Below are 72,089 nucleotides of genomic sequence, written 5' to 3' on the forward strand. Positions count from 1 at the left end.
ATCTTCCACATTCGATGAGGGCAGGAGCAATGGCCAATAGCATGTGGTTGAAGCTACATAAATACTCAGTTTTCACACAGCTTATTTATTCAGCAAGTAATAAAGAGCTATCCTGTGCACCTCTGCATGACCAATAAAATCTGACTACTTGACACTGCACTAAGGCTGCCGCTTGGTACTGTGCGGCAGTTCAGCTTTGGTTTTCTGATATACAGAACTGTTTAGGTACCAGTAGTTTACTTTGCGATAAAATGGAACTTGGAGCACTGGTCATTTGCACATAAATAATGCGACAGCAAATATAACAAAAGGATAGGAATATGGGTCTCTTGGAAAAAGTACATACACATTATGATTATAATGTGATGTGATGCCACAATGAAACAGAAAGCAACGCATAGAAGTGGACGGCGCTTCCATGCCACCAAGGTTATTGGACAGACAGTACTTCAGAAGTGCCCGCAACACAATGTGTTGGCGGGCTAGTTGGTGTGAATCCATAAATACTTTGTTAAGCGCAAAACAATGGACACAAGAAAGACGACCGGCACAAGGCGCTACACTCAACTGACATCACTCTATTGCGTCGCTCCTTTATAAATAGTAGAATCTAGAACATGCGCAGTGAGCACCATGTGCAGAGACCACCAACAACCAATCACAAGAGCGTACTCATGCGACGGGATCCAAAAAACCATATTGAGCACTGCACAAGGTTAAATAAGGCACACTAATGCACTGTGACCCCAATGACTGTATAAAGAAAGCTTCCGCTAAATCTCGGGCGGTGGTATCACAGCACTTTTTCAAAATCGTAGTATCACAAAACATGGCCTTTCACTTCCATATTTTACAATGTTGAGCCAAATGGGAACCTGTGCCTGTTGGTATGGATTGCTTAGGTTCGCAATGTTTCATGATACTACGATTTTGAAAAAGAGCCGTGATACTACCGCCAGAGAGTTATCGGAAGTTTTCTTCATACAGTCATTGGGGTCACAGTGCATTAGTGTGCTTTCTTTAACCTTGTAGAGTGCTCAATATGTTTTTTTTTATTCTGTCGCATGAGTGTGCTTTTTTGATCAGATGTTGGTGGTTCCTGCACATGGTGTTCACAGCGCATGTAATTCTAGATTCTGCTGTCTACAAAGGAGGGACGCAATAAAGTGATGTCAGTTGAGAGTAGCGCCTTGTTCTGTCGTCTTTCTTGTGTCCGTTGTTTTGTGCTAAAAAAGCAATGATGTATTCCTTGTGTGTGTTTGAAGACAGCTCCACACGCAGTAGCGATTCCAGTATTGCTGCCCAGTGGTTTAGCTCGCCGCAGTTTGAAGTGCCACAAAACATAAGGAGAGAAACCTGCATTATAGTCTTGTTGTAAACAAGGATATAACGTGAAATGCATTCCGAGGCCAGAAACTATAAAAAAAAGTTTCATGATGCACTGCTGTGCAGGGTTTTATAGCAAAGTCAAATACATTTAGTGTAAATATCACACTATGATGGTGCACAATGGTGATAATCTGTAATAATATAAAAGGTGCCTTAATGTTACAACAAAAGCTGACATTACTTAATAATAGCCCTGTAAAATTTAGCATGCAGGGGCACCGCTTGGTTAAATAGTGATGTATTGTCTATGTACACAAGTATTACCCACGCATTTCTGCCATTGTCTAAATGACATAAATGAATGGGTAATACTTGTATACATAGATATTACATCTCTATTGTTTAACCAAGTGGGTAAACTATGTCTGCCTGACACAAAATTAGAATTAAACCATAAATTATATATAGTCACCCTAACAGTAACACCTCACTTGAACTTCACAGTAAGTAGGCACCTGTTGATGCCAGCCTCCCCCAATGCTAAACTGTGCTGCATGCTCTACAGAGAAATTATAGTGGTATCACTCAACTCTGAAGCAATTCAGGACTGCAGCACTGTAGAAGACATCTACAAATGTCCCATTTCATGCATAACAGCCTGAATTGCTTCACCGTCTTACGAAGTGCAAATTACAATTTCTTCTTGTTTAGCATTTTTGCCTGCTAGACCACAATCCAATGTCATCAATATATTAACATATTACCTCAAAGAACCTAATTTGGCTTATAGGTTAACACCTTTGCATACTGCCACAGCTGCACTCTGTCATATGCGTTGCAATCATAAAGGAGTGCTGGTCCACCAGCACTCCAATGTCACTAACAGTGATCACCTACACAGCTAAGTAAATGGTCATGATTCAGGTGGCAAACAGCTAAGAGAAAAAAAAAATCCACTCCCCTTGTGAGCTACAATACTGCAATAACTTGAGAGAGATGGACCCATTGCAGGCGGCAGACCTCTTCTCAGCTCCAGCACAACAGCAACTTGCCTTTCAGTAAAAGAAAAGGATTGATTAGTAATGATAAGTTACCTTGTTTTTGCTGAGTATCAATACAATCTGGCTTTCATGCATATCCACTCTCCGCTTTAGTATTACAACTGAATTATTCGTCAAATAAAAGAGTCTATGATAATACCCTTCGCTTCTCTTGTATGTCCAAATTTTTTCGCACTGATACCCCGTTTACTGCTTGCTTACTGACACGAATGCCTTGACTGCCCAGACATCATTCGAAGCAACACGTCTTGCTGCACCGCAAAAAGTTGCACCGAGGAAACACAGCAGGGCAGCCAGAGCAAAGAACGTTTTTTTCTGGTCACAATTAAAACGTGCACCCAAGCAAGAAAGTAACGATCACAGGTAGTGAGCGACTGCTATTGCCTCGAACGTTTATTTCCGTATTTTAACAGAAGTTCGTGTATCGGATACAGTATGCTCTGAAGCCAATACAAGCGTCAATACAAGAGCTCAACTGAACGCAGTTTTATTCTACGCTTTTAACGCGAGTGAACAAAAGCTTAGAAGTACCTCACGGAAATTGCGATCGAGCCAATCGCGCTACGACTGGAATCGATCTGAAAAGATAGGGTGATCCCTTTCCCCATTCATGCGTCATTTTTGCCCTAAGACGTTGCATAGTGGTCTTTTGAAACAATATTTCTGTACGCGACACCGGCTTACCACACAACATTTTAACACCTACGTTATGGAAACCAAATAAGATTAAAATGGGCTTACCTCATGAGCAAGTTACGAGCGCGCGTAAACTGTTGAACACCCGTTGAGAGCAAGCAGGCTATCCGTGTCCAAGCGCATACGTGCACCCAAACACAGGACAACTTCTTCGATGCCGCAGCGTGCAGAGTTTTGTACACGAAGTGAAAGACATCCAGCGCAAATATCTCCGCGCGATGACGGCAAATGACGAGCGCACAAGCGTACACAACACAGCGACAAATTCGGAACTTTGCCAATTCGAACGTGCCGAGACCCAAGCAGCGTAACCATCCATCGTTTCTGTTCTTCGCTCCCGATGCGTCAATCTCTCTTCCTTGGGGTCTTGCTCCACTCTTGTGCACAAATCAAGAGATATTTACGGCGAATTAACAACATTTACAACACAACTCGAAAAATGCCGGCTGACTACACATATGCACCTCCGTCAGCAACTCCTAACGGCCGCGCAGCGCGCGCTGCCCCTGGTGCCGCACTCTGTGAGCGTGGAGAACAGAACAGATTCGGTTTCGTTTTCGCATTTCTGCTTTAGTTACTGGAACTGCAAAACAATTGCTTGACAATTAATTGAATTCTAAAGTAGGAAAACGCTTTCTCTCCCACAAGTTAGTGCGTTTTATACAAAGGGAGAGAGAATTCAAAAAGCAGAAAGGCAGAGAGGTCAACCAAAGCATTCGCTACTGGCGATAGCAAACCCCTGTGCTACAATGAAATGCAAAGCAGTGCACTGCGATGCGTCCATAAGCTCTAGTACAGGGATAATTTGGGCTGGTTGGTGCATGTAATGAACGGGTAAATAATGAGTTGTGTCATAACATTACCCATGCATAAAGCACATGGAACTAATGGTGTTGCATCCTAGGTCAAAAAGAAATAAAGCTTGAATCGTTACATCTCGGCACTGGGCATTCTTTCTTTCCGTATTATTTTTTTATTCTTTTTGACAGTATACACAGTACTAGCATGGTAATAGGTCCTTCATCTTCAGTCACCTTCCAGTAGTTTACACACATGTCGGTGCATGTTCGCGTTCTTTATTCTACCGTACAAGAACGAGTGCGCTTACCGGTCTTGTTTCAAGATGAAGCGCCAAATGTTTGCGATTACATCTTATCGCAAGAATTAGCACATGAACAGTGAAGATTATGCGTAATCGATTTGTCTCAATGAATGGGCAGCTATTGTCAGAGACGAGATATTTTGTAAATATCATGGGAATGAGTTCAACCAACTACATTGCAGTTCAGCAGTGCCCTTTGACACTTGGGTTAATTGCTTGCCGCATTCGAAAATTTCCTCCGACCATTGTACTTGGATCTATTGGCCGCCAGTCCCCTTCGAGACCATTTGTTGCAAAATGTAAACGCAATTAGGGTCATTATACCACTCCCTGCGTTTCGGTACTGATTTAGGGTGCGCACAAGTTTTGGCATATAGAGCACCAATGTCATTCCCAGTGCACCAGCACCTGAGTGCCGCAAGCTTGTTTACGTATGCACGTATGTCCCCGGCTCTTCATTCACTTAAACATATATGGTGTGTTATTAACTACGAAGCGCTTAATTTGAGAACATTGCGAGAACACGCATATATTTGCGAATATGATCAGCGTTACTAAGCCCATATGCGCGGCAAACTGCGACCGGAATAGAAGATGCGTATATATATTTATACGATCTGTTATTGCAGCTTTTGTTAGAAGGCTAGCTCTCACATTTTGTACGCATCTTCATAATGCGTACAGTTTGCGTGTTCAATAAAGTATTGTTAGCTGAAACTTTATGAGTACGAGCGCTCATTCAGACAGCTTAAATTTTCTCACAATATACGGATGTTCACATAACAAAAATACGGAATTCTCTCTGTTTCGTCCAAAACAGTGTATAGCCGTTATATGATTACAGTTCAAATGTACGTAAAGCTGAATACGGAGAGCACTTTCCGTATATTAACGGCAGATTTTGCCGTATTTTTGAAATATGACATACTTTCCGTATTTTTATCTGCAGTTCTCCGTATAATGACAGAAATCCTCCGTAAAATTACGGAAATTTTTTACAGTGTATTAACGATCTTCCTTCTTGCGTAACGTCCCGGGTTCGTCTCTTTGCCGATGATGTCGTGATTTACCGCACAATTTCCTCTGATATCTATCGCCAATGCTTGCAATCTGACCTTGATGCGATTGCCTTATGGTGCTCCAAATGGCTAATGTCGCTTAATATCTCTAAAACCAAGTTCATGACATTTAACGGCCGAAGGTCTCGAATTGAAAACACTTACTTCATTATTAACAGCACGATTGAGTCTTCCACTTCCTACAAATATCTTGGCCTTCATTTCCAGTCGGACCTAACGTGGCATCACCATATAAATTTAACCCTGGCAGCTGCTAACCGTACTCTTGGAATACTTAAACGAACCCTCAAGCAAGCGCCACCACTCGTACGAAAACAGGCATATACCACAATCATTCGCCCGAAAATTGAATATGCTGCGGCAATTTGGGATCCCCATCAGGTATATCTAGCCTCTAACCTTGAAGCCCTGCAGAACCGTGCTGCTCGATTTATTTTTTCAGATTATTCTACATTCACCAGCGTTACATCTTTAAAAAATCGTGCCGGTTTGCAATCCTTGAGCCTTCGTCGAAAACATTCTCGCTTATCACTATTTCATAAAATTTTCCACCATTCCTCACTTCGTGATGATTTCTTTCAGTCACCGCCGATTATCTTTCCTCACCCCGATCACCCTAACAAAGTGAAACGCATTTTGTGTCGGTCATTAACTTTCGCTCAATCCTTCGTACCACGCACTATCATAGATTGGAACGATTTACCCTCATACATAGCCATGGAAACTGACATAGCCAAATTTAAGGAAACAATTTGCACTACTGTGAGAAGCTGTTAAAATGTTGAGTTTCCTTATTAAGTGTGTTTTCCTGATAATTTTTGTGCTTTGTGATTTGTTGCTTGCTCCTAACGTTTTTATGTAGCGTTTCTTTTTTTCTTTCTTTTTTTGTTGTTGTTTCTTGGTTCCTTGTGATGACTACACTGCCTTGTTGAACGACAACAAACAAACACATGTCTTGTAAATGTTTTCCTTTTTTGTATGCTGTACCTGAATGTACACTTGCCTTTCTTGTAACCCCCCCTATGTAATACCCTCCTTCGAGGGCCTTTAGAGGTATTGTGTGTGTGTGTATATATATATATATATATATATATATATATATATATATATATATATGAAAGCTTGCGAAATGGCTCTTAATACCTCTACCCGCGTCTCTGTGTAAACGCGGATGCGCATCTTCTTGTATGTTTGTGTATAATATTTATTCCCGCCATTTTTCTTATGTATGAGGTTTTCTTAGTTTTAGTGCTCGCATTCGTATGCATGTATGTGCATATATGTGCACGCTTCCGTGAGCATTTGTGTTTATAATAATTTCTGTCTTTATTTTGTGTATGTGTTTGCTTTTCTGTTTTATTTCAGCTTCGTCTATTTTCACGATGTCATTAACTCGTATCACTCAATGCACCAAGTCGTGAATGGCAGGGCTGGCCTTTTCGATCTGACTAAAGCATTTCTTGCTTGTTTACTATTTCTCTCTCTCTCTCTCTCTCGTCTACCATGTCTTCTCAATTTCCCGTCTCGCTGTGTTTTCTCTTAGCATTCTGTCCTTGCTGCTTGTGTTGTTGCGCCGTGTAATTAAGCGACTTGAATAAAATAAAGTTCGATCAGCTATGACAACAGAAAGGTTTACAGATGCATTATGCTAAAAGCATCACGTGGGTCGCACAGCAACTTCGCCTCTCACCCCTGCTCATGTGTTTATGCATCAGTGCATGCGGCAGCTAGCAGAAGCGCACATGAAAAGTGCCATATTCTGAAACAGCCCTTTGCTATGTTGCTGCTTCTTTCACGCTCCTAGTCTTAGTAAACAGGCGATTTCGCTGCCCATGATATATGGTTTTAAACATTTTCAACATGGATAACATTGTGCAGTGGGGTGTCATTTCCTGGCGGACGCTTTCATCATTACAAAGGCATTTTTTAGTGAATGGAGCCCAGTAAAGGAGTAAACTGACAGCTTTTGCAACTTTCACAGTTTATTATTTCCCCGATTTTTTTATCTGAATCTGGTCACCACTTTGCCTACGGCTTGTGCAATGAACACAATGCCTCAATAAAACACGTTCTAATTTACTCAGCATATTTCGAAAAAATAAAAACGACGGAAAATGCTAGCAATGTTGTTTAGAGTTAATAATTATGCTTGCATTTCCCGAGTCATATAAGCAAACTGAACAATGGCTACGGCATCACTTCGCTTTGCAGTACAGACTGCAAACGGTGTTTTTCAGGCGTGCCCCGACTGCTGCTACGTCACCATAGGGCTCCTGGAGGATGACAATGGCTGCCTATATTAGCATTGTGGGCCTCATTACAGCTAACAATGCTTTATAATTGTTATCTTATTCGAATTACTTGCCTGAGCCAGATAATCAAAATAAACAATACCACTGCATGAATGTGCTTTGGCATGCAAGCTGTTAACAGTGGCTGTCGACTTCGTGTTCACGGTTATTTCATCATAGATCCTGTCACGCTCGACGGAGGCTGTCCGAATGAGCCTTTTGGGCCCCGCAAAGTTATTAAGAGGGAATAATTGCATTTTCATTCCTATTTGCCAGCATTTAAGCATGTTTCCATGCTAGTGCTTAAATTGAGTACGACACGTGCAGGATGTTGCTTTCTCTTAATTGAGCTTCCGCTCAAAGGAATATGCTATTAAATGAACTGCCTATATATTTGAGAGGTCACGGGGTTCCCACCAGCAAAGTTTTAATGTTCCAGCAATTTTTGGTTTTTCTTTAATGAATACGTAGCCGTTATGCTTCTTGTGATTCAATGCTGGACAGCTCGCACACCGAGTTGCTTTCTTCAGTATCACCTTCACCCAGCTGGATGACGATGGGTCGGATGTGGTCACTCCCAGACGTGTCAAGTCCTAACTTTTCCTCGAGGTCAATCACGTGCTGAATGTTCTTGCTGCAGTCTTCCACCATTACGTGCTTTATTTTCTTCCTGAATATGTCTTCGACAGTGGACAGGTCGAAATCTTTTTTGTCCACAGCAATGCCATATTTTTTTACCCTTGCCCACACGAGCTCAATCGGAATAAATTCACAGTGATGCGGCTAAATCGGCGAAATTAATCACAGTGTCCCGCGCGGTGGCCACCTTATCAATTTTCCGCGGGTGCCTGGTCATTGTGGTGTGATCGGCAATGAACTCAGGCATACAGTGAGGCAAGGTCGGCCTTCGCTTCCGCTGATGAAGTGAGGATCGTGTACTCGTGACCTGACATCAACTCAATGATCGAGGCACTCATGCAGGGCCTCAGAAAGACGTAGAGAGCTCACGCTGACAGCATCCACTGAGGCCTACATGGGATCCACCTAGACGGTCAATTCCGGTTGCCGCTTAAGGTTGCACGTAGCAGACCATAATGGCTACGCAGGATTCGCCTGGTCGTGGCTTCTAGCCGACACTACACACACCTCAACGGCCAGTCGGACAGCCGTGATTACAGCCACTGTAAGGTGCCTGAAACGCTGGAGCACATATTATGTGATTGCCCAGCATATATTCTTGAGTGACACACGTTGGATAATTCCTTAGCCAGTGGAGGACGCTGATCTGGTTCACGGCCTGACACTGCAACTCGAAATGTGTACAACTAAAGTACTGTTAAAGTTCCTGCATGACACGAAACTATAGGAGCGGCTTTGGAATATGGCACTATCTAATGTACATAAGCACTCATCACTTCTCCTCGTCGTCATCGATGCCAACATTTTCACTCTCCTTCCCGCTTCGTCAGCACAAAATAGCCGACTGGAGCGCATCAGCTCAAGTCGGCGTCTCTGTCTTCCCTATCAATAAAATCTTCCTCTCCGTCTGCATAATTCGCGACAGTACTTCTGAATGCAGAGTGTACGCTGTACTGCTACAAAAAATCATGGCCGTACGCACATAAGCCATTATGTGATGTGCTATTTCTCCGTTATTTTAACCCCTTACCTTTGGATTATTTTTTATTTTTCTTAACAGTCATGGAGTCGCCTTAACTATTGAAGTTTATCTTCAGCGATTGGGATAGCTGGCTCTTCGGGAGCCTAGTTTCCCAGGATGTCATAATTTATAAAACAAGAACAAAGACAACAACAAAGACAAGTAGCAATCATGAAAGCCAGGTTCCGCTTACAGAACTAGGGATATTGGACAGACGGAAGTATTGCACTACCTCATAGCCTTAAATGAATGAATCAATGAATGATAGAATGAATGAATTAATTAATTAATGAAATAATGAAAAGTGTATATTCAATCTCGCGATTATACCATCCGAGATATACGTGTTCTTTACGGTCTTGCCAGCAACAGCACAAATAAATAAATAAATAAATAAATAAATAAATAAATAAATAAATAAATGATAAACGACGGATAATATAGACGCAAGCGTGTGTAATGCCACAATTAAAGGGGTGATGCCTCCGCAGAATTGGCTGCTTATATTGCATTAAACTCTGTAACGAATAGTCGTTGTGTCCTGGAGTGATGGGAGAGAAAGAGAGGAAGAGTTTAATGAAACTTAAGGATTCAGCCATGCATATAGGACACAAGCGTGAAAGGGGTAAAGAAAGAAAGAGAGAAAGGAAGGAAGGAAGGAAGGAAGGAAGGAAGGAAGGAAGGAAGGAAGGAAGGAAGGAAGGAAGAAAAAAGAAAAGTTTGTGGTAGAGAGATAAGTCTTAAGGGAAAGGCAGGGAGGTTCACCAAGCTAAGCCCGGTAGGCTACCCTGCACTGCGCGAAAAAGATTTGAAAAACAAAATGTTCACTTTGTCTAAATGCATACGTAATTCGTCGGGGACTAAGCGTACTGTCGTAAATGAAGTTAGATTTGGTACATCTGTTATAAATAATGAAATCAGCCCCGTAATTACCCTCGGCAGATATATTTGTGAAGAGCCTTGAAAGGTCTTTATATAAAAAGATGGTGGGTTGCAATCAAAAGGCAATGAACATTTCACATATACATATACATGTACATATACATATGCAAATATATATACACATAGCGGTTGCAGTGTATCCAACAATGACATCATTACAGCAAGAATCTGCGTGATTAAAATTAAGACAAAGTTACGGAAGAAAACATGTTTGCAGAAAAAGTAGTACACACAATCAAAAAGGATCATAGCGTGCAACGGTATTGAATCTGTTGCCTGCGTCTGCTTGGGCACCTGGTTAAGAAATACCTTAGTTAAGATGGTCATCAACTACTGACATCAAAATCAGTTTGCATAAAGGATATGGTAGCACGCGATTCTTTTGAAACTGCAGTTTTGGTGCTGAAATTTTGTCTCTAACGAATTACTTAAATATAAATTCAGCGGTTCTACGTGCCAAGAGCACGATCGGCCAATGAGGCGCACCGTAGTGTGGGACTCACAAATAGTTTTGACCACCTCGGGTACTCTTAGGTACACAAGTCTTTTGCATGTCGCCCCCGGCGAAATGCGGCCGCCGGGGCCGGTATCGTACCCACGTCCTGGAGTTTGACAGCGCAAAGCCATAGCGATCAGACTACGGCGCCTTCTGCGAAAAGAAGACTAGAAAACCTATTTCTGTGGAGACGGAATGTGCGGCTGCCTCAAAAGCTGGTATGTTTCAGCTGAATATTTATTGTTAATTTCTGAAACGTTCTTTCGATGCGTTGATGCCGCGTTACCTTGCTCACGGCTAGCGCGCAATGAAAGCGAATGGGGCACTAGTGGGTTGTAATGCGGTAACTCAGGGTGGCTCAATAGCCTGAGCTACTTTAAGCCGCCCAACTACTCACGACGTAAAAGCAGATCACGCACGCCCCGTAAAGGTCACATGGAACCAAGCTACAGCAAATAGTCATTGCCGCAATAGTATCGCTATCACATCATTTCTATCCTCGCGCCGCCCGGCACAATTAAAAAAGAAGTAGCTGGCCATATCGATGATATTCGCTCAATCGGCAACTAAGTTGGTAGCACTAAAATATTTGAGGTTAAATATCTCAGATAACCGTTTGCATATGTTTTCACACTTTATTGCATGTCTATTGTGGCGTGATCATTGGGCGTGCTCAGGTTCGACAGAAAACTACCTAGCTCTTAAAGAAGATCACTAATATCAAGGGCATACTGCCGAATATGCAGGATGTCTTCTTTACCTGTCCCAAATTTTTAAACATTGCCTGTGCACGCCAGACAGCACAATTCTAACCCTTCATCTAAATTACTCAATGACATGGCTTATTTCTACGAGAAATCAGATTGTTAGTTGTATAATTACATAACTACCTTAATCAGCTATTTAATTACCTATTTTACGGCCTATATATTAATCTATGAATTGTGGCTATAGTGAATTTGCAAGGCCTATTCCTTTCGAATGAATTCTCTAGACTGCACCAGTTTTCTGATTTTGATTTTCAAGGTGTCCGAATAAATGCATTGGTGTTCCAGTTACCTTGGTGCTTCTATGCATAAAACAGCGTTTTAATAAAAACTGCGACTGGAATGGCAATGAATGTCGTCAAACACTTCGAAAATGAATATGTCGAACTTTGTGCAGTCCTGAGAAATCGTTCCAAGTGAATACGCCTTGCGAAATTATGGGCTATAATTCATAGATTAAAATATGTGTCGTAAAGTAAGTAATTAAAGAGTTCATTAAGGTACATATGTTAGTTATTCATTTAAGCATTTTGATTTCTTGCATAAGTACTGGCCGCCTCATTCAGTAAATTAGATCAAGGGTTATAATTGTGCTGTCTACCACAGTCTATTTAGAAAAAAAATTGATGCAGCCAAATAAAAACACTTTATAGTGTTGTTGATACTCAGCCCAACAAAATGGCGCATAACGGCGGCATGTTCGCAAATGTTAAATAGAGTGGAGGTGGAAGCCTTAGAATTGTATATCGGCGCACCACAATGGCCATACGAAGGAAGCATGGTACTTGTATTCTCTGTCGCTCTCCTGGTTTCAATCTGTTCATTGTCTAAATGAGCCAAATGCAAATTGTAAAATATCGAAAACGTATTACAAACATGAAAACTGCAACAACTTTGTGCAGACATCTGGGTGGGCGGTGAGCAACAACAGTTACGCAGATATTCGGATAAGTGCACAGCGATCACCACAATGCTTGTTAAAAAATAAAATTTTGGGATTTTACGTGCCAAAAACCGCTTTCGGATTATGAGGCATGGCGTAGTGGAGGACTCCGGAAATTTCGACCACCTGGAGTCCTTTAACGTGCACCTAAATCTAAGTACACGGGTGTCTTCGCATTTCACCCCCATCGAAATGCGGCCGCCGTGGCCGGGATTCAGTCCCGCGACCTAGTGCTCAGCAGCCCAACACCATAGCCACTGAGCAACCACGGCGGCTCACACTGCGTGTGCCCAAAAAACTCATGTTTTTGCGTATATGCATGCACAAATAGTGCAACTACTCTTCGAAGTTGTTACAAATCTCACAGCGCGGTCGTATCTTAGAGTGGTCAGTAACAATTCAATCAATAGAAAATAAATAAATAAATACATGAATAAATAAATTATTATTGCTATTCGTGCCGAGATTGAGAGAGAATAGGGAAAAGCAGGGTGATTAACCAAGGATGTGCAATATAGTGTCGAGTGTTGGGCTCTCACTGCCGCGAATTTCGCCTGATTTTCGAAGGAAGAGGCTTTGGCCGTAGAGCAACCATAGAACTATGCACGCCAATTGTGGAACTATGTAGACCCCCATGGAACTATTCCTTTGTTACACACGACCAGTCTAGCTGTTACGCGGTCCGGTTATTCTGTGGTATTGCTCGAAACATAGGAATTTGCTTATCAGCACGAAGCCTGCATGAAGGCGATTTTCGAGGTCCATTGCATTATCTCTCGCTCGATCACTTGTTTATAGTGTGCTTGCCTTGAAGTGGTCCAGACCACACAGAGACGCAGTAATATTTTGTTGGAAGCGGCCGTTATTGCCACCCTACCTAATCTAGCATTTACAAGTAGAGTTGCTGCTTACAACACAAATATGACAATGCACTGCGCATTAAGTGCCCAGTAGCATTTCAGTCTCTCTGGTTCAACACAGCGTGTGCAGGGACCTATGTATTCGGCGTGTTACATACGGTACAAGTCTTCCATAATCTTCAAATAAAAGAAAGAGCTTGCCCATGGCAGATAGCACAGTTTTATTCCATGAGCTGATGTACGTGAAGAGGCGGATATTACTTCAACAAAGAACTGAAATGCTTAATCGACTAAGTAAAATCTCGTTAATTAAGTTTTTAACTACCTCATCGCATGTATTGCAAGCTATAAGTTCTAGCGGGGGAAACTGCAAGGCATGTCGACTCTAAAATAATTGTGCTGATGTCATTTACGAGGCATTCGCTGTCAAACTTGAGGTAAAAATGCACTGTATTCGATAGCGTTGGTTCGGGCTAGGTGGTAATCCATACTTATTAGTGTTTTAGCGTAGAATCTACAAAAAAGCACACAGAGTCATGAAGGGAACATCAAAAAAAATTCAGTGTTCGCTGAAGCATCCGGCACACTTACATAGCCACAACCCTATGAAACCAAGAAAAACACAAGATATCCCGCTAATATATATATATATATATATATATATATATATATATATATATATATATATATATATATATATATATATATATATATACCAAAACGCCAGAGTAAAGTCGCGTGATTTTACAGCGAAGCTCTAAATGGCTACCCCATTCGAGTGAGAGTGCCACGGCCACTTAACACCGGTTGTGCGGTTGTGCGGTTGTGTGAGGGCCACGGCCACTCGCACAACCGCCGGGAGTGAGGACCGTGGTCAAAGACTCCCAGACCGCCTACGCAAGCTACCGCAAGGGGAACATCTCTCCCGCGGCACTAGCGATCCTCAACAAATGCAAATCACCGGGACGGTCCGTTGAGCTCGTGTGGGTCCCGGCTCACTCGCAAGTGGAAGGCAACGCACTCGCCGACCACTATGCCCGAGAACTGTCAATCCAGGCCGAGGACGAGCCAGAGCTACCGCACCCCGTGACAAGCTACAAAGAAATCACGCAAATGTACAGAAGCGGCAGATGTAGGCTTCCCCGTCCGCATCCGCAATGCAGCCGAATGCAGCAAACGATCGTGCGACGCACGCAAGCGGGGTCGCTAGCGCATCCCGTGCTCTTGTACAAGATGTTTCCAACAGAGCATGACACTTCATGTCCTTTTTGCAGACGGTCAAAAGGCACTCTAGCACACATCCCTGCAGAGTGCACTAAGCTCAAGAATCCCCCACCATCCCTACCCCCCACCCTCCCCAGCCCCAACCCCCCGAGCGATGGGAGACCTTGTTGTCCAGCCCCGACCTACCGACCCAGCTCGCGCTGGCGGCTAGGCGCCAGGAACTGCTGGACACATATGGGACCTGAGAAGAAGGTTCCACCCCATCTGGTGCCAGCGCGCACCAACCGTCACTAAGGGCGCAGTACAAAAGTTGATTCTCGCTCTCTAGCCCATTCGTTCGTCCCTCTGTCACCTGTACGCCGAAAACTCCTCCAGCACATCCCCATGCGCATGCGTGAAAAAAAAAGAGAAAGAGAGGCATGCGATTGGCTGCGCCAGTAGTGACGTCATTGCTCCACGTCGCAGCCGATAGCGCATGCATTAGATTCTCTCCGCCTCCGAAACAGGTATGGGCCACGTGTCGTACGTACTCCTGACGAGCAGGCAGCTTTCGATCAACAATACCGCGACCAGAACTGGGAAAGAGCTCGTCTAAGCCTTGTCGATTCTGCAGCCCGGCCACAAGAACAGGCTCGTGCAGCCGAGCGCAACTAGCAGCTGCGTACCGAGGATCCAGCAGCCTACCAAGCCGTGGTTTAACGAATCGTCGGGATTAACCGACGATTCGTTAAACACCGTTGCCGCACGTTTGAGCTTCGCCAGTTAACCATCTGCACGTATTGCTTGAGCGGCGATTTGTCCCCCACTTCCCATTTCCCTTTCCCTAGTGCAGGGTAGCAAACCGGAGGCTTTAACTTTGGTTAACCTTCCTGCCTTTCTCTCATTTGCATCTCTCTCTCTTGGGCAGTGATTTTTTTGTGTTGAAGTTCTGCGGAAGTTTTGAAGATGCGTGGCCTATTGTAGATGAAATCGTTCGAACCCTTGAGCTTTATTATTTATAGGGGCGGACATTGAGTGCTCGAGAAATCGAGACACACATTCAACGAATGAAGAAATTGCTAATTTACTTCCTAATTTATTATCTTATGGCACATAAGCTGGAATATTCGTAGAGCTGCACATTATTCGTACTGTCACATAATATCAAAACAGATATTAGCTAAATAATTAAAATTTTTCTGTTACATTTTAATTCATTACTTCACGGTACAAATTGCAATTTACAAATTTTAGCCAGTGAACATTTAATTGTAATATCTGTAGAATATGTAAAGTTAGAATGAGTAGAATGTTTAAATTTTAAGCCTGTAGAGATTGTGTATGTGAAGGCAGGGAGAAAAGGCAGGGAGGTTAACCAGGCTGAGCCTGGGAGGCTACCACGCACCGGAGAAGGGGAAAGTGGGACACGTATTTCAAGGCCTCATAGTGGATTTATCCCGCGAAAAATCATGTGACAGAATGAATTTGTTGTGGGCATCAAAGGCTTTGCGTAACGCTTTTGCGTAGCTTTTTCGTAACGCTGCAACAAACAGCAAGAACATTGCAATGACCAGATGAGACATTGAATCCCAAACACATTTATGTTTTTGTCTAGCCTTAACCTTACGTGGTCTTTTGTCTAATTTGAGGAATTTGAGCTGCGACACCTGTTTGCAACGTTTAGTTCTGTACTGATTAGCAATATACTCAGTGTACTAATGAGCATAAAAATGTGCTTAGATGCGAAAAAGTACGGTATCTCGCGTTTCCCGGCGCAAGTTCCTGGCAGACCCGTTATCAGAAAATGATTTATGAGCGCTTGTTGAATCGGCACTAAGTATTTTGCTGTGTTTTGCCCGCCACTTAACACGCCCCCATACTATTGGCATCGGGTAGCGGCGTTGTGAAGGGACTGATATGGCGTGCACGTAATCATCTAACGAATAGATGATATAAATGATCAGTGAGCATCCACGCGCCAAACTTTGTTGTCTCGCCAAGGGTGGAGTAAGCACCGGCTACCACACCTGTGCCGCTTCTACGTACGAAATCGTGGACTGGCTTACGCCGCAACTGGGATTACACAGGTGCGTATGTAGCCAATGCCCATAGACTAACAATATTTAATTGTGTTTTATTACCACAATATTTTATTGTGTTAGAGATAATTTTTTGCCCCAGGTATGAGGGCGCACATTTCAATAGCGGCACTTTTCTAAGAGTTGCACCAAGTCAATATGCCTTGCAATTTTACCGGCTACAATTCATGAATTGCAATGCGTGCCATAAATTATTTATGCAGTCCAATGGTGACATCAGACAGCTGCTAGTTGAACCATGAAACCAAGACACATTGGTGCGTATATATATATATATATATATATATATATATATATATATATATATATATATATATATATATATATATATGTCAGTAAAGCATTTAGATATGCAAGTAATGCCCACCTGGAACATTACTTGCAATAATTGGGGCGATCCAGTTCAAGGTTTATAAGTACACTATCTGTAAAAGTCAAGTTAATAAGAAGCTGCGCAACCTGAATAGTCGTTGTGTAGTGCCCAAGCGGAGAACCGTTCACTTACGCTCGACATTTCCTGTTACACAAAGATGTAGATCATAGTCTTTGGCGAATTGGTGAACCTAACTAGTGATGCCTGTACAGTAAAAAAAAAGAAAGAAAGAAAGAAAAGAGAAAAAATTTGGCGTACAGCTGGTGAAAATTTTGAGAAATAGAAAAGGGGAATCACAGTGTTTTATGTGGTCCTCGCTTTGAGCGTAAGCTTTGCCTCGGTGGCTTCGGTGAAAATGTATAGGTGATGAGGCAGTCTTCTCACCGGCATCTAGTGAACCGATTTTTGCGAGGTTCTTCATATTCAAAACGAAATAATATATCCCGTCGAATGTTGAAGGCAAGCATTAAAGAAAACATGGAGTGTTTTTACGAAAGTTGCTGTTATTGACAAAGAGAAAGTGAGAGAGAGAGAGAGAGAAGAATTGATGTCACAACTCTATAAGACAGCAATGAAAACTTATACTGGCTCCATTCGTGTACAGTGCTCGTTACCTTTATTCGAACACTTATAAAAGGCCTACGGTCTATGGTTGAGTAGCCTTTACGGAATCCTGCCTGGTCCTTTGGTTGACAGAAGTCTAAGGTGTTCCTGATTCTATTTGCGATTACCTTAGTAAATGCTTTGTAGGCAACGGACAGTAAGCTGATCGGTCTATAATTTTTCAAGTCTTTGGCATCCCCTTTCTTATGGATTAGGATTATGTTAGCGTTCTTCCAAGGTTCCGGTACGCTCGAGGTCATGAGGCATTGCGTATACAGGGTGGCCAGTTTCTCTAGAACAACCTGCCCACCATCCTTCAACAAATCTGCTGTTACCTGATCCTCCCCAGCTGCCTTCCCCCTTTGCATATCTCCCAAGGCTTTCTTTACTTCTTCCGGCGTTACCTGTGGGATTTCGAATTCCTCTAGACAATATTTACTCTACCGATGTCACTACAGGTTAATTATCGGCCCAGGCGGACGTCATGTGCAAGAGATGCTAGGGCGATGAACAAACTAAATAAACCAATCAGATTAATTACCTTTTTAGTTACACAAATTGCGACACGTGTTTGTATTAGAAAGTTGAAGGTAGTAATCTCAAATGGGGGGTCTATACCCGTGTTTCCTCATTTCCAAATGGCCAGGTAGATGAAGATAGCTGGCATTGAACTTCCTGTTAAAATCACCTAATTACGCCCGCCGAATCGCGAAGCGCGGCTCGCGGTGCAGCCCTGCTGTGACGTAGTTGTGGGGCAGCGTAAAATAATGCTCCGCCATACCACGCGATGGCGATCCGTCTCGCCCCTGCTGTCGCGGTCAGTGTGCGTTCACATTGGAGCCGCGCAAGGCGCCAGTCAGCATCAGCATCAACGCGACTCTCTCAAGTCACGTGGGGGTTGCACCCGAATAGTGCTTCGCGGTGCCACGTGCGTAATCAGATAAATTGAAGGTATAATTTCGCGCCTGTTATTTCTGTCTACGCGGCCACAACAAAGTGTAGAAACCGAAACGAGACTCTTCAAGGGCCACCTTCAACTTTCCAATATATAAATGCACCGTAAAGTTTGTGACTAAGAAATTAATGTGATTAGTTTAATTACTGATTGGATTGATGTGTTTTTTGCATATGATATCCGCCTGGGCAGATAAATAATTTGTAGTTACGCAATTAGAGTAACTTTTGTAGGCGTAAAAAGTGTTTGAAGATAAACACACACACACGCGCGCATGTGTGTGTGTGTGTGCGTGTGTACGTGCGTGTGTGTGTGTGTGCGTGCGTGTGTGTGTGTGTACGTGTGTACGTGTGCGTGCGTGCGTGCGCACACGCACGCACACGTACGCACGCACAAACGCAGGCTGCATCCTTGGGACCTTTCATGGAGGCCGCACGTTTCATACCCAAAGAAGAGGTTAATGACAATAATACAACTCAAAATATCTTGGCGGAAAGTGGTGGGGCACATCGGTGCGGTCCATGCTGCAGCTTTATAACGCCTGGTTCCTCGGTTTCGCAAGATAGAGCCTCCCTGTGCTTGCTAACACCTGCAAAACAAACCTGCGTGTACTCCAGGGACTACAAGCTCAAGCCCTAAGGACGTCTCTCGGTCTTCCGAGGTGTGCATCTACAGCGGCGACGATTGTCATAGCTCGAGATCACCCAATATCAACGTACTTGGCAACCGACGCTCTCAGGGCGCATATTCGGCATGTTGCCCGACTACCTTCTCACCATCTTGTCACTCTACCCGCAGAAAGGTCACACGCAACTTTCAGGCACATAATTGTTGCCAATCGTACCTCATTGCCATCGAACTACATGCCTGCAGCAAGACCATCCTCACCTTTATGGTGCCTGCACAGACCTGAAATACGCCTCACTATCCCAGGAATCATAAAGAAAGCTAACACGCCTTCGTTAGCCCTGAAGCAGGCCACATGAGAACTTTTACATGAGGTGCACTGCGGCCGCGTACACGTTTACATCGATGACTCAGTCACATCTGCAAGTTCAGCTGCTGCTGCTGTGATGATACCAACAAGATCCGTCAAAATACAGCTAAAAACGTCACATGCATAATCAACGACAGCTGCTGAACTGGTAACCCTGCGTGCGGCTCTTCCTATCATTCAGGAGGAACCACCCCATGCATAGTCAGTCTTCTGTGATTCCAAGGCAGCCCTACAGAGTGTACTCTCAGCACTGTGACATGGATCACATGAGCAGCTCGTCTGAGAGATAAGAGAAGTTCATCATCGCACAGGTGACGAAGGACACGATATAATATATCAGATGTTGCCTAGTCACTGTGGCATACACGGCAATGATCGAGCTGCCCAATCTGCCCATGACGGCGTCAACTGGGTTGCCATTCTTCTTTCGAGAGCCGATGCACCAAAAAAGCTTTCCGCACTTGCGCCTGACTTGATATTAGCTCAATGGAATTCATCCGAGTTCACAAGTGCATGCCTTCATACCCTGGATCCTAATTTATAGCTCCGTATTCCGCCCGAGCTTCCACGACGTGACTGCACCCTTATAGTCCGTTTATGGATTGGAGTAGCATGTTCAAATGCATACTCTTTTCTTATCGGAATGGCCAACAGCGCACTTTGTAACTTCTGCGCATGCAATGAAACAATCGCGCACCTTCTTTGTGAGTGCCCTCGTTTCAACCCGCAAAGAGCAGTCCTCTCAGCCGCTCTCTCTCACCTATCGCATCCCCTTGCCCGTCCCCCAGTACAGGGTAGCCAACCGGAGATAATCTCTGGTTAACCTCCCTGTCTTTCCTGTTCCTTTCTCCCTCTCTCTCTCTTGCAAAACCCAGATAATTCGCCATTGTTTAACCCTGAACAAGTTTAACAAAAACGCTGTTTCTACCCGAAGTTAAGCCCGGTCGCAAATGGCCAAAACAAATACAGGTGTCAAAAAAACAACAATAAAGGCTGCCCTTTTTGTGTCAACAGGTGTCAAGGTATATCATGTTATCATTATTATTCATATGTGCGAAGAGATGTGCTTATTTTTCGCTTAGTCTTCAAGAGAACGCCTAGATATGTAGCGTATTCAACGCCTGCCGGCCTTCAGTGAATGAATGCTAGTTTCGCAGCCGCGTTTTGTATGAATGCGACATTGGCCCATCGCATCACATCTACGTCATGTCGTATGTGCTTAAACTGCGGTGATGCGCTCCAACACAGCACTGACAAACGGTGGTTGTGATGATGTCGAGAGGGCGGGCGTTTTCCCAACTAAGGTACGTTCAAATTGGTCTAGTGTGGACAAAGGAATGCTCAATATGCAAATGATAATGCATGTCAGCAAAGGCTTGCAAGATACGGAAAAGCATCGCACCTTTTGCGAAGCACTTGTAATGAAGCCACACACAAAAAAAGAACAAATCTAGTAGACGTGCTTGGTGATCCCTTCTTTGCTTTGTTCTACCAGCAGTGGTGACTTAGCGGCCTGGGTATTGCGCAGCTAAGCATGAGATGGCGGCTTCGATTCCCGACCGCCACAGCCGCATTCTGATGTCGGCGCATTGTTAAAATAAATCCAGTGGTCCAAATTAACCCGGAATCCCCCAATACAGGGTGCCTCATATGGTTTTCGCGCGTAAAACTCCTGAGGTATTAATATATGCTAGAGTGAAGTTCAGTTATGGATAGGTCATAAAACCAATTTACGATTAATTAAATAATTACTGTGCTACCTGGTGGAAACGTATGGTTGGGCTAGTTCATTATAACAGCAAATGACACTGGAGAACACGAGGGACAAGCATGATAGTAGGTCGCGATCGTCTCAATCTCTTTTCTCGTTCCTCGTGTTCTATGGCTCCATTTGCGGCTGCTTTGGCAGTTACTTTTTGACTCAAGGTTTCATCGTTTTATATTGTTACGAATGGGTACACTCCATGGTCAGAAATAAAGGTGAGCCAGTTTGAATTTTCTTTGATGTAGAATTAGGTTCGCCTTTTGTGAAGTTTAAGTAGCAGTAGTAGTAGTGGAAGTACTATTCATTTGGCTCGGGAGAGTTGGGCACCTACCTGGGCTGACGTAGTTTTCAGTGCCTTCAACAACCCCTCCCCTTGCTTGTGTAACTACTATGCTTTTTCGATATTCTTCTTATGTTTCAGTCCCTTCAGTTGCAAAATGAGCACGGTGCTCAGAAGAGCTGCCACCCTCCTGTGCTTTCTGACAACTGCGGCGTCACTGGACATCGACTCGTCGGACGGAGGTTACAAGGACATATGGGTGTCCATCAGCGAAAGAGTTCCTTACAACGAGTCCATCATTGAGAACATCAAGGCAAGCACGAACTGCTCGCTTCCCCAGCATCACTTCGCTTCCTCGTGTGTTTTGGCGATCTCACCATATCGTTGCGACAACAGGGTACCAGAGCACGACGGACCTATGTGTGTTTTTTACACACACACACACACACACACACACACACACACACACACACACACACACACACACACACACACACACACACACACACACACACACACACACACACACACACACACACACACACACACACACACACACACACACACACACACACACACACACACACACACACACACACACACACACACACACACACACACACACACACACACACACACACACACACACACACACACACACACACACACACACACACACACACACACACACACACACACACACACACACACACACACACACACACACACACACACACACACACACACACACACACACACACACACACACACACACACAGGCGCCAAGAGTGTGTAGCGTGCAAGGCGCCATGAGTCAAGTCAGTTACTAAAAACGCTGATTAATACGATGATTAAGATTGCCCTTTGTTACGTTAGCCGATGACAAATTTTCTGTTCACGCCGCACGTTTATGGTTTGGCGGTGTGTTCGCATTTTTCCGCAGGAATTTCGCTGCTGCATTTGGGTACCACAACGTACAATATCTTTGCCTTCCCGGCTCGGACAGATAAACTTCAGTAAATTGGAAGCAAGATTTTTCTAGCACTACTTCTGTGCTGTGGGGATATATTTGTGTTGTCTTGAAATTGGTGCTAGTCACACAATCTCGAGCAAATGGTGATGCTTGGAGTGCAAGTCGACTTTTATTCTGCATGTGAAACGTTGCCTTTATTATCATTATTTGAAACAACTACTAGTACAAATATTAAATCGACACGATTTATTGACCATTATAGAGCAAATCTTTATGTACGCCCCTGTTTTGAAATGCGGCCAGAACACAAATATATTTATATAATTTTCTCTCGTCTCCCATAGTTGTAATATTCAAGAATAGTAATCATTTAAGAAGCTATTTGTGGTAAATGCATTGTATGTATCGGTTATCGTCAAGATTTTTCGCTATCAAAGGTACTTCTTGCTAAATACTATAGTGGCGTAGCCCACGTAATCTTTCAGCTTGTGTTGCAACCACAGACTCAACTTTCAGTAAAGAAAAATAGTTTTAAACTTTACTCAGCTCTTCCTTAGTTCAGTTTCAGAAGAAAACTTGTGGGGGACATTAACTAAATTTTGAACTTATGGGCAAATCGCGCGCTTAACTGTAAGAGCTAGATATTTTTTAACGCATTTTTTTTCTTCTTTAATAACTGTGGATGAGGCGTCGAATTGTAGCCACGTTGCTACAATTCGTCATTTCCTTAGAAAATTCAAATTTATTAGGCAATACGTATATTAAGCAATGCCGTAGGCCTTTGAGTTTCCTTCTGTAGAGTCTAAGCCATCTTGGCTGCTTCGATTCTATAAGACAGTCGCATTTATTGGCGACAAACCCATGCAGACTGTGGCCAATAATCGTCAATAAAAAAGAAGAACAAAGAACAAACAAACAACAGAAAAAAGAGACAGGTTTTAGAAGTTCTGTTAATAATGTACGACACGCTTGAGCCAGTATGTCGTTTTGTTGAATTTAGAATGTCAGCCTTAGGCCAAGAGCATTGCAGCTTCGGCAGTACTTGTTCGAGTACATTTCATTATTGGTTCAATAAAATATTCATTTCTTCTCTTTAGTAAATTCGTGACCGCAAGCCAAATTAAGTAACGCTAATTCGGGAAAAGTACTCAGAAGCAACTTGTACACGAGTCTTAAAGGCATTTCAGGACCTAAATCAAAATACTCTAACGTCACTATTCGAGTGTGACAGTTTCTTTTTTTTTCATTTGGTAAATTTAGTTCAAATGGTTGAGATGTTTGCCGTAATGAGATCATCTTCACATTATTTTATGTGCGAACAGGGGAATGAGAGTTGTCTCCGAGTTCCCGCTTAAAGAGTGGCAGGATCAGTTGAGGAGCAGGACTTGTAGAAACCGCCCGAGAGAAAAAGACAGCACTTTTCATGCCACAACCAATGCTGGTAACTTGCTAACCCGCTGCTATAAATATATATATATATATATATATATATATATATATATATATATATATATATATATATATATATATGCTTCGTAAACGGGGATTCTGGCGAAAAAACCCACAGGCTTTGTTCCGGTCTTCGTCCGAGTTCCTGCACAAGGCCACCAATGGGCGCGTGCACTTCAAGCACGTGACCATCGAGGCTCCCAAGACCTGGCCGAAAAGAGGCAGCGCCCGTGCCCTGTCGTCCGGCTTCTTCGAGAGGAGCGACGTGCGCGTCGACCAGCCCACCGCGCTACACGGGGACAGGCCGTTCACCGTGCAGAAGAGACGCTGCGGAGAACCGGGAGACTACATTCAAGTGACGCCCGCGTTTCTGGCCACCATTGGGAACTCGACGGCGAATAAGTTGGAGAACGCAGGCAAGTGCCATTTCCTCATATTTAATTAATTAACTCTGTGATGCCAAAACACACATCGAGGAAGAGAAAACTTGCTCACCTTTCTTTCTGGCCACCGATGACACATTTATGGAAAACACGAAGAATAAAATCTTGTTTGAGTAATATTTTAGTTGCTGTAGCCATAAATCATATTTGGCTTTGGTTTCATAAGCTGTCCTCAACTGAAACTTCGCTGTAGCGTATCAAAAACATGACTACAGGCTGAAAGGAAAGTTTCCCGAGCGCAAGTAGAAATTTACGAGGCCTCACTCTAAGCGCAGCATATGTGATACGGTAGACGTTGTTGGGCAAGAATTTATTTTTATTTACCTACTCGTTTGTTTCTTAAGAAACGGTAGTAATGGAATTACTGAGGAGACGGTAGCTGCAGCCACGACAGTAAACAGCAGCCGAGCGCTTAGCGTTCGTTAATATCTCGGCTACTGAGCAAGAGCTCGCAAGTGCGGTTTCCTGCAGTAGCAGTAGCATTTCGATTCGACGAGTGCGACATGTGAAAATAGCGGTATGCTGGTATGTACCGTGCATATTTAAACATATACCGTGCATATTAAACATATAAATAAACATATTTACAATATCACTGTTCATAAAACTGGTATTTTGACTTGCTTGGAATTCGGGGCTTCTGTTCAATACATTTGCGCCTAAATCGAAATTGGGTGGTGTTTAGTCACTGGAATAATATTTTTTTTAGCTCAGAGTGACGGATTGATTGATTGAGTCAGTGATTGATTCAAGTAACTGATAATATTGGGAATATATTATCTGACTTTCTAGAGCCTATTGGAAGTATTTTGCATATAAATGGGGTGTGAGAATACAGGCAAGCATTTCACGACGTGATCCTTGCTCGCAGCGTACGTGATGGTGCACCAGTGGGCCCACTACCGTTACGGCGTTTTCGACGAGTACGGCAACGCTGACGACAAGCGGTATCCACTCACTTACTGCGACCGCGGAAAGGTGAGGAATGGCGAACGCATGTGGACGTAGATCGCCGAATCTTCCAGAGCAGTGCCCAGCACTGCAGGTGCAGTAGTAGTAGTAATAGTAGTAGTAGTAGTAGTAGTAGTAGTAGTAGTAGTAGTAGTAGTAGTAGTAGTAGTAGTAGTAGTAGTAGTAGTAGTAGTAGTAGTTGTAGTAGTAGTAGTAGCAGTAGTAGTAGTTTACACTGAAATACATGGCAGCTTCATAATTCAGGTCTGTGCACAGACTACCGTAGAAAAAGAAGGGTTAGCTGGAACAACACATCATTTGACGGTGCAGTTTGGATTTGTGTTGCCTCGAAATTGGTGCTAGTCACAGAAATTCAAGTAAATGGTCATGTTTGAAGTGCAAGAGAGCTTTTATTCCGCATATAAAACGTTGTCTCTACAGTCGTTAATTTAAACAACTACTCGTACAAATATTTAATTGACGATCTATTGACCATTATACCGCAAATTTTGATGTACGCCACTGTTTTGAAATGTGGCCAGAAAACAAATATAACCGTTAAATTTTGTCTCGTCTACCATATATGTAATATTCAAGAATAGTAGTCCCTTAAGAAGCCATCTTGTGGTAAATGCATTGTATGCTTCGCTTCTCGTTGGGAGTTGTACTTGTGTGAGCATTGACTACAAAACTGCCCTCCCCGCTGTTAGCACAAAACAAACTAAAACGAAAGCACACTAAACTCTGATTTGGTGATACGCTTTAGCTGTTCATAAGTTCATGGTCCTCATCGTGCGATCATGATTGCGCGCCACACTTGTCTTCGCAGGTGAAGCTGAACGCTTGCTCGAACAGGATTGCCTTCACCGCAAGGAGAGCCGACGGAGGAAAGTGTGAAATCAATGACAAGTGTCTTTTCGCCAAAGACTGTGTGGTCACTGTGCAGCAACCAAGCGGGAATCCCGTCGAGTCATCCATCATGTTCATGCCATACCTGGCCAACGTGAGAACCGCCCTTGACTCTTATGTACAATGGCTGGGACCTTCTCAGTGGGTACAGTGGAGCATCAGGCCGTGGGTTCGGCACCCATCCGTGACCGTCGCATTCGAATGCACGGGTATTACAACCCCAGTGCGCTTAGGTATAGGCGCCAGGTGAAGAAACATTGGTGGTCAAATTTAATGTGCAGGAATTATTATGCCTTCTTACAAAATTATTGTTACTAATATTTAGTAAATGTACGTTGATAACTGTTTGTCCTAATATTCCCTACGTTGCTAGGAACTGCCGTCCATAAAGGTGGCTTAGTAAAACTTAATACTAATATTACTATATTACTATATTACTATATTACTGATACGTAAGTAAAACTTACGTATCAAGTTGTAAACTTCATAGTTTCGTTTTTTTACAATTTTTAATAAAAAATGACGGCCTAAATCATAAGTTCAACACAACGAGACACTAAATTTTATGTTCTTCTTTTAAATGAAACATACCTCGTCAAATTTGGTGCGGTGGTTGCCGAAAAAAACGAATTCTCCTTTCACATGTATTTAGATAGGACAACCTGAGCTAGAGCTACTTAAGCTAGATTTCTTCTTGGCACAACACAAGCTCTGCGGGGTTTCTCGCACGGTATTTTAACAGTCCACATTGACTAATGTTCGCCTTTAACGTCCTTTAAGCACATTGCGGAGTTAACAGAATTGTTAAAAAGTGCAGTGTCCAAACTGCTTTCGATAAATTCAAGAGGAACCTTTAGCTCGGGGATAACCTTGATGCGGCCTATTGAAATACATCTAAAACACTGAAATGCTTTTCCGGGACAACCGATGGATCAATCATTAGTAAATTTGTTTCATTTCAGTGAGAAATTTGGTTTCTTGGACGCTAAATACCAAACCTCTTGCTATATTTTGCAAAAATTCTCGAAAATGCGCAATTTTAATAAAACAGCAGCACGAAGTTTGCCAGTCCATAGAGCTGGACCAAAAAGAGACATCGCACTACTGTAAACTGTATTCGCAAGAGCATCTAAATAATACATACCTGATATATGCATGTAGAGCTTACGTGCATTTGTTAGAATGTTTACAAGGGAATTGAAAAAAAATTCCCACTCACAAATGACGGATATATTCCAAAGAGGCATATAACACATCTATTTTGTCTGCTTTAGATGTATTATTACGCGCAGTTTACGAAACCACATTGTTTTCAATGCCGAGTTACAGAGTACTAAACTTGACAGTTTCGTTTTCGTAATAATGCAGTTTTCAACAATTCTTAGTAGAAAATCGACGGCCTAACTAAAGGATCTGGCACCGACAGTCAACATAAATTAACTTTCTCTTTGAAGTACAGCAAACTTCATGCACTTCGGTACATTGGTTGTCGAGAAAAATTATTTCTCCGTTTACATGCATTTAGATAGGGGGCCCAGACCTAAACCTTCCTCTTACGTTATAACCTTGAATGACAACAAATAACTTGATTGCTTGCATAGCAGTCGCTGTAAGATGACCTGCTCTTAACAGATTAGTTGCGCGCATGCGAACGTGGCATTCCTTCTGCAAAATGAAATAACGCGAGCGCTGATGAAAACGTATGCCGCGCTATACCCAATACCACATCCATCCTGTGACAGGTGAGCCAGTTCTGCGATGACACAGACGGGCCCAAAGCTCACAACCCGTTCGCCCCAAGCAAGCAGAACGACCTCTGCAAGCAACAGTCCACCTGGAAAGTTATCAGTGGAAACGCGGACTTTCAGAAGTAAGCAATTTCTTTCCCCTGGCGGCTGCGTCAAGCCCATTCTGCTTAATAAACTTTATGTATGTCCATCTTTGTTCACTTTTATTTAATATAGCACGAACCGCACCTACCGCCAATAGTATGTATATGGCGCCGGATATTGTAGATATTCGTTTTCCCCCAATTCTAGGAATGAATGAATGAATGACAAATAAATAAATAAATTAATTAATGAATTAATTAATTATTCGTATGATTCTTCGCCAACCCTCCCACATTTAGTACAAAGCTAATTTCTCGTCCACTTCTCTTTCTATTTCTTTTATTATTTTCTACAATGCAATATCAGTTCACAGTGCGCAGCTCAGCCGCAGCTAATTTCCCCGATGCCATCCGTAGCTTCATTGTGCGCTCGCATTACATGACCATGACTATATATATATATATATATATATATATATATATATATATATATATATATATATATATATATATATATATATATATATATATATATATATATATATATATATATATATATATACATATACAGACAAGGAAATTAAATTATAAGAAAAAATAATGTCGGCTCATTGGCATCTCTAAAGCGCGCCAACAATATAAAGGTATAGCACGTTATATTCAATGGATTCTTCGACTGGCTTTCATACGGGAATGCAAAATTGTTTTTCACTCAATCTGTTCCAGTACGGGCAGCTAAGGTGAATCGGCGTAACCAAGATGAGTGCTAACGCTAGCAAACTGTAAATGTGATGGCAACACTCAAGCTATAGTTTGATAATCATCATTTCCTTTCCGCTTATACAAGGCTTTCCCGATCACATCCGTCCAAGTCCATCCACGTGACCTTCGAAGAGGTTCGGCAAAAGGAAGACCTTGCGCCACGCGTCGTCCTTGTGCTGGACCTTTCGGGTAGCATGACTGAGTACATTTGTGCATTCTTTAGGGAGTGTATGGAATTTTCAATAGCTGACCCTCCTGCATTTCCGTGTATTCTTCCTTCTCCTGCTTCTATAGATTAAGATTACTCGCCAGCACCACAAAACACACATATCTCATTTCTTTCCATAACATTAATTGAAAGGACACGTTAGCTCCTTAAGTGCAACCGGCTACTCCGCCTCACATGCCATAAAAAACATAATCACAATAAAAACCGAGGAACACTAAATATAGTCAAACTGCGGGAACACATGGAAAGTTCTGCACACGAATCCACGAAGCCACTGAAGATACTATATCAGCACGCGATAAACGTGCATAATTATTCACAGTTCCATAAATAAATAAACGCACATGAAGTTGTGTAATAGAATGCACAGTTTGCAGTTTTCAGAACAGAGTGAACTGACGCCAATTGACAGAATTGCACCACATATCCCATTAACAACATGTATCTAACTTAAACTTGCATGACTAGTAGTATATGTCATCTGTTGTAAGAAAGCTTTTGTATTTGAGAAGTGTTACGCAGTCTTCCTCATGGTCTTGAACCTCATTTTAAAGTTCGAAATTTGGAATGATTAATGAGAGGGACCCATCCACTTTTCGGTAAAAGCGTGTAAAATCTGTAAGAGTTTATGTGTTATATAAAAAATGATTTATTAGGGATCTTTGGAAAAGCGCAGTATACATACTTCCATGGTTCAACCGGGGGTGACACCGCCGGTGGTGACATAAAACTGTGCATAATTACAAGTCCGTCAACCACCTTTAGCTGAGTTGTCGCCGCCACAGCTGCAAAGCAAAGCTTATAGCAAAGCACGATAACACTGAGTGACGAGTAGTTGATAACAGGACACAATGCACTATTAAACGCCTATTTGTTCTTGATATCGCGTATTGAACCAGTTTACAGATTTGTCAAGAATGCTTAAATCTGGGTTTTAAACTTAGTGAAGTTACACATTCGAACTTCCCAGTTGTTTCGAGTTGTAATTTCTGTGGCAGCTCGTCCATTCACGCTTCAGGACACTCAATTTTACTGTCAAATGTTAATGACTTGAATATTTTATCTCTTCAAAAATATCAACAAAGCGATGCCAAAAGAAACGAAGGTGTCGTTCACTGTTCATTTGTAAAATAGAACACATTTGTAAAGTATAAGACAAGTATAACACAAGTTTATAATTCGACTCAAGCAAGTGCTACTACCTTTATGATCCTTAGTATAGCAGAATGGAATTTTCTAATTGAATTCAGGCTCTAACCTTGCATTAACAGTTTTCTGCTATCGATTGTTGTACCATTCTTCATTGTTTTGTTTTTTCTCTATGTGTACTGACTTTTGAATAAATAAAAAGCGGGGAGGGAGCAGCGAGGGCTTATATGACTCTTCAATCTAAACCACTCGCCAATTCGCACTGAAATTTCGCTCAGGTGACATTTTCCTTTGAGTTTAGCTTTATTACCACGTTTGCGTGATTTATCCACTTGTTTCGTCTATAATAAATTTGATGTGCGCATAGTCTGCAGCAATTCGTTGAGCAAAGTATCTCAGTTCCGCTGTAACTGAACGGTGGCGCCATCTCTCATGGCTACGGTGAAAATTGTGTGCTTGCCGTAACCGTGACACATGGCGTTCCGTTGCCGTCGAACTCAGAAAGAAAGCGCAGGCTCTTAAAGAAAGCCCACGTATAGCACTTGACGAATATTGTTTGGTGACAAGATAAGCCCCAATGGGTGTAAAAAGATTATGACGTGAATTATGTAAAAAAACTTTTACACATTGCAGGGTAGCCAACCAGATTCAGTCCTGGTTAACCTCCCTGCCTTTCATTTATCCTTATTCCTCTCTCTCTCACCGTAACGTGTGTTGTAGAGATTGCCATGCTCCAACTCGCTACTTAAGTGCGTAATCTTGCGTTGCAGTATTACAGACGACTAGACTTTCTTAAGGAAGCTGCGACACGCTACATTGGCGACATCGAAGACGGCTCGCTTCGACTGGCCATCATCGAGTTCAGTTACAGCGCCAAAGTGGTGCACACACTGATGCCAGTGAACGTAAACACAAGAGCTGGGTTCCTGAACGCCACACGGGGATTGAAAGCACAAGGAGCTACCTGCATCGGATGTGGCCTTGAGAAGGCCCTAGAGGTATTTTGACATTTCGGTAAACGTACAGCTTGATTGACCTATGTGCATGCGAGAGAGTTAGTATGGACAGGTATGGGTGATAACTAGGCTGAGCCTAGCTGTCGACCCTGCTTCAAGGAAGGTTCTCCCGAACTGCGTTCATCGAGTGTTTTCTGGAGCGTGAAAGAAGCCCGCGAATACACGGAGAGTGCCTCGAGCGGCCAGTCGCGCGACAATTTTGCGTGCATTTACGGGCTTCTTTCACGCTCGGAAAAGCACTTTTATGTAGCACGTATTGAGCAACAGAAAGCTGCATCGGGAGTTTTTCTTTCTTTCTTTTCTTTCTTTATTCAATACTGCAAACCTTGTACAGGTCCAAGCAGGGTGGGTCAAATGACAACAAAACAATAAACAATAATAACAAAGTTAAAAAAAAACATCAAAGTATGGCGAAAGGCAATAAGGAATCATTCCAGTCCGTTACCGTGCGAGGGAAAAATGAAAACTTGAATAAATCTGTTCGCGCAAAATACGGTGTCAGGGAATTAGGATGATGGTGGCGTGTATGCCTTGACGTTGAAAGCGACAGATATGGAGAAGGGTTAATAGCTAGATAGTTATTCCAAAGCAAGAAAAGAAATTGCAAACGTAAATTTTTTCTTCGTTGTTCAAGACATTGTATACCGTTCATCTGCATTAATTCAGAGGGTGAGTCATACGGGGAAAATTTAGAGTAAATAAACCTTACAGCTTTTCTCTGTACCTTTTCTAGGCGGGTGATATTGTGTTTATTAAATGGGTCCCAGACAACGCATGCATATTCAAGTTTAGGTCTAATTAGTGAATTGTAAGCAAGTAATTTTACGCTAGGGGGAGAACTTCTTAGCTTATGTCTTAAAAAGTACAGTTTACGGAATGCGGAAGAACAGATGTTATCTATATGTAAATTCCATGATAAAGTATTAGTTAGTGTGACACCCAAATACTTATATTTAGTCTCTTCCAGCAAAGGTGACGAACCAAGCCTGTAGTTAAAAGAAAGAGGAGCTTTTTTGCGAGAGAAGCGAAGAAAGACGGTCTTATCTGTGTTAAGTTTCATGTCCCACGTTTCACACCATTCAAAAATCTTAGCAAGAGAGGAGTTAAGATGGATTTGGTCGTTAATTGAAGTTATTTCTTGAAAAAGCACACAATCATCCGCAAACAATCTGATTTGGACATTCGGATCAAGTTCAGCAGCAATGTCATTAATATATAATAAAAACAATAATGGCCCCAGCACACTTCCTTGGGGCACGCCAGAGCCGACCGGAAGGCAACCTGATTGCTGCTCATTAACTGTTACAAATTGGTAGCGATTGGTTAAATAGTTTGAAATCCATATGATTAAAATTTCCGGGAGTCCAATACGTCTGAGTTTTAAAATTAGTTTGTCATGGGGAACTCTATCGAAAGCTTTACTGAAGTCAAGAAATATTGCATCAATCTGCCCGTTCCTATCGAGACATGAAGCGAGTGAATGTATTACTGTTACTAATTGTGTAATTGTTGAGTATCCTTTTCTAAACCCGTGCTGAAAATTAGAGAGGACTGCGTGTGCATCTAAAAATTCATTAATCTGGTTGGCAATAATATGTTCGATTAGTTTACAACATGATGATGTAAGTGATATTGGACGAAAATTTTGTAATAATGTGCGGTCACCTTTCTTATGTATTGGCACAACCCTGGCTATCTTCCAGTCGCTCGGTAATTTTCCATGAAGTAATGAAATACGAAATAAAATAACTAGAAACTTTGCAACTGATTCCGCATATCTCTTCAAAAACACGTTAGGAAGGTTGTCGGGACCACATGATGATTTAGTTTTTAAATTTAGTAACATAGAAACTATGCCAGGGTATGAAATAAAATTTACATCACAGGGGTGAAACACTGCGTGATTGGATGGACAAGCACCGGATTTAGAAAACACACTGTGAAAGTAGTCATTGAATTGGTGCGCAATATCCTCGTGATCGGTAACCACAGAACCATCAACCAAAATTTGCGGCACCGGTTTCTTTTTTTCACTTATATAATTCCAAAACTTTTTTGGTTCCTCTACAATGAAATTTGGCAGCACTGTATTAAAATAATGTTCTTTCGAAGAGTGTACTGCACGTGCAAGACCTTCTTTTAAATCCTTTAAATGACCTAAATGCAAGCGCTGTTTCTTTAACCGTTTTATTTTTCGCTTTAAGTGTATTATTTCACGCGTCATCCACGGCGTTTGTCTACGAACAAATTTACGTTTGCTCGGCACAAACTTATCGATACAGAAGTGGCACATATCTTTAAAACGGCGCCAAAGTGTGTTCAAATCAGTATCATTGAAATCGATAAGGCATGTTTCCAGATGTTCTATAGTTGATGCATCATCTGCACGTGAGTAATCTTTGAAACAACAACATTTCACAGTGTTATTAGGTACAGTACAAGCGACAATGAGTAAGTGAACACTGACAAGCAGGTGGTCAGAGATGCCTTCCACAATTTCAACAGTGTAATCAGGTAATCCTCTTGGCGAAAATACCAAATCCAGTACAGATTTGCTAGTTCCTTGTACACGTGTCGGTTCCTGAACTATTTGAATGAGGTCATGTGTTAACATTATGTTAAGTAAACTGTTTAAATTATTGCTGTTTTGAGGAAGGGATTCAAAACGCTCCCAATTAACGCCTGCCAGGTTTAGGTCACCAATAAGTACCAATTTGTTTCTCTGGAACCGAGACATGTGCTCTTCAAGTTTTAACAGATAATCAGCTGATGCATCAGGAGGTCTGTAAATGGCAAACAAAATCAAGGTATGGCCCCAGCATGAGATCTTTATGCACAAACATTCAAGGTCGGGAATTTCCTCCAAGAGCATAGCCTGTATGTGGTCTTTAATTAGAACTGCAACGCCACCTCCCCTGAAAGGCCGATCCCTACGAAAAACTTGGTAACAATTAGGGAAGACATCCTCGTCGGCTATTTCAGTCTGCAGCCACGTCTCGGTTATAACGGCAATATGTGGGTCATGTTCTAGTAAAGAAACCTCAAGGGGTTCCGTTTTGTTAACTACACTACGAGCATTTAGGGTGATTATGCGCAAGTGCTTGTCACATTCTTTGAAAAGGCGTCAATGCTCGGGCTGCTGAGAGCGTTGATTGTTTATCTTGACACGCATGTTTTTTGCCTCATCCCAAAAGAACATATCATTATTGACCCTAAGTTTATCATGAAGTAGGCGTACTTTTTTACCCTGCAGTTTTTCATCTTTCGCGCTTTCCCACAGAAGCTTCCGTTTCTTTAGCGTTGCTTGTGAGTAATCATGTTGTACAGACATGCCTGAATTTTTGAGCTTGCTGCAGTTTTCAAATATAAGTTTCTTTTCGTTGAAGTCCTGCAGATAGATTATGATAGGTTATATAGATAACCTATCATATATAGATATATGATATATATATCATATCATATGATATCATATATAGATATATATAGATATATAGATATATAGATATATGATAGAGATAGATAGGTTATGATTATGACTTTCATGTCACTCTACAATTTTCTCTTTGACTTTTCATCTAAATATAGTATGGGAGAAGTTGAAAAATAATTAAGGCTAATTATCTAAGTAGGCTCAATGGAAATAAAATTGTTTGAGTATCTCCAAGCGACGGCAAACAACATTACCTTGGTTCTTCCCAGCTAAGCGGCATTTGCACATTTTAAAACTCTGGCTACTAAAGTTAGCTGGGACACCCTGTATATGACACCGCCATTTGGATGTCTTCCATTTTGTTTGTGTTTCTGTTTTTGCGTGCGAGAGTGTGTGGATGTGAGGGGGATATTTTGGTCATCTTACTCAGTCAAAATTGTGCAAAGGCCAAACTTTGACGTCATACGAAGGTCAGGCAAGACACACTGAAAGTTCTTTCAAGGTGCCCTTCGTACTCTATGTATTGGCGCTGTCGCTCATTGCAATGACTCTGTAACTACACTCTATTCCACTATTCTTCAATTACAAAACTGGTTCTCTTAGTGGGCCGAAGTGATGACAGGCCTCGTTGAACTTGCCTTTTACTCCATGGTCCGGCTGTGTAGATAGAAATTGCGAGCCCACGCTGAGCACGTTGACCCATGAGCGACCGATGGAACACACAACCACACTCCGGAGTGAGAATGTTGAGGCGAAAACTTGTAGTTGTGTGCTATTATTGCGGAGCTAGACCTGTAGGAAAGTACAAAGAGGTACCCCTGAAAGGAAGTGAGATTTAGACGGTTATATCACTAGGCAGGGGCTACTAGTGAGCTACTAGTGAGCAAGCAATTATGTTTTCCTGCTCTGACTAAAATGGGTTAGTTTACCATAGCCATTTCTTTCTCTAGACTATTTTTTTTCTAATCATACCCGGTTAACGGCCAGCCGATCTTGGTATTAACGCAGGTGGAGTATAGCTCGCGCCAATGACGGCGCGCGAAAAGAATTGGAAGACAGCTGTTATCTCAATACTGAGGCTTTTATTTTTGCTCAGTGGAGTTGACATCGTCAGTCGTAAAGCCGGAAACCTACTTCGGAAGTTTGCTAGAGGGAAGCACGCATTGCCTATGAGCCAATATTATGTGAGTGCAAAGTGCACTGAGTATAGTTGCGATAAAACAGCTCGAGGGCTGGTAGAAGCGTTTGATATAAAGAAAAAAGGACAAATGTCTATCCGTGACAGATCGGCGGTTCTGCAAGGGAGTGAAGTGTATTTTCTAGATTCATTTCTTCAAATATTGCGTCGATTTCAGTGGAGCCTTCATATAGGCGGCCACCATAAAATAAATCTTGTTGACCAATACAGCGCTCGTCCCGTCCTCTTCATCGTACGTGCTCCAGGTCCCTGTATATATATAAACTGAAAGTGCACCAAGAAGCGCACCTAAACAAGCATGCTGTCAGTTCAGATGGTTCGGTGGAGTTTGCATTAAAGCACGCTCGTCGATATTTTCAGCTACTGAATACCGCCAATGAGACCCCGGAGGGCGCCACAATCCTTCTCATGAGCGACGGCGAGGAGAACGTAGATCCGCCTATCGTCGAAGTGCTGCCCCGGGTTGTCGCCTCGAAGGCCGTGGTCAGCACGCTGGCCCTGGGAGCCACAGCCGACCACAGTCTCAAAAAACTGGCCACTTCGACGCGCGGCAAAGCGTTCGCCTTCCGCGACCTGCAGGAAAACATCGTGGACGAACTGGAGTCTGCCTTCGTGTCATCCACGATGAGCCAACATGACTCCGTGCCCCGAGCTCACACGGTATGCGTAATTCAATAATTGATTTGTTTGAATACATATACACGAGAAAAGTAGTTATTCGGATCTGCTGTTGATTTATATTTATTTATTTATTTATTCAATTACCCTCCAGGCCCTTGAAGGATTGGAGAGAAAAGAGTGTACCAGGTCAATAAATACGATACGACAGTAGCATCAATAGAAAAAAAAATGCAATAAAATGGAAAACCATAGAAGGGGTGACGATATTTATAGCTGTCCATACATTCACACACATAAAAAGGCGCTTACGCTAAAATTGTTGAAAAGATAAAATTGCACCTCATCCTGAGTCTGGACGTACTATTAGCGAAAGCAGCTGGCCAATGGCAAAAAGAACTTACAAATGAGAAGCTTTCTGAATTTAGTGCAATGTTTTTAACAGCAATTCCAGAGGACTTATTCTCTATAACGAAGGTACCTCTGTGATTCAGCATTGATACGGGAATGGCAACGCTTTGACTCTGTAGTGCTGGTAACTTATCGATAAAGTAGCTAAATTTAGCAGTATTTATTCACCATAACAAAAAAAATTTTAGTCCTTTAGCGATCTCTTATGGGACTTAAAAATGACGTAAATGGGTAGCATATTACCTTTGTAGAATATCCCAAGAATTTATGGTTACTTACAATGCCTAGCGAAACGTTTATCCTAAGAAGTATAGACGCCTTTCTATTCGTTCGGCACCTGTAAAGAGATACATACACGGAACATCCGATTAGCGAGCCAAAAGTGTGTCAAAGCTCCCTCTTCAAGTAATGCGCTATCCTGAGATGTGATGCCCTTCCAAGAACTCGGGGGTTGTTTTTCCTTTTCACTTCCCTAGTTTCTGACTCGCCACAGCAGGAATTATAATTTAAAGCTACAGTTTAAAAACCGATACGGAACAATTCTTGTTTAGGAACAATTAAAACCTTAGATAAGATGAAATTTCCAGCAATCTATATAATCACTTAGTGACCTAGTGACATTGCCCGAAAAATCTTTGGCTAAATGTCACTGCCTCTTCCATGTTTTCCTCCTTTTCTAAGTATACCCGTTCTTCCGAATGGAGACAGTTCAGCCCGCACTAAGAAACTCAACATAGTGCATTGTGCCATACGGGACACAATTGAAAATGCAGTTGGTTATGGGACAAGTAATTGCCGCCGCCTAAACATTCACCAGCACTCGCCTTGTCCTTACAGAGTTCGTTCTGTACTAAGGGGATGGGGAGCTTTCAAGTTGCAGTATTCCAACTACGCACCCCGCCTTTTCCCCCTCGTAGTTCCAACCGCTTATGTACACGTGTATGCGGTGTAATTCAACTCAACATGATCCTATGAAGCGCTAAAAAACCGAGCACATATACAGGAAAGGCAGCACACGGCGCTACTCTTTTCTATTCTGTTCTATCCTATTCTATTCTCCGACTTCCATCTTCAATGTTGGAAGACAGCGCTGTGTGTTGTCCTTCAGCGGCGCTTATGGGAACCCAGTATGAGAGACCAACAAGCCTGAATTACTGGTCAAAAGCGTAGCAGTTTGGGCGAGTTGGTATGTCATGACTGTTTTAGGCTTGTAGCGCAGCTCGGAAGAGCAAAAAAGGAATAAGGTAGGGGTAATAAAAGGAAACGGGAAACAGAGTGAGCGCTAACTTCCAACTGACAGTTTATTTCATGACACGAGACTACTTATACACTCGGCAAACCATATGACATCAGGAGATAACAAAGACATGAAGCAACAAAACCGATAGTGACCAAGTGGTAACATTCAGACGCAGCACTGGTAATTTCTGGCGCAGCACTGCAAAACGTGTGGTTGCGAACCTGTCTTAGAGGAATGCGTCATTCTTGGTCGCAGTCGTAATCAGCTCACAAGAGAAATCATCGAAGCAAAGGCTATCATTGGTCTGGGCCATGCATGTGTAAGCTCACCTTCATTATCATTATCAAACAATGAATTGGCGTATCTCCGACTGCAGCCACAGGCTGTCTGAATGTTACCACTTGGTCACTATCGGTTTTGTTGCTTCATGTCTTTGTTATCTCCTGATGTCATATGGTTTGCCGAGTGTATAAGTAGTCTCGTGTCATGAAATAAACTGTCAGTTGGAAGTTAGCGCTCACTCTGTTTCCCGTTCCCTTTGATTACCCCTACCTTATTCCTTTTTTGCTCTTCCGAGCTGCGCTACAAGCCTAAAAAGGCCTGAATTACTGGCTATGTCTGTTTTGACGGGAAGGTGGTGGAAGTTGCTTGCGCCAGAAAACTTCGCCGCAAAGGCTCAGGAACATCACAACATTATCTTGTTACAGGATGGTAATACTGCGAGTAGTAAATGTCTTGCAGCTGAAATCGCAATCCGCTATTGTTTCGAGAAACGCTTGCTTCAAAGATTTTATTATGGTGCCGCAAAGGTTTAGGCTTGTGCGTCAAATATTTGCCCCGCGTAGGTTTTCATTTTCCCTCGCTTTTGTTCCCACCCACTGCAGCGGTACCATTCATGAGACAGGTGTTCATATAGGCCCTCATGTTGTCGTCTTCTTCTTATGCATCGAAGTTGGTGGAGTCTGAGGAAGAGTTCACCAGCTTGCTGGAAAAGAAGTTCCAAGTGGACTCCAACGTGAGAAATGGGACGGTGGTCCACGTGACCCGCAACCGCCCCGAAACAGGGAAAATCGAAGCTTGGCTCACAGATCCTAGCGGACAGCGACGCAAGGAGTGGCGAGGAACCGTGAACGCAAACGACGTAGTGATCTTCATTGCAAGTCCAGCAAAGGTGAGCCCCGTGGTTCGGCTAAAGGAAAAGAGTAATCTGCCTGTCGCAGGCGCTGTCACGCTTATATTGCTGAAAGTGTGATAGCCTGAATATATGTATAAAAGTAGTATAAATATAAACATCCTTATACATTTCCTGAACGAGGCAGTGTAGGTTGCAAATTTGCACGAAATGGGTAATAATGCCGGCGCTGACTTACAGCTAGGGCGGTAGATGGAAGATAACAAAGAAACTTAAAAAAAGCTTCTTAAATTAAAGTGTGGTGTAACGGAACGTGACAAGTGTAACGTTAAAATATAGAAATATGGTGGCATGAACCAGAGGGGGAACATGGGTGACTAATATTTTTGTTGAGATTAACGCAATATTGACGCATTATCAAAGTTGAAGAATCTCTACCACTTCCTTCTCGCAGATGAAAAATTATATTGCTAAGGAACAGTATTTGCGATGGCGAAGAGGCGAGCAATGAGAAGACGATGACGACGATTGGAGGATAGCGTGGGCTGTTGCCTCTTGGCCAAGTGCGGTGTATTCCCTTGTAAATGTACTTGTATATAGCTTTTCCTCTGCGTCTTCCTACGTAACAATATTAAGCAAATATGAAGGGCAGGAAAAATATTGTCACAATATCTTTCCAATATCCGGCTCTGGTCTGAGGCAATATTTCAATTTAGTAGTAATGTTCGTCTGGAAAGTTTAGGCCTGGCGTCATCAGCGCTATTACGACGTCGTAATGGAGATAAACTTACTGGCTTCGCGTAAAAATAAAGCCAGGCATGATGGCATTACTCATAAAATTATTAACAAATGCACGTTGCCACTAAGTGTGGTCGCACGTGGCAGACGCAGTGACCACCGTAACGGCGCGAGCCGATGTATTAGGACATCGTGACGCATCCACCTCATTGACAGCGAAACTTAAACAGGGCCCGTATTCTCAAAAAACGCCTTACGCTACAATTGTTCATCAAAGAATATATAAGCCAACCCTGGTGCTGGACATACCTTTAGCGAAGCCAGCTAATGGCAAGAAACACCTACGAACGAAAATGTTTCTGAATTTGGCCCCAGTTGGCTCGTAGAAGCAAGTATTAAAGCGGAAATTTTGTAAGACACTTTGACGGCATGCGAATATTTCTCTAGGGTTTAGAAGGTTTCAAGCTTCCTCGAACAACAACAAAAAAGACGAGCCGGAGATGTCGTGTCAGTGCTCCCTTAAAATATATTAGGTTCACAATCCCGTAAAGGGGGTAAGGCAGATGATATCCTTCCTGAAGCTTGGCTTGCGGACTCTGTTTATGAAGGTTGGTACGTGGACACTTCACTTGTGGAGCTGGAGATCCGGCCCAGTGAACGTGAGCGTCAGCGTCAAGTCGCAGGCCAGCAAAGACCTCGACGAGCCTATCCGGGTCAGTTGCGAAATGAGCAGCATGCTTGTGGACGGTCCCGATCGAGCAGTCATTTACGCCAAGGTCACGAAGGGAATCAAGGTAGTACTGGACGCCGCCGTCTTCGCCACGGTCTACCGTCTCAACGCGTCGAACGAGCAGCACATAGTCACGCTATCGTTGCATAACGACGGACGGGGTAAGTAGGAGAGAGAAATACCAAGCAAAGCAGAAAGGCCGGGAGGTTAAGCACAACCGAAAATCGAATTTGCTACCCTTAACTGGGAGTGGGAAGCGGGAATGGGAGGTAGAAAGATAACGGCAGAGAGGTGAGATGCGAAAGGCAGGGAGGTTAACTGGTAGATAGACATTCAAATTGCCACCCAGCACAGGGGATAAGGTAAGGGGGGACAGAAATATAAAGATGAATAGCACACACACACACACACACACACACACACACACACACACACACACACACACACACACACACACACACACACACACACACACACACAAACGCGCGCGCGGCGCACACACCCAATGACACAAAGGAGAGCGGGAGTGTCACTATCATTCAGCTAGGCCTTCTGGTGCGAAGACCTCATCAGCGTCCAATAATCTAAGCGTGCCAACGCCGTTCCGAGTGACTGTATCTGGAAGCTGTAGCAAGGACAACAGAGGACATGTTAGATGGTTTCTTCGCTAGCGCAACTCTCACAGGCAGCACTGTCAGTCATTCCGATGCGGCAAACTAATTCATTCGTAAAGGTTGCTACATGCCACAGTTGGCAGAGATCAGTTATGTAGATTTAGGATAGTCCAGATGAAATGCCGAGTCTAAGCGATAGGTACAGATAGTGCAGTCGAGTGTGCTGGAAACCTGTCGTGTTCCACATTCATCGTGTGACATCACGCCAGAGAATGCGAAGCTTTGTTGCTGCATCGGTTTTTGATGGCGGTATGGCTTCCTTGACGGTCATTTTTGGAAGCGCTCCTAGCAGCTTCATCAGCATGTTCGTAGCGTCTGATGCCGTAGTCATCTGGGGTGGTGTCATGTCATTTCTTTGCTTGTTGGGGAGATAGCTGTCTTATTTCCAACACCTGTTGGTCTTGTGGTCCTCGCTATAGAGCAGCCAACAGATATTGTAGGGCTGCCTTGGAACTGGTAGATATCGGTGGATCTGCCGTTCTTGCAGACCCGCCCACAATTGTCGAGCCATCAGTGTAAATCTGAAGATGGGCCTTGCATGGCTCGCGCAACATGAGTAGAGAGAGTTGGTGACAGCTCCTGCTACGATAATCTTGCTTTCGTTCGAATTCCTGGTAGCGAAAGTCGAACTTGAGGTTGAGCCAGACACCAAAGAGGTGCCGGCAACCTCTAGTGAGACGTTTAATCTCTAGGAAATAGTTACGGTACACCAATATCTTCTCGCAAGAGGATTCACTGTGCCGGTCTTGTGGCAGGTGGCACGAAGGGGCGCGGGCAGTGTGATCTGAGTACTTCCAATGTCATATGAGTTGTGACGGGCTAATCCTGGGCCATCGCAATGGTTACCGCTGTTGATGTGCAGCGCGGTAATTCAGGACAAACACTGAGTACCTGCGCCTGAGCGCGTTGGATTGTGGGGATGTTGCTTTTACAAGTAATGGTCGCTAGAGGTGCGCTGTGTCTCAGATACCCAATATTTCCTCAAGAAATTTGAAAAAAAAGTGTGAAACGGCCGTTAGGCGTTTCTTCAGATAGGCCACATGGGTACTCCAAGTGAAGTCTTGATAAATGACCACCCCTAAGAATGATGACCCGCCAGTGCATCTGCGGTAACGAAGGTTTTGCCCACTGATAGATATGGCGTACGACATCATTGGATTCTGCGCAAACGCGGCCAGCGCACATTTCTCAGGTGCAATCTCGAGGCCTTGTTGACTAAGATACGGAGACGTTGATTCCGCGGCTTTTTGAAGCCACGCGCGCATCTGAGGACGTATTACCCCTGATATCCACGCAGATGTGATCAGAGAACATTGACGTTTGGAGAGCACTTGGTATACTTTCCACGATACTCAAAAAAGCAAGGTTGAATAGTGTGGGGCTCAAGACATCGCAGTGAACATCACGGTGTGTGTAGAGTTGACAGGTCGGATCTTCACCGGTCTTCACAAAGAAATACCTCACGATCATCCGCCGGTCTAGCGGTACACTCCACCATGAAGACCAACCGCTTTAAGAGCATCAAGTATAGCACCATGAACGACATTGCAATAAGTGCCTTTAATGTCCAAAAGCATAGCGAAGTATAACCGTTTACATCTCTTTTGATAATGAACGTAAGTCACCAGATCGATGACATTATCAATGAAGGAGCGGATAGAGTCAACGGACACAACACATGATCACAGTCGTTCATGATCATCGCACACTGCCACAGCACATGGCAACATGCAGAGCAATTCTGGCTAAAGCAATTTTTGTAGACTTGCTTTAAGCGCTGTACCAGTATCTAATCTCTGCAGCAATAACATTCAGAGGTACGAAAGAATCGAGCCCACACATGAGGCACGTAACTATACGCACAAGTAGTTTGGTCCGCAATTCAACCGTGAAATTATGTTTTCTGTGTTCCTGCTTGCCTAATCCTGTTTTTATGCTACAGAATAATGCTAACTTCTCCATAGTCTAACATAGGTAACATAGGTAACATAATCTCCATAACCTTGCGGAGCATTCTCATGTAGTCCTGAGCTGCTGACGACGGCGCGTTAGGTAACGCATCCTGGATACAATACTTGATACAGTGTTATGCTATGCATATCATTTACAGGTATGTAGTAATAGGCGGGGTTTTTACAGAGATTTCCACTGGAATATTTGTGAAGTGCGAAAGGCTGCTAAAACTGTGTCTGCTGAACCAAGATTAATGATATTTTCTTGTAGTTAATAAAAATTCATATTCTGCCGACGGTAGAAATGCAGGTATTTTGTTTAGGCCTTCGCTCTTTCTTTGCTAAAATTACTGAAAGTTTAAAAATAAATAAAATAAAAATAAAGTTCCCATTTTAGGATTTCTTGACGCCGCAAGAAAACAGATGCTAAGAGGCTTGAAAAAGAATAATTGGCGCATTTTAAACCGTACCTGCATATGCCACTAATTTATTATTAAGTCCTCTGCACAACCAACATGTTCATTGTAACGATTCTTTTGAAGCTGCAAACTAACGTGTTTGTCTACTTTAGACGCGGTAACGACGGGTGTGCAGGTTAGAGAACTGCAACATCTACTTAGGCTGAGGAATTGCCAGGCCGTAAAAGTGATGCATTGATTTGCTCTTTGTTGAGTAATGCTCGTGAATGCTCGTGAATTGCTCGTGAAAAAAAGTGTTGGAAAGTTAACTTCTGCCTCAAGCACTGCGTTGTGCGTGCGTTCCTTGTCCTAAATGCAAGCAAGACAGAAATTCACAGGTCGATGGAAGTTTGAAGTGGTTATCAGTTGTCCAACATGACATGTCTCAGGTTGGGACCCAATTTCGAAACGGGGAACAGTCTCCATGCCGAAATCTGGCTCCAGCGACATTCTTTGTTTGTCCTCACCGGTGAATCGCTTCTAAATACAAAAAAAAGCTAGAAAAAAAGTAAACAACTTAGTTCTAACCCCTTCGGTGGTTTTTCAAGTAGAGAAGACACATATTGGACTATGTGAATCGCCCAGTTAATTTCAGGACAATTACATGTATTTGCCCGCATCCAGATCCTGACATCCACGCCGACGACGGAACGTACAGCGGGTACTTCGTCCACTTCACGGGCAAAGGGCGCTACGCGGTGACAGCGCACGTGTCGAGCCAGAAGAGGACGCGGCTGGCCGACCCACGAAGTGGCTCTGGCAGCTTCTTCAGCACCGCATTGTTTTCTGCGGCAACGGGTGAGTCTCTCTTTGTCTTGCCGGAAGGGTGGCCACTTGGTCACCGGCATTACAACTTTTTAATCGCGACGTGCTAAGGAAGATTCTTGACGGTAGTGTTTGCTGTCAAGAAGCATTTACAGGGTGTTGCAACTACCTTTAGCGATTGTTTTTTCTGCGTTCCAAGGAAACCCCAGCAAATATTTAAAAAGAAAAAGTACGTGACATGCCCGTTTGCGGGTCGCGATTGCAGCGCTCTCAAACGTGCCGCGTGTGAGTGAACAGCGCATGTAGCCTGGTGGGCCGCTTTGTTTACTCATCGCTATTACGAACTGCCACGAGGGAAATACGTCACTAACGTAAACTATGCATCCAACGTCTGGATTGCTACCTTGTCACATTTTAGTCAGCAGCATACCCTGTTTATCTTTAGTGTGATTTGCTTTGTATATATTGTACTTATTCTAATCATATCTTTACTGTAACCAGTGAAGTGACCATATCTTCAGCTCCACTTGTTCGTTACCTCTGCAAACGTTCATTGCCTTTTTTCTTGCCTCAAAATAAACAGACGCCGCTAGGGGGCCGAGCCGACAAGACGGGCTACACATGGGCTCCGAAAACTTTCCCCGATTGTGGCGGAAAAAGGCAGTTGTCGAGTCTAGAACTACCACCCCTAACACAGGAAGGTCGACGGACTACGAAGACATCGGGATTATCCCAGGTGGGCGATTTTTTGAGCCACAAAGGCAGTTTTAATACACTGCCACGCCGGCGGCCTGGCTAACCCTAACTAGCTGGGTCTACGACGCCACTGTTCCCACCACTTCGGCGGGAACGCCGCCTGACTCGGGTGCGGGCGGGCCCCCGCTTCGCCACGAGACGCGAGGATGGACGTCGTAGAAGTGGAAGGGGAGACAATTTCCCCGGAAGAATATGACGACCAGGGCTGGATTGCGGCTCACGAACGCCGCAGTAACGCCAAGAGACGCCCAGACCTCGATGAACGATCGAAGAACATCGGAGACTCGCCGGTTTCAACGGCGTGGAAAACCAAGAACGCACGAATTCTACAGCGACCAATGGCCCCGAGGCAACCGCAGCTACCGGAGGAAGACTACAAGGTCGTGATCCACCCGAGAGGTGGGCTCGACGTGGCGCAGCAACGCATTGCGTACATAAAGGATGGCGTTCTGCTGGCAGCCGCATTGACACCAGAAAATGCCGGAGAAGATACGCTACGCATCAATCCAAGACAAAACACCATGATCATGAGCACACCGAAACTGGAGAATGCGAAACGCTACAGCCAGATACGGGAAATCCAACTTGGATCGAACACCTACAGTACGGCCGCTTACATTACTGCGCCGGAGAACACCTCCAAGGGAGTCATACACGGTGTACCAGAATACGACACCTCTGAAGACGTTGAAAACAGCCTGGTGAACTGCAGAAACCCGACTATACTACACGCAAGACGCATGGGACGCACCGATTCGGTTGTGATAGTGTTTGAAGGTACGTACGTACCACACTACGTGTACTACCGCGGAGCTGAATACCGATGCCTACTATATCGCAAGCAGTACGAGACATGTACCACGTGTGGCCGCCTCGGCCACCGAGCGGATGTTTGCCCGACACCGAACAGCAAGAAATGTCGCGGGTGCGGAACTCTCAATCCACCCGAAGATCATCAGTGCGAGCCAAGATGCTTCATGTGTGGGAAGGGACACCTCACAGGAGACAAAAAGTGCCGTGAACGGTTCAAGACCCCATATCTTCTCAGAAAGAGGCAGTGGAAACAACAACAACAACAAGAACAACACCAACAACAACAACGGAATGAACATCCACCGCAGAAAGCTATGGCGGACAATCGCCCAAGTCGGTCCAGGGAGCGGTCGGGCAGCACCGAATCGCACAAGGGATCGACATGGACCAACAGCCACGGCAGCAAACACCGCGACAGGAGCCGCTCTAGTTCCTTCCCAAGACTCCCCGGTGGAGGCGGTGGCGGCCAGTCCAACTCCAAGTCCCGGTCCAGGTCCCGGCCCAGGTCTGAATCGAGATCGAGAGGATCCCCACTACACGGAACCCCGGAGGGCTCTGGCGGGTCCGACGGCAACAAAACGCAGGTGAGCTGGGCAGACACGGTCTCCGGCGCTGCTTCTCCGTCTAATATAACACCTAATATAGAAGGGTCCGCCCTGGAGCAGGAAATGATCCAAATTAGAAAATTGCTAGCGCAAATTACTCGTGAAAATGCTAAGCAGAGGGAGGAAATTCAACAATTAAAGCAAGAAAACGCTAGGCTTCAGCAGAATAGGACACACGAGCCAAGTCATACGCCTACCGCCAGTACGGCACAGACGCCTAGCCGCGAGTCAACGCCCGCTCTCGCGCAAATGACAGGGACGCCGCCACACAAAAGAAAAGCCGAAGACGCGTCAGACGCGCGAAGACGCGTCAGACGCGCAATGCAGCGTCTCAACGCACTTAGAAAAGCAAGTAGAGGGAATGTTTGTGGAGTTAACTAAGACGCTACAACAACAATTCGCCGGGTTACAGGCACAGTTCGTGGAAATTATACAAAGAATAGAAGGCATTGACACCCGATTAACAGTCGTTGAAAACGCGCAAAAGGACTTGAGGCCTGCGGGAGTGGGACCGGTAAAAGCGACCACCAAACCATATCATCGACCCGTAGTGACAGAAACCAGTAAAGTCACCGGGGAGAATCAAACAATTAAACATGGCTCCGCGTAATAAATACATAATATGGCAATGGAACTGTCGCGGGTATCGCCGGAAACGGGGACACCTACAGCAGTTCCTAAGTAGCAAGGAGGCCCCAGACGTCATCGCCCTGCAAGAAACGGGGGGACTGGCTAAATTATCCGGTTACAAAGCATATGGTGCTTCCGACGAGAAGGCGTCTGTTACAACTCTCGTACATAGAAACCTTACGGTCATAGAACACACCACTGGCGTGACCGGTGTAGACCACGTCCTGATTGAAATCATTCCCACGCGCAAGGGAGAAGGAAGCCTTTTCATCTTAAATGTATACAGTAGCCCTCGACACAAGATGAGATTCGGCCCGCTTTTTCGTAAATCCTTAAATTTAGCAGAAAGAAATGCAATGGTAATTGTAGGGGACTTTAATGCACCCCACGCGGCTTGGGGATACCGTTTGGAGAACGTCAAGGGTCGTAATCTATGGCTAGACGCTCAGCAGGAGGGTCTCACTCTCGTAACGGATCCACAGGCGCCCACTAGAATGGGTAACAGTGTCAGCAATGACACCACACCAGACCTAACTTTTACAAAGAACACACCTGATGCAAAATGGATAAACACACAAGAAAATCTGGGTAGTGATCACTTCATTGTAGCAACAACTGTACACGCAGGCCCATCACGAAAGAAAGGCAGGAAAATAACAATTGTCGAATAGGACTTCTTCCGTAAAATCCGGGAGGAGGAAGCTGATGAGGTCATACAAGACATCGATATTTGGACTAAAAAACTTCATCAAAGTGTGGCACGAGCCACTAAGACTATTCCGGAAAAAGCAGGGATAGAGGAGGCGGACAGCAAACTCCTACATATGTGGGAGGCAAAAAGCAGCATGCAGAAACGCTGGAAGCAGCAAAAACTTAACAGAAACCTGAGAAGGAAAATCGCCATGCTCAATAAGGAAATAGAGGACTATGCGAATAGATTAAGCCGTCAAAATTGGGAGGCCGCGTGCAACGCCATGGAGAGACAGATAGGGCTACCTAAAACCTGGAATCTTCTGCGTTATCTTTTAGACCCGGAAAACAGCAAGTCCACACAACGACACTGCCTGTACAAAATAATTCACAGATACAAAGGCACGGAAGAAGAACTTTTACAGGAACTACAAAGGCTATACGTAGGAAATACAACCAAAGAACAACAACATCCGTATACTGGTAAGGAGAACCCGTATCTTGACAGCCCCATAACCGAGGCTGAAGTTCGAGCGGAACTCATGAGGCTCAACACGAAATCCACGCCAGGCCCGGATGGAATCACCAACAAGATCCTGAGAAATCTCGATGATGAATCTATCTCGGCCCTCACCAAGTATATTAACACCTGCTGGGAACAGGGCAATATTCCACGTCAATGGAAAACCGCTCGGGTTATAATGATTCCAAAGCCGGGAAAGAAACTTCACCTTGAGAATCTCAGGCCTATATCGTTAACGTCGTGTGCTGGCAAGCTCATGGAGCACGTCATCCTCACACGTCTAACTAATTACATGGAAGATAACGGCCTTTTCCCGCACACCATGATTGGGTTTAGACCAAAACTGTCTACACAAGACATTATGTTGCAAATAAAACACCAAATAATAGACGCGGGACCTCAAACACTAGATACAAAAGCTATCCTTGGTCTTGATCTTACGAAGGCCTTTGATAATATCACCCACAGGGCTATTTTAGAAAACTTACAAGGCCTAGGAGTGGGCCAACGAACCCACGCGTATGTTAAAGACTTTCTCTCCGACCGTGTTGCGCAAATCACAATCGGTGAAGTGAAATCCAAAGAGATAAAACTCGGAAGCCGGGGCACACCACAAGGATCAGTCTTATCTCCCTTTCTTTTCAATGTAGCTATGATTGGCCTGCCAGCAGAACTAGAAAATATAGAAGGATTACATCATAGCCTGTACGCCGATGATATCACCCTTTGGGTAACAGGTGGAAGTGATGGGCAGATTGAGGAAGTCCTCCAAACAGCCATACATACGGTTGAGAAATATGTCATGGATAAAGGATTGAGATGCTCGCCGCAAAAATCAGAATTACTTCTATACCGACCGACACGCAGGGGCCGTAAGAGTTCTACGGGTAAACCAAACATCACGCTTTTTGTAAATGGCACCCAAATACCTATTGTCGACAGCATTAGAGTCCTCGGACTCCACGTATCAGCGAACGGTCACAACGGGGAAACAATCAGAATACTAGAAAACAGCGCACAACAAACACTGAGATTAATTAAGAGAATAGCTAATCGCCATTATGGGATGAAAGAGAACAATCTGGTACGTCTAGTCCAGGCGTTTGTCATCAGCCGCATAGTATATGTAACCCCTTACCTAAATCTCCAAGTAGCAGAAAAGACAAAAATCGACGGCATCATTAGACGATCATTCAAACAAGCCATAGGTTTGCCGATAAACACATCAAATGACAGGCTCCTAGCCTTAGGTGTCCACAACACGCTCGAAGAACTCATAGAAGCCCATACGATAGCGCAATATGAAAGACTCTCACAAACACCTACTGGCAGACACATACTTAACAAGCTTAAAGTAACATACGCATCACAGTATGGCACTAAAGTAGACATTCCCCACGACATAAGAAAGCAGCTTATTATCCCACCGCTACCCAAAAACATGCATCCTGAACGCCACAGGGAAAGGCGGGAGGAAAGGGCAAGAGCTATACAGAGGAGATTCCAACGCTCTCAGGACGTGGTGTACGTCGACGCGGCAGAGTACACGACTACTCAGAATATGTGTATCGTTGCAGTGAACTCTCAAGGTGAGCGTAAGGTCAGCGGATCTATTAAAACTAACAGAGCCGAGGTGGCTGAGGAATCGGCCATTGCTCTCGCAATGGCTTCCACACTGGCCTCGATAATAGTCAGTGATTCTAAAACCGCCATTTTAAATTACGCAAAGGGACGCATCTCGCCGGAATCACAACGTATCCTGGCACACTTTCGCGGTGAGCGGGTGGTCCATATCATCTGGGCACCTGCGCACTCCTCTCTCCCCGGCAATGAGGCGGCGGACACCGTGGCTCGAGGACTCACAAACCGAGCCACCGGGGCGCCGCGGTTGGGGCTGACAGGGGACCGGATGGTTGGCTACAGGGAGATAACTAACCATTACAGATTGGGGAGGGTGCGTTTTCCTCCTGCACACCCATCACTTAATAAGCAGCAGGCGGTGGCATGGCGCCTCCTTCAAACAAATACATATCCGAACCCGGTGTCTTATAATCATTATTACCCAGACCAATATTCGGCCAATTGTAAACTTTGTCAAGAAAGGGCGGACCTGGATCACATTATGTGGGCCTGCCCTCGGGCGCCACGACAGGGCCGAAAAATTCAGGACCGGAAGCAGTGGGAGACCGTGTTGCTCAGCTCGGCCCCCGAAGACCAACTTTTGGCTGTCCAGCAGGCCGAGGATGCCGCTAGAGCTCAAGGGCTTCTGGCCGCCATCTAGGCGGGGTTGGCCCCCCCACGAATCTGCCGGCTATATAAATAAAAGTTATTTCTCTCTCTCTCTCAAAATAAACACTTCCATGTTCTATTTCTTCTTATTGTTATTATTATTTTTATTGTAATTATCATTATGCACAAAATGCACAGAGCGGGAGTTGAACATCATGTTGTTGTCAAGCTCCCGGCCTGGGCATTTAATGTTGTGTTTCGTCATCTTAAGCTTGGTTTAGCAGCCGCCGGACATTACCGGCGATCAGAACGAGTAGATGCCGGCTGCCCATTTCAGCATAGTAGTTAGCATTTAGTGAAGTGCGTCATGCTCTTATTCTTTTGAAGTTGGTTTACCGGAAAGAAAACTCTGGATCTACGAGGTATTGCGAAGAATAGGAACGAAATCAAAATTCATCTAACGACCAGGCGATTACTGGTGGAACATATATGGTATCATAAGCGCATACGCTAAGAGGTTGTAATACGGCAGGGTGGAGTAGAAAGAAAGCACCAATAGCTGATGTCCTATTTGAGACCAGAGGAAGACGAGTAGTTGAACAGGTCAAGTAGGGCATAGACAAAGAATCAGGTTTATTTATCACACTAATAGTATGGCTGCAAAAGAGAGGAGAGGGGGTCGATTGCGTAAAGTGATTGCATGGAGCGATTCGAAAGGAAATATACACACGTACAAGGTATAGGGTCCGCGCTGACGCGGAACAGGATAATATGAGGTCGCCGCGAGAGGTTTTCATTATGCAGTGATCCTAAATAACCTAGTCATGATGACCATAGCAATGGGTCTGCAACCACTTTTGAAACACTGGCCGTCAAAATCACATCACTTCCACACGTTATTGTCTGCGCGACCCACAGAAGAGACACCGGGGAACGTTTGAGCTTGAGTGTTTTACAATGACGTAGGAAGAAGTTTTCCGTAGCATATGTTTCTTTTTCTTGCTTTCTGTGAAGCGCACATGTTCATTCTAAAGTCAAGATCCTTTCACCAGTCCTAAGCGCTGCGCACTATTATTGCAAGCCTGAAATGTATCCAAGGCAAACTTCACAGATATGTTTTTCGGTTGATCGGCCTTAATGCTGCGGATTTATGTGGTGCGCTCAGCTTCGGCGCATTTACTTTGTGCTGGTGTGGTGAACCTCAGAGCTGATCTATATTTATCTCTGTTCTTTTCTCTGTCCCATTTCGCGACTGCGCCTCGCACACCAGAAACTGTCAATCAAACGGGCGTTATCGAACCGGCGTCCGAGTACCCAATCGACGACTTCGACTTCGTCAATTCGACGGTCCAATCCACGAGCGGCGCAGGCGAGGAGGCGGTGGAGCCATTCCTGATGGTGGCATCCGGAGGGTCTTTCGAGGTGACAGTGTTCATTGTGGAGAAGCAGGTACCTCCAGGAGACATCCGGGACCTTTTGGTAACGGGTCTACGCCCAGGCGCGAACGACTCACTGCTTGTGGAACTCACGTGGACATGGCCCGGAGCTCATCTGACATACGGAAACGGTGAGCGGTAGCTTCAGACATGCCTAGATTGTATAGGAGAGTCTCTGTCAAAAGTTAGGAATCCACTTCATTAGACACAAGATCTGTCACTAATTCCTGCAGAAGGTCCCTTGATTAAATTAATCGCGCTCCCAAGCTCATAAAAGACATCTAGCACTGTTCTTTTCAGTCGTGATAGCTTTGGAGCTACAAACGTCCTACAGGGGGCTTAGTACCTGACGGGGCAATAGGCCTGATCACATGCTCAGTAGCTTGTTCTGAAGGAGTTCCGATATTTCTAGCATATAGCATATATGCTAGAAATATATGCCAGCATATATGCACTTTTTAGCATATACATTTCTGAAGGTGTACCAGTGCGTGGTGCAACGACGGCTTCAAGCACCAAATGACCCCGAAACTTTCGACAAAGACTCCAAGCTACACACCTTAGCAGGCAGTCAGATAATTTTTGTACCTTGCATATATCGACACTTCTACAGCATTTCAAGCTCAATGTATAAAGCATGCTTAACGGTATAAGTTGCAGCCATTACATCTGAGTATAACAAACACATTGAGGAGCATTGTGTAAAGCATGCTTAATAGTATAAGTTGCAGCCATTATATCTGAGATTAACAAGTACATTGAGGAGCATTGTGTAACCCTCTCTAAACAGCAGTGGGACGAGGTTTGCAATTCGATAGACGGACGAGTGCGCAATGGCAAAACTTGGAGCTTGCTTAAGCATCTGCTGAACGAGACCAATACTAAATCTGATCAGAGGCATGTCATTGGTAGAACCATATATGAGGCCGCACGAATGACCTATGAGGACGAATTAATCCGCACGCTTGCTAGCAAATATCTTCCAGTCGGCTCAGGGCGGTCTCCTGTACATCTCGATTACCAGGACCAGGCCAATTCCTACCTGGATGCAGCGTTTGGCGTGAGGAGATTCGTAGGGTTCTACATGGACACAATGGTAGATCCGCACCAGGGCCGGATGGCATCTCCAACAAGGCGTTGCGAAATCTGGATGAAAAATCAATCGCATACCTCACAGAGGACATTAATGGAATTTGGAGGAATGGAACCGTCCCATTACCTTGGAAGGCTGCTCTCGCAGTACTCATCCCCAAACCTGGCAAAACACCTAGCCTTGACAACTTGAGGCCCATCTCGCTTACATCCTGTGTGAGTAAGGTAGCGGAGCACATGATCCTGAGTCGACTCTCGCGATTCCTGGAGAATAACGACATTTAACCCCATAGTATGATAGGATTCAGACCAGGCCTATCCACACAAGATACAATGAAACTGATTAAGCATCAAATCATAGACAACGACTCTAGCGACACTCGAGCCGTTTTGGGACTTGACCTTGAGAAGGCCTTCAACAGTGTTCTACATTCGCATATCCTAGCCTCGATATCTCGGCTCAATCTGGGTGAGAGATTTTATAACTATGTTAGATCGTTCCTCTCGGATAGGAAGGCTACCCTCCGGGTGGCCGATCTCGAATGACAACTGCTGGAACTTGGCGAGAGGGGCACCCCACAGTGGTCAGTCATTTTTCCCTGTCTATTCAATATAGCCATGGCTGATCTAAGCACAAAGCTTCTCGAGATTGAAGGCATCAAACGCACTATGTATGCTGACGATATAACTATATGGTGCACAGGAGGCAATGACGCTCAGGTTGAGGAAGCCTTACAGGAGACAATAGACACTATTGAAGCCCATCTCGAACCCACCGGTCTCAGATGCTCCCCCTTGAAGTCGGAACTTTTGCTGTATAGTCCCAAGAAACGCGGTCCAAAGCCCAAGGGATGGACATCGTTAGAAGACAGAGACGTTAACTTATATACAAGAAACGGTTGCCGTATACCCAGAGTCGATTCAATCAAGGTCTTGGGCATGATCGTTGAGTCAGGAGGTACAAATGGCAAGACTATACGCAAGCTAATTGCTAAAACTGAAAGAGCTGTTCGTTTAGTTCGGAGGGTATCAAATCGGCATCATGGACTCAAGGAGGATAACCTCATTCGACTAATGCATGCCTTCGTTCTGTGCCACATTAGATACGTGGCAGCCATGCATCGATGGAAACGGGCAGAGCGGGATAAATTGAATGCACAGCTTAGGAAGATTACCAAGCGGGTTCTCGGTTTACCCGTATACACTTATACAGAGCGCTTAATGCAGCTTGGCATTCATAACACTCTTGAAGAGATTGCAGAGGCCCAGGAGCGCGCACAGCTAACTCGCCTCACAACAACGAAGGCAGGGAGATCCATCTTGCAGGAACTCGGGTATCACCCCGATAGAGTAGCGGAGGAGTTCTCTGACGTTCCTCCGTCGATTCGTGAGAACATTATGGTCGCGCCAATACCTAGCAACATGCACCCCGATCATAATCGCGGTAGAAGGAGGGCAAGGGCGGCCAACCTCCTTAGGCAAATACACAGTGATCAGCGACAGGTCAGCTTTGTGGATGCCGCTTCTTCTAAGGGACGTCGGGTGGTCCCCATCTTCACTGTTGATGGTCGGCAAGGAATCACCAATGCTGCCTCGGTTCGGACGAGGGACTCCGAAATAGCTGAACAAATGGCTATTGCACTAGCCCTGCTGGATAGCTCACGGGATGTCATCTATAGTGATTCAAGATCTGCAGTCATATCATTCGAAAAAGGCACCGTTTCCAAACAGGCCCTCAAACTTATTGGGGGCAAAGCAATCACGCACCACTACATTTATTGGTTTCCGGCACATCAGAGTCAGATAAAGGGTGCTCCTCCCAACCTCAACGAGTCGGCTCACGGGGCTGCGCGTGAACTTGCCCACCGCGCTACCCTCGACCAATCGGAAGCCGACTCCCCAGAGAACAGGGACACGCCCTCCACCTACAACGAGATTACTAAACACTACTATCTCAGCCGTAGAACCTACTTTGTTCCTCATCCGTGCCTCAATAGAGCTCAAGCATTAACGCTCCGTCTACTACAAACGAATACCTATCCGAATCCGTGGCTCTTACATAAAATCTATCTGGATACTTACACCAACGCCACCTGCCACGATTGTGGAGATATAGCCACGTTAGACCATATGCTCTGGCGGTGTGCCCGGTCACGCTGTATCATCGCTAACAGCTCGGCCAGATGGGAGGCGGTTCTCCGCAGCCCTCTTCTGGCTGACCAACTCTGGGCTGTCTAGCAGGACCACGATGCGGCCGAGAGGCTCGACCTTCCGGCTCCCACGTGGGAGCAGCCCACTTCGTGAAGACTTACGATCTGCCGGACTTCTTTAATGTTTCACCATACCATACCATACCATTACATTACACAAAAATAAAATGCGTTCTCAATACTCAGTTTATTGAAGGCGCGCGGGAAAACAATGTTCATAGCTCGTGCCGAGTCTTCTGTCTATATAGTTAGTGGTCAAGAGTAATAGCAGATCAAAGCTTGCCTTCAACTGTATTTATTTGCGAATTGCTTTTGTGCTATACATTGGTTACGTATATGAACAAGGTGCAGGCGAATGCACTCCAGCAGAACTGGCGTGCATTCACAATATGAGGACAATATGAGCGGAAATGACGTCCTAATTGTTTTTGCAGCTGCACCATGGCATTAGCCAAAAACACTACTCTTAGGAGGGAGACATCCAAATAATCACAAATGTATGTAAGGAGACCGGGCGAGAACAGTCACTCTTGGTACGGAAAGGGGAAAAGGACTAACATTGAAGTCCAACGTCGACTACAGTGTATCACGTTGTGTAATTGTGATGACCCTTCTTACTCCAAAGCCGAGGCAATAATTTTTTAAAAATTTCATTCCACAAATATTACTGATCAGGACGTAGCTTCACTGGTCACCCGTGCTAAAGCGTCAGATTTGTTTCCGTCCTCTCAACGAAGGTTTTGCCGTAAGAAGCACTGTACTTACTGGAGGACGTTTTTACAATGTGCTATTTTCTTGGTTGCAGCCTCAGGCGTGGAGATTCGAGCCAGCCGAGAGTATGCCAAGCTAAGCTCCGAATTCGAGAAGCAGAACGAAATCACGGCAGCCGACGTTGTGCAAGGAGATCTCGACCCGGCACGTCCCGGTGACAAACACGTCGTCACCGTGTCCCTTTCCCGCGTCCTGTCTTCGCGTCGGCAAGACGGTGCCCTAGACTGGAGCTGCTACCTAGCAGCTCGCGTCATAAATGCGGATGGCCTTCACTCCAAAACGTCGAACGTGGTTCCCGTGTCCTACACTCCACCGCCTTTGACGACCACGGCCGCTACTACTACTACAGAAGCTACCACGACAGAGGCTGTTACTAATAATAATAATATTTGGGGTTTTATGTGCCAAAACCACTTTCTGATTATGAGGCACGCCGTAGTGGAGGACTCCGGAAATTTTGACCACCTGGGGTTCTTTAACGTGCACCTAAATCTAAGCACACGGGTGTTTTCGCATTTCGCCCCCATCGAAACGCGGCCGCCGTGGCCGGGATAGAGAGGCTCTTACTACACAAAGTAGCACGACCCCAGAAGCTACGACCACGGATGTTCCGACTGCTGTTTCATCGTCGACAGGCGTGGCGAGCAGCCAGTCGTCACGCTTCGTCGTGTCGTTGTGGGTCTGGGTACTGATCGGCTGCGTTGCAGCAGTAATTGTGGTCGCCACTGTGTTAGCGATCTTGATCAAGATGAATCCATCGAAGCGCGAGGTATACCGCGTTTTCTACCGTCCTTCCCGGCAAAGCCAGCAAGCTTCAGCGTAGTCCATGCTGCTCCGCCTACGAAAGAGTGAACTGTGATGATACGTGCCACAACGTGCTGCTGGGCTGTTGATTCGTACTTAGTACGGTGCAATAGGTAGTGACAAAGCATGTTGACTAGGACAGGAAAAACGCCCTTTTTTGTTCTGGTCTCACTTCCTGTTGTTTCGCGTCGTAGTGCACCGCAATACGCACTGGCATGCAGCCTCACTGCACGGGAAAAATTATTGATCTCAATTTTGTTCATTTAAGGCTGGCTCTTCGTCTTTGCGAGGAAGAATTTTGACGTTAAGTTACTCTATGTTTCTCGCCTTCGAACTGCCCACGATCAATGAACCTGAGTCTCACAGTACAGTACATACGCAAGTAATTCACTTTATATCTCGTGAGGATATCGATAATATGAAAAACAATCTTTGAATATTCTGTAAATGCTTCACCGATATATCGATCATTACGCGCTGTTCCCTTTTTCATCTAACTTCCACTTCGGCACTTTTGGGGGTCTTTCGCAGTATAATGTTCGCACAAGTATAGCTCAACACAAACACAAACACTCAAACACAAGTATGTGTTTATGTATGAATATTTCAATGCTATTTCTCTTTCTTTTTCTTTTTTCATACCTGTTCTGATACTGCTTTCTTTATTTGTGGTGGGTTTGGCCCTTTTCGTTAAAAGCATTATCCCTTTCTGTTTAATAAACGATGTTGCGCGCTTTTCACTGTATAATAAATTGCACCACGCTGTCCCTCCCTCGCCCCTTGCCTCCCTTGTATACTTGGTGCCTATCTCGACAACTGTAGCACACAGCCAACATTCACAGACGAGACGAAGAAGAGGGAACCTGTCACATGCATTTTTTATCTCTATAAGCCCGTGTTTTCATATATTTCCTGTGCCCTAAATATATCATTTGTTGCAACCATGTGATGGGTTGAATGTTTTTGTAGTGTCTTTCAACTCAGAAGCCATGAACCTCTAAGAAATCCGTTGTTGATGTGTCTCTTGAGGCCTGTAATGTAAAAACAAAAAAACACACAAATAAATAAATAAAAAGATAATTTGTGTAAGCGGGAATGTAGTCTTGCAGATTTTCCAGTTATTGGCCCATCGCTAAGTGTTCTAGAGAACTTCTATAAGAAACGCCTGAAATTTCACACAAAACTGCGATAGTTGGCACAACAAAACCAACACAACATCTGCGTTGACGGCACCACGACTGGCAACGACCCCCCCCCCCCCACGGAGCAATATCTTAGGGTGGAGACAGACAGATGCGTCTGGCAACTTTCTTGCTAAAGTAACGTAAATATCAATATTTATTTGCAACAAAAATGTCGCCAGGAGCCCCAGGGATATATATATATATATATATATCAAAACGTTTATTTAAAAGAAAAAAAAATGCAGAAAGCGAGTGGGTGGAGCCCCTAGTCCAGGGCCCCACTGGCTTGAGCGGTCCGCCGTGCTTGGTCGAGGAGCGCTAGTTGCATCTCCCGATCCTCGCTGGCGAGCCAAGTCTCCCACTGCTCCCTTCCGGAAAGTTTGCCGGCTATTTTTGGTGTATTAATTTTGGGTGGCCTGTTCTGGCAGTCCCACGTAATGTGGGCGAGAGTTGGCCTCCGCACCAAGGACAGCGAGCGCTGTACAGCGTTGGGTGAATGGCATTTTTCAAATAAAGGTTTGGAAATGTGTGCGTCTGTATTCGGCGCCAGTCATAAGAGTCCTGCCTGGATAGGTCAGGGTGTAGTGGACTGTACTTTCTTCGCTCGTGCCGCTGGTGCTCAAGGATGTCTCGTGGTAAAAAGGGGTTTTCGTCAGAGTGGAGGAAGCTTTGTTAATAATCATGGCCTCCTGGTGCAAGCATGGGAAAAATATCAGTGACCGCTATATAAGTGGGACAGTCACACATATTGAGATACAAAAAAAATTAAAATACGAAAAAAAATACACGAACGACAGTTCGCGCGTCAACAAAAACTTATATTTGGAAATCATAAATGTTACTCCTAGCCCTTTTAAAGTAACAGCGTTAAGATCGATGTTGCTTTCAACAGAGAATCTCAAATAGCCGGCAAAATATGACTTGACGCATGATTACATTGTGGTGACAGGGAAAAATGGCTCACACTGGCAAGAGCGCGACATGAAACAAAAGGCTCTTTCAGAGTGATACAAAACGTCGGCGCGCCAGCCGATCACTACAAACTGCGAGCACTACAGGAGAGAGTCGAATACTGTATAGTGTACAAGAATTCCAACACACCTTTGTTATCATCGTATCGAGCTCAAGCTGGACCTCTCGGAAATAAATAAACCATTCAATGTGTTACAAGAAAACCTACTGGAACTTTCGCAGGAATAAAGAGCGACGTTTACCCGCGGTGGTTGCTTAGTAGCTATGGTGTTGGGCTACTTAGCACGAGGTCGCGGGATCGAATCCCGGCCACGGCGGCCACATTTAGATGAGGGCGAAATCCGAAAACACCCTTGTACTTAGATTTAGGTGCACGTTAAAGAACCCCAGGTGGTCGAAATTTCCGAAGTCCCCCACTACGGCCTGCCTCATAATCAGAAAGTGGTTTTGGCACGTAAAACCACATATTTTTTTAAGAAGACACATTTGTAAATAGTTTAGCATTTTAAATGCAATTGCGTGTAAGCATTCATTGCTAGAGAAACAAACACGTTCAGCAAGCCCATTTTCTGACCGAAAGTTAAAATGAATGAACAGTTACTTACAGAAGGCTGAATGTTTCATAAATCTATTTGTTCTGGAAGAAATGCTCACTTGGAAAATGGGTGGTCCAGAGGCTGGTCATTTTACAGATAGTTTGTGAAGGTCTGCCATGTTACGAAGAATAACTCCAGAATCCACGCTCGTTTTCTGCAGGAAAGCTATTTCTCTTCGCATGTGACGACAAATGATAGCTACTGCTAGGTGCCCATTCCTTTGCGTGGCGCCGCAAAATCAATGTTCAGACGCTCAAAGTTTTCAGTGATCGAGATATGGCGAATAATAATTTCGCCGTGCTTTGTGTTTTCGCAGCCATATATCTCTAGTTTGCTGTCCAGTTTACAATTTCTGGTACGTTCTCGAGCCTAGAAGAAATTATTTGAGCAATATCGATGTCATTCGAAGCCAGATGTGGCAGGCTTGTTGATTTCGCCGCCCCTTTTATCTTGATGCGTAAAGTTTCATTTTCTGTACGAACTATCCCCTGTACCTATAGGCTTAGCCTGCTGCTAGCTACTAAACATCGTTTGCGATTTGTTTGAAACGTCGCACATCATTATCCGCACTGGTCAGCTCGAATTAAAAATAATTTGTGGAGTCCAGCCAACTCCCATGACTGCACAACGCGGGCTATGAGGGACGCCGTAGGGCAGCGCTCAGGGTCAATGTCGGCCACCAGAGATTCCACAATGTGCATCCAGAGCATGGTGCACGTGCCTTCTTGCGTTCTGTCTCCATCACAATGTGGCCGCCGCGGTGGGAATCGAACCCGCCAGTTCGTGCAGAGCGGACCTACGCGGTAGTCAAGTGAGCGGCCGCGTCGGATCACTTCCACGCGGGGCTTTCCCAAGGCTGAGATTCTATCTCCAGGGCGATTAAGGTGCAGGACGAGGAGGACAGTGTTAGCTACATGCGGATGCAGCTTTGCAATGGTATACCGAGAAGTGCTTCTACTGAGCGACTTGTTTAAGTTGTTTATGACAAATGTGCCACCGAGTTACAAGTGGCCTAAGCATGCCACTTAACTATAACTCTGTTAAACTCAGACGGAGCAGAGGTAAGATGCCTCAACTCCACCAAGCTCAGTGTTACTACATCAAGCGATAACAACTATTGGCTAGCAGTGATAAGCGTCGCCAGTCGCTTCCTCCTGAAAAACTAATGTCCAGTAATGAAGTCATTCGAATTCGTTCTCCTTCACATCAATAGCGCAAACCTTCTATCAGGCTGTGGGAATGGCAACCGCAGAGGTTCATCGTGTCACCATCGTTGTACCAGATGTTGTTAGTAAGTCCTCCGCACTCGAACGAGCCTCGATGTCCACTTCGTCTCACTCCCAAACAGTGACAGGGAGCACTACACGCCAAGGTCGGGGTGTGGCTTACGATCGGTTGAAAAAGCCTCTCCCGCATGCAGACGCCAAACACATTATCACCATGACGTTCATTAAGCCAGCAGCTAGTTTCACAACGGTGCATAACATCGGCCATTTGGCACGTAGGAAGTGCAATGGTACAATGATGTTGTTCATGGCCAGTGAGTGAGTGAGTGACGAAACTTTCTTGTGAACGCCTGCAGAACGGTTAGCCTTCCCTTGTTAGGGAGGCGTTACCGTGACGCGGCCATGACGTCTTCGCGGCGTGTGGCGCCTCTACTTCGGCCGCGGCCGCACTATTCCCTTTGGTCGACCGTGCCTGCCCCTCCTTTGGGGTGGCAGCCTCCTGTATTTTTTCCCTCTAATTCATTTTATTGCATACGCAACAATTGTTGCCATCGCCGTACTTCTATTGGAAGCGTACTACAGGTTTCACCAACTTCATAAAATATTGTTGCATTAACGGCAACATATAAGACCTTATATGAATAAAGGGAAAATCAGACATCCACCCGTTCGTAGCAATTGCTACAAAGGAAACCCATACGGGTTCCTCGAAAGAAAAGCCTCATAGTTGAAGAAACATTCGTCCTGGTCCGGGACTCGAACCCGGGACCACTGCCTTTCCGGGACAGCCGCTCTACCATCTGAGCTAACCAGGCGGCTAGCAGAAGGCAGGGCGAAGTCGAATTTTTCGACAACACGAAGCAAAGGCAAGAGTTTTGAAGTAGTAGTTCTGCGGAAACCCGCAAGGTGGAGAGAAGTAATGAATAAAGGGAAAATCAGACATCCACCCGTTCGTAGCAATTGTAGCAATTCCTTTGTAGCAATTGCTACGAACGGGTGGATGCCTGATTTTCCCTTTATTCATTACTTCTCTCCACCTTGCGGGTTTCCGCAGAACTACTACGTCAGTGCCTTATATGTTGCCGTTAAAGCACTTTTATGAACATTGAATATTGTATCCGTTCATGTATCTAACCAACATCTTTCCTAGGTTTAACGTATGACAACAGCACGGGCGGACTATGCGTTACTCTCTAGTACAGGTGCTCTGGAATAATTTTGGCCACCAGGCGTTCTATAAAATGCACTTAAAATACACGATCGTTTTTTCATTCGCCCACAACGGAATGCGTCCACCCTGGCTGCGAGTCGAACCCAAGACCTCGTGCACAGAAGAACAACGGCACATGCAGTGATCCCCGGAAGCGGACACTTAAAGTATGCCAGAGGAAAATAGTGCCTGCTCCCGCTGATATAATAGCGAAAAACAAAGCGTTAGAACTCAAGAAATAGGATGCTGTGACCTCGATCTACTTGAACGGTGATTGCGTGGCAAACCCAAGCCACGCAAAGATTAGAAGTGCTGATAAATACGATGCCCCGGCGTGCAAAAAATACGCCCATGCGTGTTGCGCAGTGGGTGCGCTTTATTGCATTCCATTTCACAATAGCTTAATTAGTCGGTCACGTACGAAAGAAATTACAGTTTTCATCAGGCGATGATTGATTCACGCAGTCAAGCGAACGGCAGTAAAGGGCCAATGTGCGACTGTACTGGATGCACAACGCTGATTGGATTCGATTTTCTGCTGATTAGAAATGCGATAATCGCGCAACGCTATTGTCGTACAACGTTACGCTCTGTCAGTGCCTTTTTTGGCTGGAAAATCTTGCACGCATATATGAGGCTTATCAAAACATGGCGCTTGCTTCGTAGGTTCTCGTGAGTTGTTCGTTAACAGATTGCGCATTTTGCATTCCGCACACATGAACAGGTACTGATCTTGAGATATATCTTCCAGCATCATTCACAGACATAAGCGTTTCATGAGTATTACGTACGTGGCAAGGGCAAAAGAAAGGAAGGCACGCCAGCTCCAGGCTGTAAGGAACGAGCCTTCTTGGTCATCAGGCGTAAAATTCTGATATTGGCTTACCTTCTTGAATTTGACTGTGGCTGTTATGTCAATTACGATACTTTTATTTCGTGTGTCTTACTCGAGTGCCGCCTTTCTTTGGTTTGTACATATTGTAGTGCAAAAATAATTTTATTCTGCAGGTTCGGAATACCTGAAAAACGATGGCCCCCTTAAGAGTTATCAAGATCCCATTAAAATGTGAGCAGTTTAAAATTTATTGGCTGGATGACAAGTGAAATATCAAAATAAGTTCCCCCTTTCAGGGACCAATTATTTCTGTTAATCGAAAACACATTCACCGCATTTGTTATATATTCAAAGCCATAAAAAGCATACAGCTGCAAAACAGAAAAAGAGTTATAAATTATTTAGTGAGTGTTGTGAACTATACAGAATTTGGAATCCATGCGAAAACCCACTACCAGAACATAAGATATGAGAACATCGCCTATTTCACGTCTACAGGCTTTAAATTCCCCTATTCAGCAACTTGAAGATCATGACCGATACAACAAATTGTTAAAAACAATGAAGTTATCCCGCTACATAGAATGACATCAGGCTTTGTTGACCTTTTTACGTGGCAGCCGCCTCTTAGAAAGACTAGAATGATCCCGTCCTTCTTTTTCGCTCCATTATTTTTGTCCCGCTCCTCTTTCCGTCTTTACTTCCCCTTTCCCTGACCCTAGTGTGGGGTAGCAAACCGGAGGTTTTAAGTCTGGCTAACCTCCCTGCATATTCTCGAATTTGCATCTCTCTCTCTCGCTGTGTCTCCCACCGAGCAAAAATAGGCCGCCGGTTACCTTTTCACTCATTTTACTAAAACATTTCGTATATGTCCTTCAAACTTGCAGCGCATATTCAATCAGAAGTGTTTGAAGACGTGTGCGAGACATTTTAAATGCGAGCGCATCATTACTTTGATCAATGCTTTTGCAGATGATGCACTATTTTGGCGTTGTACATAACGCTTGAAAAGCCTAAGACAGTTGTGTACTGAATGTGCACAAGATGCTTAATGTGTCATTCCGTAGAGGAGTTTAGAAAATTCAAATTAAAAAATTTATGCGCTACAAGGCCATCATGAACTATTCTCTGTTGTCATGAATTAGGAAATCTTGGTATAATATGACTTTGCAATTAGACATTTCATCTTCAAATTAACATAAACGAACGCCCCCTTTGCTTTGATGCACACAAAGAAAACTTCATATTCACCTCTCATTCAAGTTACGCTTTATGTCAGCCCTTCATTCCCTGATCAGCACTACTTTAAAAGTATGTACCCACATTAAAACACTGATTGCTCAATAATGGGTTATTCGTGAAGTAACTGCGCAGGTTACATGCTGGACTAATGAAATACAGGCTGCGGATGTATCATGACTATGTTTAGAACAAAGAAGAAGTAACGCATTCGCGAAACCCATTAATAATAAGCTGTCGAATCACTTTATATAGATGAAATCAGAAGCAGTTATGTTAAGATGCCTTACTCAGTATTACAATAACATAGAATCAGTATTACAGTAACATAGAATAACGCGTGACCATACATGTCTACATCATATTCACTTTGACGTCGTGCACACGAACTACTAGCACAATCTGGTATAGGCGCGAACGTCCATGCGTAATGTACTCATTGCGCTCAACCACCCGCACCATGATGTGTGGTTCCGAACCCGTTTTGCACCCACAAGAGCCGGCATCAAATCTGCTTTAAGGGGGTATGGTAGGGTGCATGAACTATCTTGGTTTCAGCTTTATATCTCAACAACTGTTCTATATATTAGCGTGAAATTCTGCACGCTCAATATCAATAGTGTTGGCCTTAATTGGTGTAATTTTTTACTGCAGGCCTTTTTTATTTTTGTGTATTTGAGAACCAAACTTTAAGCTATGATGTAAAATAAAATGTACCTTTCCTCAGAAACAAAAAACAGCATGACCGTGAAATTTCGCACGATAATTCTGTATAATAGTGGGTTTAACTGGAACCTTTAAAAATGCTTTGCTACATTTACGTCACAAGAAAAAAAATATTGCCGTCACAGGTCTCGTACCGTGGAGAGTCTTTCTAATCATCTTTTCTTTTTTTTTAGTTATACCCGAGTGATTTTTTCACACATTTAGGTTCAGATTACTTGCAAGGGACGTGAGTATATTCTGGGAAAATTTCAGCGTAATGGGCTGTATAGTTTTCCAGAAAAGGTACATCAAGTTCCGAGAATTTTGAAAAAAGTGATTTTGAGAAAAACGCATTTTTATGTTTGCACCTTCACTACAACCGTTCAACATGCACCAGCAGAGTAAAGAAACTTTCTGGCTTTTTTGGTGTCTTCCCCAAAGCCTTTCTTCATGTTTACGTAAACGTAAACATGAAGTAAGCTTAATTACGTAAACACTGAAAAAATAACGGAATACAACATGTAAAGAAACCCTCGTGTCTGTCACGTTTAAATACCAGGCGGCGCGCTTTTTGGCGCCATTTTCAAATGGCTTAGAGCACTCCTACGTGCTCGCCGTTGCACTATTTTGCTCCCCACAGTGTGTATTACTTTTTATTGATGAAATCAAAAAATCAGTTTTTTGGTCGATTTGCCCTACTATACCCCCTTAAGATAACATGGCATTTGGTTCAAGCTGCATCAAATTTTTGTAGTGTGGAGCGTGCTGATGATGCTTCGCTCGCAAGGAAAGTGCTTTTAGTGTTCTACTGCGAGGTTGACCTGAATTAGACACTTCTTTACCTATTACCCTTTGTGGTCGTCACTTGCTTATGCTGGGCGGGTGTGTAATGTAATCTGTGTAATGAAATCTCGCAATATGGTGCAGTATACTAAGTGTATGACCAGGCACACAACTCCAGCACTTATTAAACAATCTCTCTCTCAGAAACCTCTTTTCTTCCGTGTATCTCCCACTTTCCATTTCCCTAGTGAAGAGTAGCAGGCAGGCCAACCTCTCCTCCTTTATCTTCATTAAAGTCTCCTTTCTCTCTTTTCCTCAGTAATAAAGTATGGACTGATTCAACTACTAAAATTTAAGGCTAACTAAACCCACTAAATACTTTCCGCATTTCGATGGGGGCGAAATGAGAAAACGCCCGCGTACTTAGATTTAGGTGCACGTAAAAGAACCCCAGATTTCCAATTCCCAGGTCCAAACTTCCGGAGTCTCTCACAACGGCGTGCCTCATAATAACATCGCCGTTTTGGCAAGTGAAACCCTAGAATTTAATTTAACTGACTAGCATTCAGGTCGTGATTGTATACTTCTTAGCCCGCAGCAATAGGCTAGTTTTCTTTCTCCGTATTTTCACAACGGACGCATGTCGTAACGTTATCAACGTTTCCGGCGATATCTTTGTGTGTCAGTTATTAGATTGAGTGGATGCCGGACGGCGCTTATCGAGATATAAAACTGCAAATAGGTGCTAAACAACCGCAGGCAGCCACCTTTCATTTCAGCAGTGATTCCTGCACTCCCCGCGTCGCAGTGCGAAGAGGAGGGATTCGGAACAGGTTGCTTTGATGCGATACAGGACTTGAAGGCAAGTGTGTGGACATACCTCTAATACCAGCGTAGTTTTTTTTTTTCAAAATACACTTTGCATAGGAAAGACTTCAACTGTTGAACCGGATATTACGCATGTACACCTCAATCCTGAACGCTATTCATCGCTTTGCCGCCGAACCCTCGCTGGCGACATCAAATTATTGTAACTAAATATGTTCTCGGGATACTCCTTATATAGCATATGCAAGAAAAATATAAAAGCATTATTTTAAGCAAATAGCCTTCCATAAGTATGGCATTAAATTTCAATATAATTATAGATTTCGATATAGCGATAATCTTTACTACGGGCTTAGCTTATGCTAAGCTGGTTTTCCCATTCTTAGAGTGTACAGCTTACAACCTAAATATCCAACATGCCGAAAGAGCATTTCATTTTATTTTTCTCAGCATCTGACATGCCTTTAGCACCTCAAATGACATTCTGGCACGGGATATTGTAAACGTTGTGGACCACAGATGAAAAAAGGCCATCTTGTAACTACTTTAAACGCATTGTGTGCTAACGAAACGTTGCCGAGGTCATTGATTTCAGAAGAAGGACTGACACGCCCCCGCATGATTGGTTGTAGCAAAACAGAAAAGAACAAAAATAAATAGAAACAAAAATCGCTACGTTTGAATGTCTTCCGCATTTTTTTTATAGGATTTGAATATAGATAGCATTTGTAATAGCTCTAGTTGTTCAGTCCCTCTACTGTTTCTCTTCTTTCTTTTTTTAAGCCAGGATGAACAGAGAACAACGTCGTGCGGCAGTCCTTTTTTGGTTCCTAAGCTCGGTGGCCTCGCTGGAAATTGACACGTCGGACGGTGGGTACACAAACCTGCTGGTTTCAATCAGCAAAGCTGTTCCTTACGACGAGTCCATCGTTGAGGACGTAAAGGTGAGCGGCTTCGTCGCTTGGAACACCACTTGTTTTTTTACACCGAACGCTGTCCGGAAGCTTTCCGGTCACCATTTTAATGACACGTTTTGAGCACGCAACTGTTAAGTTCGGGAAATGGTTGTGCAGGCCACAGGCGGAGGACCGAGAATATTTGCCGATGTGTCTTTATTTCAGCAACCGCGATAAAATGGGGGAAATTGTAAAGGTAACTGTGCGTTAAAACACGTTGGCGGGCTAGTTGGTTAGCATCCATGATAGAGTGTATAAGCACGACTGAACAAGTACGTAGAGAAAGAGATACACAGACACAAACAAAGAAGCGCTGTCTCTGTGTATCTGTTGCTTTCTACGTCCTCGTTCAGTCGCGCATATACACTCTATCATGGGGCTGTCCACAAGCAGTAAATGTTGAAGGACGAGGGACAGAGATGAAATACAGAAGAGCTCGGGCGACGTACCAAGGAAACAATATTCAAGTCAATGAGAGGCTTAGGCTGTGCTCGAGGAAGGCACCAGTAGCGAAGTGAAAAAAATTATTAGGGGAATGAAAGAGCTAGGTAGGGCTTGTGCTGCAAAAAGAGCGATGCGTATTAGTGTTGAAGGTTGTTTACCATTATGCTTGACAGCGGCAGCAGCAAAGCTATAAAGACGCTTCTTGTCATGTTCAATAGAACTGAGTCTAGCTTTGACTTCCATTGCTAATAGTGACAGCCACGCACTTACTTAGAAAATAGACGCCTCTCAAAATGTTCGATTCCGGCTCTCTGTCTCTGAACGGGGTTGGTATCTTTACCATGCAGCTATATACATAAACAGCAATTCTCACCATAGCTCAACCGCAGCCTCCTATTCGCGCAACGACCACTGGCCCTTTGGTCGTCTCAGATATGATCGACGCCGATCACCACCTACGGAACTCCACTTTCGTATCACGGGGCTTCACTGCACACAGTCATCACTTCCTTCTTATTTTCTTCTTTCTATTCCACCTGTACGTCACCCCCAGTGTAGGGTAGCAAACCGGAAATTCGTCTGTTTGGCCTCCCTGCCTTTCATCTCTTTAATCTCTCTCTCACCAGAGGCGCTGAATACTTACAGGCGTTGTTCCGGTCTTCCTCCGAGTTCTTGCACCGGGCCACCAATGGACGCGTGTACTTCAAGCAGGTCACCATTGAGATACCTAAAGAATGGCCTACGAGAGAAAATGCCCGCAACGTATCGTGGAGCTCCTTCGAGCAGAGCGACATCCGGATCGACCTGCCAAGCGAGCCGTACGGGGACAGGCCATTTACGCAGCAGCTGAAACCCTGTGGCCAGCCGGGAGACTTCGTTCAACTGACGCCGCGGTTCCTCGCCCAACTTAGAAATTCGACCGTCAACCACTCATTGAACATGGGTAATCCTGGCTTTAGCGAAAGGTTTTTCAATTGATATAAATTCCAAGAATATTTTGACACCTTTAGTGCACCAGCAACTACAGGCTAACAAAATATGAAAGCATAAGAAAACAGCGAAAAACTCTGTTTCCGTGGCACGGGGATGACACGTGGTCCTTCTAGGCAAGCTTGAATTTCCGGGCATAGTCGTTGGCGGTATTTGTAAAGAAAGGAACTACAGCCTTTGTCACAACAGCCGCAACTCACCGACCCAGTCCACCTAAACCATCCCCCTGTAGTCTGACAACCATGTGTTCTTAGCAATAGTCTAAGTGGCTTAGACGACAACCAGGCTGAAGACCTCTGGTAATCACAAGGCCACGAAAATGCTAAGTGCTTCATGAAGGCAACTGGGCTATACGAGCGCTTGTCAATATACGCGAGTGAACAATTATTTGCCTTCGAGCTCAGACTCATTCTTATCTTTTGTTCCTCTTTCCCTCTCCTTACATACAGGGTGGCCAAACGAGCGCACCAAGGTTAACCTCGCTGCATCTTTTTTCGGTACATATATCTCTTGGCGGCAGAATGTCTGTGACTATGTAGAGCCCGTTGGGTGAACTAGGTGTTTCGGGTTGTACAAGAGAGGCACCGGCTAAAGCTCACAACACAAGTCGCAACTTAGGCTGTCGGCGTAAAGCGAAACCATCGAGCACTGCTGTTAGTTAGGGTAAAGGGAAACGTTGGAAAATACCACTACCTGCTTACTCCCGTTAGTAAATGATGAGAACTAGAGAAGGCGCAGAGTCTCGTGACATGCTGCAGTCTCGTGGGGAAGAGTACTTTGAGAGCAGGCTCTTGGGTGCATCGTGTCGCACTGGTGCACATGTGTGTAGCGGCGGCTGAAAGATGTGATTAGTTGTTTTCGTTCGAGCCAACTTGTTGATACAGGTGGACCTTCGTGGCATCGTCTGCCGAGTGGGTCGAAGAGAACTTTTTGCTGATCGTTCCTTCGCCCTTTAGGGGAAGAGTCGTCATTACGTTAACTTCTTTATGCATTGTGTTAAGAATGATAGCTGCGTGATTCAGCAATCAATCGGAGCCGTCGATAAGGGAAGCGTGCGGACTCGGCATAGCAAGGTTGTGACAACAGCTAGCAAGGGCTGTCCCACTATGCGTACTCGCAAATTGCAGCCAGTCAATGGTTTTCAGTAAATGAATAAAAAGGCACATTTACTGACGATGTGCAGCTTGCGTGAGTATTCCACGCAGCTGCATTGCAGTGCCCAGCGTAGAAGTAATTTCAAAGGAGGTACGGCCGGCCAGATATGTCGCTCGCGAATACCTTGCGATACCGCGAACGTCAGCTCATTTTTACAATTTATCTTTGCACAACCTTCAGACTTTTCTCTCCTGGCATAAGGGTGCCGGGTACTAATCTGCTGAATGACTGCTGCCGGACGATATCCCCGTAATCATCACTTTAAGTACCCATGCTTCACCATAAGAACTGCATAAAGCTCTTCTTTGTAAACAAATATTCGATGTCAAATTATACGAGAAAACAAGACACGCTGCAGCAATGGCAGCGCGGTGGGAGACAGGTATTCTTCTTTAGAGTGTTGCAAAGGCAGATCCTGACTACATGCCGGACTCCAAACCAGGATCTCCGACGATGACTACGTGACTGTCCTGAGTCAGAAAGCAAAGCGGCGGATGCTTAGGGCCTCTGTGGACACATCTACTATGAGGACTCCACAGAGTTCGCCGAAGTACACCATCCTGTTCTTACCTGTGCTACCCTCCGACAACATGAGGTTCCTCAACAGGCAAGTTGCATCGGTTGAACTCGAGAGACTGTTGCCAAATGGCATTGAGGACGTACGAGTCAACCCTCGGAAGAATATTGTCGCGGTAGACGTCGCCCACGCGTCGGCGTTAGATTCTCTGCGCACCGTCACTGTTCTCGGTGGCATGAACGTCCGTACCATCAGGATAGCGATTCGCAGAAGAGCCGAGAGGCGATACAGGCGCACGAAGTCAATTCATGACCTTAGAGTCGCTCGACGTATACAGAAGAAAATCCAACGTCGTATGGACAGGCTGGAGGAGCAACGGTGGAAGACGTTCTGCGAATCACTTGACCCCCGCAAGCCACTGTCTATCATATGGAGGACGGTGCGCGGCCTTGGCTCGTCTCCACAGCAACGACACCCATTCTCAGCCCTAGCCCTCTATCAAGGCCGCTCACAGGTCGATATAGCCGAAGACTTCTGTGTGAAGATTGCGGGCAGTGTGGTCACCATCGGTAGCGAAATTCTGGGTGAGGTTCCTGCGACACGCTTCCCAGAATTGAATGTGTCCTTCTCACTTGAGGAATTGGACGCTGCTCTGGCCTCCTGTAGGCGCTCATCGTCGCCAGGACCGGACGGCATCACCCACGCTGCTTTATGCCACCTAGGTGAAGATGGCCGAAGCAGACTCCTGGAATGTTATAACCAGTCATGGAATGATGGCGTCGTTCCTGAGCGGTGGAAGTCCAGCCGCTTGATACCACTCCTGAAGCCTGGAAAGTCGCCACTTGACCTAGCGTCCTACCGACCCATTGCGCTGTCCAGCTGTATTGGGAAGGTCATGGAAAGAATGATTCTCACCCGCCTAGAATGGTATTTTGAGCGCCACAACATATACCCCGATGCCATGGCTGGTTTTAGAAGAGGCCGTTCTTCTATTGACAACGTCATCGACCTAGTCACGTCTGTACAACAAGAAAAACACCACAAGCGTATATCTGTTGCACTATTCCTCGACGTAAAAAGCGCCTATGATAATGTAACGCATGAAGCCATCTTTGATGCCCTGGAAAATAACGGAATTGGTGGACGCATGTTTCGGTGGATTCGGAGCTATCTATTCAAAAGATCCTTCTTTGTGCACAGTGCAGATGGCCGAACTGCTGACCATTACACTTACCGTGGCGTCCCTCAGGGTGGGGTTCTTAGCCCCACTTTGTTCAACCTTGCAATCCTTGGCCTTGCCGACGTTCTACCACATACAGTAAACCTTTCAA

The 72,089-nt window shown here is 44.5% G+C and overlaps 2 protein-coding genes and 1 non-coding gene across 3 annotated transcripts in view; 2 read left to right on the top strand and 1 right to left on the bottom strand.

Moving 5' to 3' along the window:
* Positions 1 to 21,658: 21,658 nt before the first annotated feature.
* On the top strand, positions 21,659 to 39,362 carry LOC139061453 (calcium-activated chloride channel regulator 4A-like). Its single transcript, XM_070541445.1, has 7 exons — positions 21,659 to 21,814; positions 24,042 to 24,339; positions 25,238 to 25,344; positions 26,147 to 26,320; positions 30,968 to 31,195; positions 36,202 to 36,501; positions 39,063 to 39,362. The coding sequence occupies exons 1-7, from the start codon at positions 21,659 to 21,661 to the stop codon at positions 39,360 to 39,362; spliced, it is 1,563 nt and encodes a 520-aa protein (XP_070397546.1).
* Positions 39,363 to 61,836: 22,474 nt separating this feature from the next.
* Positions 61,837 to 61,911, bottom strand: TRNAS-GGA (transfer RNA serine (anticodon GGA)). The gene has a single exon. It is a non-coding gene; the product is annotated as a tRNA-Ser (tRNA).
* Positions 61,912 to 67,484: 5,573 nt separating this feature from the next.
* Positions 67,485 to 72,089, top strand: part of LOC139061454 (calcium-activated chloride channel regulator family member 3-like) — an 8,314-nt gene continuing 3,709 nt past the window's right edge. The window contains exons 1-2 of the mRNA XM_070541446.1: positions 67,485 to 67,640; positions 68,742 to 69,039. Of these exons, the coding sequence (XP_070397547.1) occupies positions 67,485 to 67,640; positions 68,742 to 69,039 (454 nt within the window). The remainder of the gene's footprint in view (positions 67,641 to 68,741; positions 69,040 to 72,089) is intronic.

The sequence above is a fragment of the Dermacentor albipictus genome, chromosome 6, assembly GCF_038994185.2.
Source record: "Dermacentor albipictus isolate Rhodes 1998 colony chromosome 6, USDA_Dalb.pri_finalv2, whole genome shotgun sequence".
Lineage (NCBI taxonomy): Eukaryota > Metazoa > Arthropoda > Arachnida > Ixodida > Ixodidae > Dermacentor > Dermacentor albipictus.

Excerpts from the sequence above, each read along its gene's own strand:
- LOC139061453 (XM_070541445.1), top strand. The coding sequence starts at position 21,659 with ATGAGCACGGTGCTCAGAAGAGCTGCCACCCTCCTGTGCTTTCTGACA. Across the intron at positions 24,340-25,237 it reads GAATAAGTTGGAGAACGCAG|CGTACGTGATGGTGCACCAG; the intron begins GCAAGTGCCATT and ends CCTTGCTCGCAG. Across the intron at positions 25,345-26,146 it reads CTTACTGCGACCGCGGAAAG|GTGAAGCTGAACGCTTGCTC; the intron begins GTGAGGAATGGC and ends TTGTCTTCGCAG.